Source organism: Ranitomeya imitator, chromosome 5 (genome assembly GCF_032444005.1).
Source record: "Ranitomeya imitator isolate aRanImi1 chromosome 5, aRanImi1.pri, whole genome shotgun sequence".
In the NCBI taxonomy this organism is placed as follows: domain Eukaryota; kingdom Metazoa; phylum Chordata; class Amphibia; order Anura; family Dendrobatidae; genus Ranitomeya; species Ranitomeya imitator.
This window is the reverse complement of record NC_091286.1, coordinates 17,294,395-17,355,342: the sequence shown is the minus strand read 5'-3', so window position 1 is coordinate 17,355,342 and position 60,948 is coordinate 17,294,395. Positions and strand designations below refer to the sequence as shown.

General features: G+C 46.6%; 1 protein-coding gene across 1 annotated transcript; it reads right to left on the bottom strand.

Moving 5' to 3' along the window:
• Positions 1–16,006: 16,006 nt before the first annotated feature.
• LOC138681093 (oocyte zinc finger protein XlCOF8.4-like) lies at positions 16,007–39,658 on the bottom strand. The gene is made up of 7 exons (XM_069768334.1): positions 39,621–39,658; positions 29,197–29,287; positions 28,923–29,090; positions 28,716–28,839; positions 27,703–27,800; positions 18,479–18,536; positions 16,007–18,137 (listed from the first exon to the last, which is right to left on the bottom strand). Exons 2-7 carry the CDS (start codon positions 29,272–29,274, stop codon positions 17,356–17,358), a joined length of 1,308 nt encoding a protein of 435 aa, XP_069624435.1. The 5' UTR covers positions 29,275–29,287; positions 39,621–39,658; the 3' UTR covers positions 16,007–17,355.
• Between the last annotated feature and the right edge of the window lie 21,290 nt (positions 39,659–60,948).

Here is a 60,948-nt window from a genome sequence, read left to right as displayed (position 1 = left end):
ATTTCGTGCAGCAAGCCGTGATGGATCGGTATCAGATTCCCGGTCAACGCTTCCAGAATCCTTTGGTGGTGTCCTGCTTCGAGGATAGGCCCTATCTATAGACATTCAAGTTGTTACTGAACAAGTAAAACTCAGAACAGGAACGCCGCATATGGAGAAGATAGCCCCTTTTATGTGTTTTCTGGTCTGTTGCATCTACTTCTTCTGGCTCTTCCGTGGTTCATTCTGGACTGGAGATCCGGTGAGGTGCTTCATTGGGGACAGTCGTGTCACGAGGTGTCTGGTCCATGTACATTAAGTTCAGCTGCCAGTGATGCCATCTTCTCCACCAGCCCTGCTGCCCGCTGACTGATCATGTGCTGATGACTTTGATAGTGATGATGAAGCTGGAATCATTGCCTCCACACACTCCGGGCGATTGTTCCATAGACTTGCTCCCGGGATCTTCACAGCATCGAAGACGTATGATCGTGGATGCCGGTATGAAGATGGACCCAGAGAGGGTATCTTCAATTCTCAAATGGCCGGTTGACAAGAATGACAAGGCAGTTGCACTTTCCAGGTATTTCCTGCCCACCAACCAAGAGGAAGAACCTCAACTTATCTTCAATTCTTCCATGGTGATGACCGGTCATACCAGGCAGGGAGACACTTTGCAATTCAAGGATCCTGGAATCACGCTTCAGTCTGCGCTAAGGATATCTTGGTGGTGAGAAGCATGAACAAAGTGAGGGGATAAAACCATTTTTCTAGTAGACTGGAGAGAACTTGGCCTCAAAGAGAGATCGTGGGAACTCAAGGAGAATTATTTATGCCCCACTTCTACAGAGTTTCCTTGATGGCCTGAAGAAGAGGGAGTGTAGGGGGGTGGTGGTACTGTAATGCCAATGCCGGTATCCCTGCATGGTCACTCTCCTTCCTCCTAGCAGTGACATCGACATACTCACCGCACTGTGGTGTCTTCTTGCTCTGCCGTGGCTTCCTGCTCCCCTAGGCCTGTGTACGTTCGCAAGTCTACCGGTAACACGCTTAGTGTGTGTGCTGCCCACTTCTTAAAGAATCAGCGGGCACTCTGGAAATGCCCCAAGTCAATAGCTGGGAGGCATCAGGTATTTAAGGCACACTTCCCTTTAGGCAGGTGACTGAGCAATGCTTCCCTTTTGGTTAGGTAGTAGTTGTGCAACTAGTCAGTTGCAGGTCCCTGTTCTAGTTAACCATGTTGTCTAAACTGGAACCTGCTCCTGTTACCCATGTTGGCTGAGCCTGGAACTGCCCCGCCAGCACCTGAACATGACACCGCTCCGGCGGCACCTGAGCCAGCACTAGTGCCCGTCCTATCTTGTGACCCAGAAATTCATGTTGTCTGAACAGGTTCCGACATCTAGCCTACCAGTGATTCTGAATCCTGTCCTGCCAGTGACACCGAGTCTGTGACTGCGATCCTTACCCTTGGGGTCAGCTGCCACAGTATTGGGGACTGCCCTTGGAGTGGTACTTGGCGGTTACCTGCAGCTCAAGCCTAACTCCACCATCAGGTGCTGTTGCACAAAAAACAGGTAGCGGCTTAGTTATGCCCCTCCAGGGTAAACCCACCCCATGGCACAGTGGTTTTACGATCCGCGTGCTTGACAGATGTCTGCAAGTCAACGGGACTTAATTAAGGTGGTACGTAATCTCTGTACTGACGAAGAGAACAGTCAACAGCATCTTCAGCTCGTGGCCGGTGTTCATAGGAGATTGTGATTTCTGCTGACGATTGGACGATCGGAAGCTGCATGTCCCTTAAAGAGACTATTGAAACCAGTAAAAAGTTTTAAAAAAAAAAGTTTAAAAGAAAAACCGTTCAAATTACCCCTCTTTGCCTCATTGAAAATAATTTCAAAAAATAAAACACACGTTTTTGGTACTGCTGCTGTCAGAAATGTCCGCTCTATCAAAAGCTAAAGTAAATTAATCAGATTGGTAAACGGTGTAACAGGAAAAGAAAAACTCCAGAATGACAGGTTTTTGGCAGTCGCAACATTGCGTAGAAAACCTCGTAGAAATATATGCAGCTGTCATGCTTGGGTCGAGAGACCTATTGTCAGTCCGTGCTTCGCGGTGCATTATCGGACCAAGATCCGCAGACGTCTGAATCAGCCCTTAGAATAGTCAGACGATGCCCGACCGCAATAATAGTAACAACAGGCACAATATCAGCATCTAAAAAAGGCTTGGATGCTTGTCCTATAATAAAGGGCATTGTGAGTTCTAAATCATCTAATGTAGAAGTGAAAGGTTGAACATAACTGACCTACGGCTTTTTTTCATCCTGCATTACCATGTAATAAGCTCCACTATATTCCATATTATATAGTCATGATTCATTCCCTGCTCGGTCTTGTATTCTACAACTCTTCTACACCTGTTACCATTTTCTCAACGCACTGCTCTGCTTCGTTTGCTCCCATGATTCTCATTTTGTCCTCCTGTTGCTCCTCATTCTGCCATAACAGCCTCCATTGTTCCATCTAGATCTCCTGACTTCTCCAACTTCATCTGTCCGGACCAAGGGCTTTGAGGATCCACCTCACTAGGTGAGACATAACGTTCCCCTTATGTCTCCATTTTATTTAGCGGTGTCCTTTCATCGACATCCATAGTAGAGCGTTTCGGTAATGTTAGTCATAAACCAAATTGGCGCCATTTACTAAAGCTCTTTTACGTTTATATAGCGCAGACTTAGACCAGACAGCCTTAAAACTCATCAGATTCATCGCCTTGTCTCATATAGCATGATTAATCTATCTTCAGTCTAGTTTAAGTTTATACCATTTGCCATCTTACTTTTGTACCACAAAGTTTAGATTTTTGCACACGATATTGTCATTTGGGCCACATCCCTTTCTTCTTGCACGTGTCCTCATCGAGCACGTGGGAAAAGCTGCTGCTGCATCTGACTGCAGCCTTACGTTTAACAAGCGCTCTGCACACAATGTTTTTACTTATTTTTTTTTCAGCATTTCACTTTCACTAATTGCATTAGGTGAACTTTGTTTATTGACGACTTTTCTCTTTTACTCTGTCGTTTTATTAACAGACGCACCAGGATTTGAATATCACAACTGTATGGAAGAGTGGTCTCCACTTTCTACGTCGTTGTACTCCATTTTGTATGCGTTCAACTATTTATCTTCTTTTGTTATTGGCTGTAGAGCTTTTCTTGGCATGAGTGTCACACTTCTCTTTCTTGATGTAATGCCCAATAATATCTTCTTCTTTTTTTTTTTTTATTATGTGATATTTGGGTCCCCAGAAAATTATGATAATATTTTTGATACAACATCTGGTTCTATTTAATCTCAGAGCTGTTTTTTGTCCTTAGGGTTCGTGCGCACGAGCAGCCTTGTGTTTTTCGATATCCGGCATGTTTGCTATTCGCTAGTTTGATGGCCATGCACAACATGATGCGGTGACTTAAGTGTTCTGGTAAGAGGGTCATAGATGGCGCATGCACCTGTAGGAACCTGAACGTAGCCACGATCTTTCTCCGTATACTGGGGGTAATCTCACAACTCCTGACAAAGACGGGCGAAACATATGTTGGGGCATAGGATATTTTCTTCTTGGTGAGCTGCTCTTGTACACGTTTGAACACCTTTATCATTGCGGATACGATTACATGTCACCTACGTAGGTTCATAGAAAGTTACGTGTTTACATAAGTTATAGGCAAAACCACTAAAAGAAACTAGTGCCATTGTCCAAAGTATATGCGAAACAAAGAATTTATTATAAATGCAAGAAAACAGCAAAGAGTATGGGAATAGAAATTGGGGAACACATAATAGCATACAACATGGAAGCAAGGAGCAGGATGGTAATACTGCATATACACAAGGTATGTACTGCCATAAGAAACATATCAAGCTAGATACATACAAAATACATCAATAAATATTAATCCAAATGGGAAATATGGCATCACAGTATAAACATACCAGTATATGCAGGAGACCACACCAACTCGAACCCACCCCGACGCGCGTTTCGGTGTAATCCTTCTCCACGGTGCGCCCACTGAAGGATTACACCGAAACGTGCGTGGATTAATATTTATTGATGTATTTTGTATGTATCTAGCTTGATAGGTTTCTTATGGCAGTGCATACCTTGTTTATATGCAGTATTTACCACCCTGCTCCTAGCTTCCATGTTGTATGCTATTACGTGTTCCCCAATTTCTATTCCCATACTCTTTGCTGTTTTCTTGTATTTATAATAAATTCTTTGTTTCGCATATACTTTGGACAATGGCACTAGTTTCTTTTAGTGGTTTTGTTGGTTGTTAATAGTGTGTCCTACACACCTCCATGCACAGGCCTGCTCCATGGCATGTTTCCTGTTTATTAATATGATTTTTCATTGCATGTTTTGTTTGCCTTGCTTTCTTAAGTTATAGGCACTTGTAATTGTGACTGATATTCTATCTCATCTATGTCAGTTACCTGCTCTGTTATAACAGGATTTCCTATATCTATTATGCTCTTATTACTGCTTTATATGGCAGTTCACTTGCTTAAAAAAATATAGAAGTGTTCTAAGTAATGTAAACTTAACACTCCTGTTTTATTCTATTTATGTATCTATTTTATTTATTCTTACATGTGTAAGTCTAAAGGTTACCGTATATTTATTACAGATAAACCGCCAGTTATTGGTATTATTAACCCCTTCAAGACCCAGCCTATTTTGACCTTAAAGACCTTGCCGTTTTTTGCAATTCTGACCAGTGTCCCTTTATGAGGTAATAACTCAGGAACGCTTCAACGGATCCTAGCGGTTCTGAGATTGTTTTTTCGTGACATATTGGGCTTCATGTTAGTGGTAAATTTAGGTCAATAAATTCTGCATTTATTTGTGATAAACACGGAAATTTGGCGAAAATTTTGAAAATTTCGCAATTTTCACATTTTGAATTTTTATTCTGTTAAACCAGAGAGATATGTGACACAAAATAGTTAATAAATAACATTTCCCACATGTTTACTTTACATCAGCACAATTTTGGAAACAAAATTTTTTTTTGTTAGGAAGTTATAAGGGTTAAAATTCGACCAGCGATTTGTCATTTTTACAACGAAATTTACAAAACCATTTTTTTTAGGGACCACCTCACATTTGAAGTCAGTTTGAGGGGTCTATATGGCTGAAAATACCCAAAAGTGACACCATTCTAAAAACTGCACCCCTCAAGGTACTCAAAACCACATTCAAGAAGTTTATTAACCCTTCAGGTGCTTCACAGCAGCAGAAGCAACATGGAAGGAAAAAATGAACATTTAACTTTTTAGTCACAAAAATTATCTTTTAGCAACAATTTTTTTATTTTCCCAATGGTAAAAGGAGAAACTGAACCACGAAAGTTGTTGTCCAATTTGTCCTGAGTACGCTGATACCTCATATGTGGGGGTAAACCACTGTTTTGGCGCACGGCAGGGCTTGGAAGGGAAGGAGCGCCATTTGACTTTTTGAATCAAAAATTGGCTCCACTCTTTAGCGGACACCATGTCACGTTTGGAGAGCCCCCGTGTGCCTAAAAATTGGAGCTCCCCCACAAGTGACCCCATTTTGGAAACTAGACGCCCCAAGGAACTTATCTAGATGCATAGTGAGCACTTTGAACCCCCAGGTGCTTCACAAATTGATCCGTAAAAATGAAAAAGTACTTTTTTTTCACAAAAAAATTCTTTTAGCCTCAATTTTTTCATTTTCACATGGGCAACAGGATAAAATGGATCCTAAAATGTGTTGGGCAATTTCTCCTGAGTACACCAATACCTCACATGTGGAGGTAAACCACTGTTTGGGCACATGGTAAGGCTCGGAAGGGAAGGAGCGCCATTTGACTTTTTGAATGAAAAATTATTTCCATCGTTAGCGGACACCATGTCGCGTTTGGATAGCTCCTGTGTGCCTAAACATTGGCGCTCCCCCACAAGTGACCCCATTTTGGAAACTAGACCCCCCAAGGAACTAATTTAGATGCCTAGTGAGCACTTTAAACCCTCAGGTGCTTCACAAATTGATCTGTAAAAATGAAAAAGTACTTTTTTTTCACAAAAAAATTCTTTTCGCCTCAATTTTTTCATTTTCACATGGGCAGTAGGATAAAATGGATCATAAAATTTGTTGGGCAATTTCTCCCGAGTACGCCGATACCTCATATGTGGGGGTAAACCACTGTTTGGGCACTCGGCAGGGCTCGGAAGAGAAGGCGCGCCATTTGACTTTTTGAATGGAAAATTAGCTCCAATTGTTAGCGGACACCATGTCGCGTTTGGAGAGCCCCTGTGTGCCTAAACATTGGAGCTCCCGCACAAGTGACCCCATTTTGGAAACTAGACCCCCCAAGGAACTTATCTAGATGCATATTGAGCACTTTAAACCCCCAGGTGCTTCACAGAAGTTTATAACGCAGAGCCATGAAAATAAAAAATAATTTTTCTTTCCTCAAAAATGATTTTTTAGCCTGGAATTTCCTATTTTGCCAAGGATAATAGGAGAAATTGGACCCCAAATATTGTTGTCCAGTTTGTCCTGAGTACGCTGATACCCCATATGTGGGGGTAAACCACTGTTTGGGCGCACGGCAGGGCTCGGAAGGGATGGCACGCCATTTGGCTTTTTAAATGGAAAATTAGCTCCAATCATTAGCGGACACCATGTCACGTTTGGAGAGCCCCTGTGTGCCTAAACATTGGAGATCCCCCAGAAATGACACCATTTTAGAAACTAGACCCCCAAAGGAACTAATCTAGATGTGTGGTGAGGACTTTGAACCCCCAAGTGCTTCACAGAAGTTTATAACGCAGAGCCATGAAAAAAAAAAAAAAAATTATTTTCTCAAAAATGATCTTTTAGCCTGCAATTTTTTATTTTCCCAAGGGTAACAGGAGAAATTTGACCCCAAAAGTTGTTGTCCAGTTTCTCCTGAGTACGCTGATACCCCATATGTGGGGGTAAATCACTGTTTGGGCACATGCCGGGGCTCGGAAGTGAAGTAGTGACGTTTTGAAATGCAGACTTTGATGGAATGCTCTGTGGGCGTCACGTTGCGTTTGCAGAGCCCCTGATGTGGCTTAACAGTAGAAACCCCCCACAAGTGACCCCATTTTGGAAACTAGACCCCCAAAGGAACTTATCTAGATGTGTGGTGAGCACTTTGAACCCCCAAGTGCTTCATAGAAGTTTATAATGCAGAGCCGTGAAAATAATAAATACGTTTTCTTTCCTCAAAAATAATTATTTAGCCCAGAGTTTTTTATTTTTCCCAAGGGTAACAGGAGAAATTTGACCCCAATATTTGTTGTCCAGTTTCTCCTGAGTACGGTGATACCCCATATGTGGGGGTAAACTACTGTTTGGGCACATGCCGGGGCTTGGAATTGAAGTAGTGACGTTTTGAAATGCAGACTTTGATGGAATGCTCTGCGGGCGTCACGTTGCGTTTGCAGAGCCCCTGATGTGCCTAAACAGTAGAAACCCCCCACAAGTGACCCCATTTTGGAAACTAGACCCTGAAAGGAACTTATCTAGATGTGTGGTGAGCACTTTGAACCCCCAAGTGCTTCATAGAAGTTTATAATGCAGAGCCGTGAAAATAATAAATACGTTTTCTTTCCTCAAAAATAATTATTTAGCCCAGAATTTTTTATTTTCCCAAGGGTTACAGGAGAAATTGGACCCCAAAAGTTGTTGTCCAGTTTCTCCTGAGTACGCTGATACCCCATATGTGGGGGTAAACCACTGTTTGGGCACACGTCGGGGCTCAGAAGGGAAGTAGTGACTTTTGAAATGCAGACTTTGATGGAATGGTCTGCGGGTGTCACGTTGCGTTTGCAGAGCCCCTGGTGTGCCTAAACAGTAGAAACCCCCCACAAGTGACCCCATTTTAGAAACTAGACCCCCCAAGGAACTTATCTAGATATGTGGTGAGCACTTTGAACCCCCAAGTGCTTCACAGACGTTTACAACACAGATCCGTGAAAATAAAAAATCATTTTTCTTTCCTCAAAAATTATGTTTTAGCAAGCATTTTTTTAGATTCACAAGGGTAACAGGAGAAATTGGACCCCAGTAATTGTTGCGCAGTTTGTCCTGAGTATGCTGGTACCCCATATGTGGGGGTAAACCACTGTTTGGGCACACGTCAGGGCTCGGAAGTGAGGGAGCACCATTTGACTTTTTGAATACGAGATTGGCTGGAATCAATGGTGGCGCCATGTTGCGTTTGGAGACCCCTGATGTGCCTAAACAGTGGTAACCCCTCAATTCTAACTCCAACACTAACCCCAACACACCCCTAACCCTAATCCCAACTGTAGCCATAATCCTAATCACAACCCTAACCCCAACACACCCCTAACCACAACACTAATTCCAACCCTAACCCTAAGGCTATGTGCCCACGTTGCGGATTCGTGTGAGATATTTCCGCACCATTTTTGAAAAATCTGCGGGTAAAAGGCACTGTGTTTTACCTGCGGATTTTCCGCGGATTTCCAGTGTTTTTTGTGCGGATTTCACCTGCGGATTCCTATTGAGGAACAGGTGTAAAACGCTGCGGAATCCGCACAAAGAATTCACATGCTGCGGAAAATACAACGCAGCGTTCCCGCGCGGTATTTTCCGCATCACGGGCACAGCGGATTTGGTTTTTCATATGTTTACATGGTACTGTAAACCTGATGGAACACTGCTGCGAATCCGCAGCCAAATCCGCACCGTGTGCACATAGCCTAATTCTAAAGGTATGTGCACACGCTGCGGAAAACGCTGCGGATCCGCAGCAGTTTCCCATGAGTGTACAGTTCAATGTAAACCTATGGGAAACAAAAATCGCTGTGCCCATGCTGCGGAAAAACTGCACGGAAACGCAGCGGTTTACATTCCGCAGCATGTCACTTCTTTGTGCGGATTCCGCAGCGGTTTTACAACTGCTCCAATAGAAAATCGCAATTGTAAAACCGCAGTGAAATGCGCAGAAAAAAACGCGGTAAATCCGCCATAAATCCGCAGCGGTTTAGCACTGCAGATTTATCAAATCCGCAGCGGAAAAATCCGCAGAGGACCAGAATACGTGTGCACATCCCTAGCCCTAACCCTAGCCCTAACCCTAACCCTACCCCTAACCCTACCCCTACCCCTAACCCTACCCCTACCCCTACCCCTAACCCTACCCCTAACCCTACCCCTAACCCTAACCCTACCCCTAACCCTAACCCTATTCTAACATTAGTGGAAAAAAAAAAATTTCTTTATTTTTTTATTGTCCCTACCTATGGGGGTGACAAAGGGGGGGGGTCATTTATTATTTTTTTTATTTTGATCACTGAGATAGATTATATCTCAGTGATCAAAATGCACTTTGGAACGAATCTGCCGGCCGGCAGATTCGGCGGGCGCACTGCACATGCGCCCGCCATTTTGGAAGATGGCGGCGCCCGGGAGAAGACGGACGGGACCACGGCTGGATCGGTAAGTATGATAGGGTGGGGGGGGGACCACGGGGGGGGGGATCGGAGCACGGGGGGGGGGATCGGAGCACGGGGGGGGGAATCGGAGCGCGGGAGGGGTGGAACGGAGCGCGGGGGGCGTGGAACGGAGCACGGGGGGGCTGGAATGGAGCACGGGGGGGTGGAACGGAGCACGGGGGGGGTGGATCGGAGTGCAGGGGGGGTGATTGGAGCACGGGGGGGTGATTGGAGCACGGGGGGAGCGGACACGAGCACGGGGGGGAGCGGAGCACAGGGCGGAGGGGAGCCGGAGCAGTATACCGGCCAGATCGGGGGGGTGGGGGGGCGATCGGAGGGGTGGGGTGGGGGCACACTAGTATTTCCAGCCATGGCCGATGATATTTCAGCATCGGCCATGGCTGGATTGTAATATTTCACCCGTTATAATGGGTGAAATATTACAAATCGCTCTGATTGGCAGTTTCACTTTCAACAGCCAATCAGAGCGATCGTAGCCACGAGGGGGTGAAGCCACCCCCCCTGGGCTAAACTACCACTCCCCCTGTCCCTGCAGATCGGGTGAAATGGGAGTTAACCCTTTCACCCGATCTGCAGGGACGCGATCTTTCCATGACGCCGCATAGGCGTCATGGGTCGGATTGGCACCGACTTTCATGACGCCTACGTGGCGTCAAAGGTCGGGAAGGGGTTAAACCTGTGATTGGGTCTAAATTTGCTAAAGCAAGAATTTGGCATCCTTACTACACGCCGTTCCTTCCCTGTCACATTTGTGCTTTTTGTCTAATTTTTTGTTGCTTTTTGTCAGTTTTTCATTTGCACCTAAAGGTATACTTCTTTTCGTTTGAGATTTTTTTTTTTAAATTCTATTTTATATGTGTTCGCCTTATTTTTTTCCATTCATCATTTTTGGTGGGGATTGTGGTCTTCACAGGGTTTCGGCTGATTCATCAAATGCCACTTTTTACAAATTCATGAACCAACCTGCTCCATTTTGAAACATCATGGTGCAAAAACATCAAGACAAAAAAAAAAAAGAAAAGTGACAAAAAAAAAAGCAAATAATTCAATAAACCAGGGATGGGGAGAACCTCAGTCCTGCGGGCCATCTACGGCCCTCAATAACCTTTTCTCCGGCCCCTGTGCAGATTCCTGGGGATCCATGAGCTTGGACTGGCAGCTGTGTTTGATAGCCATTGGTCCTTTAATTTCTTCTTGCTCTGTGAGCTCGCGCACGCAATATTCACTACTGAATGCTGAGACTCAGGAAATTAAATATTGTATCCTGACACCAGTGCCAGGACGTTCCTTGTGGGAGGAGTTGAAGTGGAATTTGTACGGCCCCCGAAGGGTGGTATAAATACCCAAAATGGCAGAAAAAAGGTTTCCCACCTCTGCACTAAACAAAAAAAAAAACAACAGGACAAAAAAATGAAAAAAAGTAAATGAGACGCTTCATTTTCCACTAAACCAATATTTTAATCATTTTTTTTATATTGTCATTGTCACGATTCCCCCTGACCGCTGTCACCAATGGGTCAGGATTCACACCGTGACCGTCACCCCTACGTCACGGATTGAGGTGACTTTAGGCCAACAGACGGCTATCACATGTGCAGGGGGGCTTATCTTAGTTATCCCTCCACTGCTAACAATGTGATGAAAAAACCACACACAAGGCTATTGACCTCTTGCTTACAGCAGGGGCTTATTCTAGGTATCCCACTGCTTTTCTATATACCACGAACTGCAGGGATTTATGTATATCCCGCTTACAGTTCCACTTAACACTTGCAGCTCTCTGGCGCCCCCCTTACTCTCAGGTCAGATTAGGTACTGCACCCTGGGTAATTAGTCGCCAGACAGACTGCCTGCTATGTACTGGCTATTGGGCACGCTGCAGCGACGCGATAACTACTCCCACTCAGGCAGGAACAATAATTATTAACGTCGCAGCCGCTACAACATAACCCAAAAGTCTGCACACTTCTCGCTGCCACCAGCTTCGATTACACGGGTCCGAAGCTAACCCAACACAACAGTAACAGTAGCCTATTTCACTTCAGAAGACAGGGTAAGTTTAGAGCATGGATGAACGAACTAATATATAATAGTATATTCCATTGAAATTAATTAGGCAGTGCTTTATGAAAAATATTTTATAAAGAAGTTACAAAGGAGACAATTGCCAATATGTACAAGGGTAATTATAACATAAAGGGAATAAATGAGAAAAAGCAACACTTACAAGTTCAAAGCATGACAGGCATCCAGGCTAGTGGAGTTTCCATATATCCCAGTCCATGGGATGCTGCTGGCTTCAGGAGAGGACAAGAAGTCAGGAAGAAATCTAGCAGAGACACAGCTGGGGATGTGTGCAGCCAGTTATACTTTCAAGGCTGTGACATCACAGAAAGGCTGGCTTATCCAGACCCTCCTCTCTCTACATTCTGCCTAAACTTTAAACTATTCTCTCTGATTTCTATAACTTCACTACAAAACATGTCAGAGTCAGACCAAACTCCTCATTCATCTCAGATTAACGTGGGCATTCTAATGAGATCAAATATGTCCTATCTGGGATACATATTTCCAGAGAAATCCCTACTTCTTTACCAGATGGAGTTAGAAGCTCGTGTTTCGCGGGTTGTGTAGATACACCGAGTGAGAATAAAAATATATATTTTCGTATTTCTAGCTTAAATCGTTTGCCTAATATCTAACAAAAACTAAACAAAGAATCTTTCCTGAATCTTGGAGCCAATTTTCCAGTTTGAACTAGAGAATGTGGGAGGGGTGAGGGACTTTCCTCTGAGCCTGGAATTTACGACCCCAGAGCAATAAAACCTCTCTTCCCCCATACTCTCAGAGAAGGAAAGCCAGGAATTTGCAGCTACAAACTGTTGCTCCAAGAAGGGGGGCTTAGCCCACACAGGCTAGAGAACTACTTATGATATTTCATACCATATCGTGACACCTCCCCCTTTTGGTGTGCGCTAGGGAGGCAGTACCCCACGGTATGCCTCCATGGGCACCTCAGTAGGTTCACCCTGGCGGGAGAGTCCATCTGCATTCCCATGCTCTTTGCCCGTTTTATGTTCAATGGTGAAGTCAAACTGCTGAAGGGCAAGGCTCCAGCGTAGCAACCTGCCGTTGGTTCCACACATGGCGTTTAGCCAGCGAAGAGGGTTGTGGTCGGTCACCACAGTGAAAGTGTGACCATACAAGTAGGGCTGCAAGCGCTGCAGGGCCCAGACTATGGCCAGGCACTCCTTCTCAATTGTGGAGTAGGCCACTTCCCTCGGCAAAAGTTTCCGGCTCAGGTATAACACGGGGTGCTCTTGGTCCTCCGAGTCAACCTGGCTGAGCACAGCACCAAGGCCAAACTCGCTGGCGTCGGTCTGCACCAAGAACGGTCGACTGCTGTCGACTGCTTTCAACACAGGGGCGTTGCACAGTGCGGTTTTCAACGCCTGGAAGGCCCCCTCACAGCCATCTGTCCAGTTGACAATGTGAGGTAGCTTCTTCCTGGTGAGGTCCGTCAAAGGTTTTGCCAGGCTACTATAGTGCTTTACGAAGCGCCTATAGTACCCCGCAGTGCCCAAGAAGGACATCACCTGTTTCTTGGTCACGGGAGTGGGCCAGTTCACGATCACTCCCACTTTGTCAGGCTCTGGCTTCAGGGTGTTCCCGCCTACCCGGTGCCCCAGGTAGTGAACCTCCCTCATGCCCATCTGACACTTTCCCGGCTTGATGGTCAGTCCTGCTTGGTGAATTCGCCTGAGCACCTCCTCGAGATGCTGCAGGTGTTCCTTCCAGGAGGGACTGAAGATGGCAATGTCATCCAAGTACGCCACGGCGTACGTCTCCAGTCCCTGAAGCAGGAGGTTGACCATCCGCTGGAAAGTGGCAGGGGCATTCTTCATGCCGAAGGGCATGACCGTGGACTCGTACAGTCCAAAGGGTGTGATAAAGGCGGATTTTTCCTGCGCCTCGGGGCTCAGGGGAATCTGCCAGTATCCTCGACTCAGATCCATTATTGTTAGGTAATCTGCGCCAGTTAACTTCTCAAGCAGCTCCTCCATGCGCGGCATTGGGTGCGCATCCGAGGCTGTGATGGCGTTGAGCCCCCTGTAGTCCACGCAGAACCGGGTGGTCCGGTCCTTCCTTGGCACGAGAACTACAGGTGATGCCCACGCGCTCTTTGACCGCCGAATCACCCCCAGCTGTAACATCTCATCGATCTCTTGGCGCATAGTCTGCTGCACCTGGTCAGAGATTCGATAGGGTGTTCGCCGTAGTGGGGCGTGATTCCCGGTGTCCACCTCGTGGACTGCTAACTCAGTCCTCCCAGGTCGGTTGGAGAACACGACCCGGAAAGGTTCCAGGGTGGTTTGAAAACTGCACCCGCTGGGGTTCAGTTAACGAGGCGCTTACCTCCACATCCTCGATGGACCCATTGGCCTTGGCTTGGGCCAGCAAGTCCAGGAGGGTGTCTTCCTCACCGTCTTCGGGCAAGCTGCAGACCGGTAGGACGAAAGGTTCACGTTCGTGATGAGCCTTCATCATGTTGACGTGAAAGGCCTTTCGCCTACCCCGAGCGTGGTCAAGCGTGACCACGTACGTGACCGGGTTGAGCTGTTGGTGGATGACGTACGGGCCCTCCCAGGCTGCTTGAAGCTTATCCGTTGGTACGGGGACCAGCACCCACACCTTTTGACCCACGTGGTAGGTCCGCTCCCGGGCGTTCTGGTCGTACCAGTGCTTCTGGTCAGCCTGAGCCTGCGTCATGTTGTCATGCACCAACTGCGTCAAGGTCTGCATCTTGTCACGGAAGCGCATGACATACTCCACTATGGACACTTCAGAAGGGTTCGGCTCCTCTTCCCAGAATTCTCTTACCAACCCAAGGGGTCCCCGGACTCGCCTGCCGTACAGGAGCTCGAAGGGTGAGAACCCCGTCGAGGCCTGCGGAACCTCTCGGTAAGCGAACAGCAGGTGTGGGAGGTACCGCTCCCAGTCGCGCCCTTGAGTCTCAACCAGCATGCGTAGCATCTGTTTGAGGGTACCATTGAAGCGTTCACACAAGCCATTGGTCTGTGGGTGATACGCACTCGATACCAGGTGCTTCACCTGCATTCTCTTACAGAGAGCCTCCATTAGGCGAGACATAAATTGGGTCCCTTGATCAGTAAGCATTTCCCTGGGAAATCCTACACGTGAAAAGATGGCCAACAGGGCATCCGCCACCTTATCTGCCCTAGTTGACGACAGAGCTACTGCCTCTGGGTACCGGGTAGCGTAGTCTACCACAGTAAGGATGTATTGCTTTCCAGAGCTGCTGGGGACGGCCAGCGGGCCCACAATGTCCACCGCGATCCTCTGGAAAGGCTCCTCTATCACTGGCAAAGGGATCAGGGGAGCCTTAATAGCAGGCCCCGCTTTCCCCACCCTTTGACAGGTGACACAGGAGCGGCAGTAGTTTGACACATCTGTCCCCATCTTAGGCCAATAGAAGTGTTGAGACAGCCGGGCCTTAGTTTTGCTTGCAAAGTCAATGTGCTGTGACTTGCATAAGGCGACAAGGGTGTCTCTGGTCTGCTGCTCATAGAAGGTTTCTCCCAGCACAACGATGGTTGCCAAATAAAAGATAGGATAGAAAAACGAAGAGAAAGGGAGGGGATAATTACCAGTACGCAATTGTCTCACAACTAAAAAGCACTGAGTTCGTTCTCCAAACTTATTTGCGCAGAGTCCTCGCAAGAACTTTCTGCAAGTTTTTAGTGAGAGGAATGATTACTCAAACCAAATCACTAATGCTCTAAGATATCCCACCGCCTTGCCACCAATTGTCACGATTTCCCCTGACCGCTGTCACCAATGGGTCAGGATTCACACCGTGACCGTCACCCCTACGTCACGGATTGAGGTGACTTTAGGCCAACAGACGGCTATCACATGTGCAGGGGGGCTTATCTTAGTTATCCCTCCACTGCTAACAATGTGATGAAAAAACCACACACAAGGCTATTGACCTCTTGCTTACAGCAGGGGCTTATTCTAGGTATCCCACTGCTTTTCTATATACCACGAACTGCAGGGATTTATGTATATCCCGCTTACAGTTCCACTTAACACTTGCAGCTCTCTGGCGCCCCCCTTACTCTCAGGTCAGATTAGGTACTGCACCCTGGGTAATTAGTCGCCAGACAGACTGCCTGCTATGTACTGGCTATTGGGCACGCTGCAGCGACGCGATAACTACTCCCACTCAGGCAGGAACAATAATTATTAACGTCGCAGCCGCTACAACATAACCCAAAAGTCTGCACACTTCTCGCTGCCACCAGCTTCGATTACACGGGTCCGAAGCTAACCCAACACAACAGTAACAGTAGCGTATTTCACTTCAGAAGACAGGGTAAGTTTAGAGCATGGATGAACGAACTAATATATAATAGTATATTCCATTGAAATTAATTAGGCAGTGCTTTATGAAAAATATTTTATAAAGAAGTTACAAAGGAGACAATTGCCAATATGTACAAGGGTAATTATAACATAAAGGGAATAAATGAGAAAAAGCAACACTTACAAGTTCAAAGCATGACAGGCATCCAGGCTAGTGGAGTTTCCATATATCCCAGTCCATGGGATGCTGCTGGCTTCAGGAGAGGACAAGAAGTCAGGAAGAAATCTAGCAGAGACACAGCTGGGGATGTGTGCAGCCAGTTATACTTTCAAGGCTGTGACATCACAGAAAGGCTGGCTTATCCAGACCCTCCTCTCTCTACATTCTGCCTAAACTTTAAACTATTCTCTCTGATTTCTATAACTTCACTACAAAACATGTCAGAGTCAGACCAAACTCCTCATTCATCTCAGATTAACGTGGGCATTCTAATGAGATCAAATATGTCCTATCTGGGATACATATTTCCAGAGAAATCCCTACTTCTTTACCAGATGGAGTTAGAAGCTCGTGTTTCGCGGGTTGTGTAGATACACCGAGTGAGAATAAAAATATATATTTTCGTATTTCTAGCTTAAATCGTTTGCCTAATATCTAACAAAAACTAAACAAAGAATCTTTCCTGAATCTTGGAGCCACTTTTCCAGTTTGAACTAAAGAATGTGGGAGGGGTGAGGGACTTTCCTCTGAGCCTGGAATTTACGACCCCAGAGCAATAAAACCTCTCTTCCCCCATACTCTCAGAGAAGGAAAGCCAGGAATTTGCAGCTACAAACTGTTGCTCCAAGAAGGGGGGCTTAGCCCACACAGGCTAGAGAACTACTTATGATATTTCATACCATATCGTGACAGTCATTACTTCTGGTCCCATCTCCATTCGTTGAAAATGTCCAGAAATATCCACTCAGCCACTCAATGACCACCATGCCTCAAAAATACCTTCACATTATCTTCTCTGCAAACTGAATATCAGGAAGTTCACAAACCAATCAATTTTAGGAGTCAGAAATTAAAGCCCAAAAGATAATATGTTATATTTATTTAGAATAGTGAACAAATCGATAAAGTGAGGCACACGAGTACATACTGGCTCCTGGACCTTGTCAAGACTATGGTATGGTAGCTCCTCTCTGTACATGTAATTCCATGCTAAGCGAAAATCAAGGATATTTATAGACAAATGTTTCAAAATAAGTAGGAGACAGCGGTGTTCAAGTAGAGAGGTAGAAAATTAACTCCTACTGTAGCACTAATGTCCCGCTCTAGTGAGACTTCAAGCTGTGCCATTCTTTTAAAACATGAGACCTGAAGGGATTACTCTGTATATTAGAAGGCATATATAGATAGCCGCTTCACCTCGGAAACATTTTATAAAACAATCTGAACATTAAAATGAGTTCTCTTATGTCTTTCGAAATTAGATTTGTGGGCGAAACATTTCCCACATTCAGTACACGAATACGGTTTCTCGCCTGTGTGAGTTCTCAGATGTTCCAAAACATGTGATTTATTACTGAAACATTTCCCACATTCTGAACAAGCGAATGGCTTCTCACCAGCGTGGATTTTTAGATGAGTCATAAGATATGATCTCCGACTAAAACTTTTCCCACATTCGGTACAAGGGTGCGGCTTCTCCCCCGTGTGAGTTCTCTGATGACTTAACCAATTTTTCTTATGGTTAAAACATTTCCCACATTCTAAACATGAAAATGGTTTCTCTCCTGTGTGGATTCTTAGATGGTCCACCAGATGCGATTTCTGGCTAAAATACTTCCCACACTGAGAACATGAATACGGCGTCTCACCTGTGTGAGTTCTCTGATGTCTCTTAAGTTGAATTTCTTTGGCGAAACATTTCCCACATTCTGAACATAAAAATGGCTGTGCGTCTGTCACAGTTTTGTCAGGCAAAGTACGTTTAGATTTATTTTTAAAATATTTCCATACATTTCCAGTTTGCGCCTGGATCAGCGATTGATCAGATGAAGGTATCCAGTGATCGGAGATATCAGAGGATAAATTCATGCACTGAATGACGGCAGGTTCATCATCGGTGATTAATTTGGCTTCTATGATATTGTTTTCCTCCACTTCGTAACAGAGAGACATATTGTGATGTGCATTGAAGTCTCCTATCAAATGTTCATCTGGAGAAAGAAACAAAAAATTGGATAGTTTTCTAAATAACCTAATGAAACTTTACTAAATCTGAGACAACAACAAGCAGGAAAAAAAGTACAAAAGACAGAGGAATATGACACATGGAGAGGTCCCGCAGTAAACCGGCAGAAATGGTGGCGGACCACACTCTGTTTACATGCCATACCCAATTTTACAGATCCCACCCCCTCTACAAGGCCCTCCTTCACCCTAGTATTCTTGGAAAAGAGAAAGAAAGAGCGATGAGAATGGTAAAAATAACGATCACGAAAAAGACATTGTTCGCGAACTTCCCATGAGCGAGACAAGATTTGCGAGCGGCTCTTACCGCTCAATGACACTGATGAGATGTTTTCAAATCCACTCGACGTTCCACCCGAACTTTCCTGCAAGAATCCCACATTAAAGACATGAGAAGTAATAAAAAGTTACCCTAGTTTATCTTCTATCCAGATGAAGGTAAAAAATCGTTAAAAACACATGAGTGACACCATTCAATCTACAATATAATGTACTGGAAAAAAAACGAGAAAAAAAAATAAAAGTGGGATAAAATGGTCTAAAAAAAATTACAACTCCTTCACTGTTTTTTTGGAGATTTTGTTTTTATATAATGAATTGTATGGCAAATAATAACTTGGGAATCTGAATAGTCAGTTCAGTGGGATTAGGCAGATGCCAATCTTGTATATATTTTATTATATACATTTTTTGTGGTTACAAAAAAAAATTCAGAACGTTAGAAAAACCAAAAAAATTTGTTTGCATTGCCGGACACTCAGACCTGTCACTTTTTTATTCTTTTTTTCATGTATTGATGACTTTCTTATTAGCTCCTTTTTTTGGGTACAATGTTTTAATTGCTTTTTATTACATTTTATGTGGGAGGTTCAGTGACCGAAAAATGGCAATTATGGAGTCGCCCCAAACTGACTGAGTGCACACCACTATGCCCTATTTACTATATGGGTTAGTCATATTTTCATAGACTGATCATTTAAGGACCCAGCAATACCAAATATGTTTCTTTTAGAATTAAGTAAACAAGGGCGATTCAAACATTTTTATGAGTTTTGTAAAAACACTTTTTAAAATGATTTTCACTTTTATATTTTTTAGTCCCCCTTGATCACTTGACCCTTGATCTCTCGTACTATATATTGCAATACTACAGTACATAGTAGAAATAACTATTCATGGGAGAACACAAACGGTGGAGCCTTCAATAGACCCTGGCTATCTTGGCAACTAGTGATGACGTGTCATCCGAGCAATCTCGGGTGTTCTCCGAGTGTCTTTGGCGTGCTCAAATAATATGTTCGAGTTCTCGTGGCTGCATGATTCGTGGCTGTTAGAATACCGTAACACATGCGGGGATTGTTAAACAATGCATGCGATGCATACAAGGACGGGGGAGGGGGAGCCATGCATACTAGGACGGGGAAGAGGAGCCATGCATACAAGGATAGGGACGGGGAAGCCATGCATACAAGGACAGGGATGGGGGAGCCATGAATACAAGAATAGTGACGAGGGAGCCATGCATACAAGGACGGGGATGAGGAGCCATGCATACAAGGACAGGGACGGTGGGAGCCATGCATACAAGGACAGGGACGGTGGGAGCCATGCATACAAGGACAGGGACGGTGGGAGCCATGCATACAAGGACAGGGACGGGGGAGCCATGCATACAAGGACGGGGATAAGGAGCCATGCATACAAGGACAGGGACTGTGGGAGCCATGCATACAAGGACAGAGACGGGGGAGACATGCATACAAGGACAGGGATGGGGGAGCCATGCATACAAGGACGGGGATAAGGAGCCATGCATACAAGGACAGGGACTGTGGGAGTCATGCATACAAGGACAGGGATGGGGGAGCCATGCATACAAGGACAGGGATGGGGATAAGGAGCCATGCATACAAGGACGGGGACTGGGGGAGCCATGCATACAAGGACAGGGATGGGGGAGCCATGCATACAAGGACAGGGATGGGGATAAGGAGCCATGCATACAAGGACAGGGACGGTGGGAGCCATGCATACCAGGACATGGACGGGGAGACATGCATACCAAGACAGGGACGGTGGGAGCCATGCATACAAGGACAGGGACGGGGGAGCCATGCATACCAGGACAGGGACGGGGGAGCCATGCATACAAGGACAGGGATAAGGAGCCATGCATACAAGGACAGGGACGGGGGAGCCATGCATACAAGGACAGGGACGGTGGGAGCCATGCATACCAGGACATGGACGGGGGCAGCCATGCATACCAGGACATGGACGGGGGCAGCCATGCATACAAGGACAGGGACGGTGGGAGCCATGCGTACAAGGACAGGGACGGTGGGAGCCATGCATACAAGGACAGGGACGGGAGAGCCATGCATACAAGGACAGGGACGGTGGGAGCCATGCATACAAGGACAGGGACGATGGGAGCCATGCATACTAGGACAGGGACAGGGGAGCCATGCATACAAGGACAGGGACGGTGGGAGCCATGCATACAAGGACAGGGACGGGGGAGCCATGCATACCAGGACAGGGATGGTGGGAGCCATGCATACAAGGACAGGGACGGTGGAAGCCATGCATACAAGGACAGGGATGGTGGGAGCCATGCATACAAGGACAGGGACGGGGAGACATGCATACAAGGACAGGGACGGTGGGAGCCATGCATACCAGGACAGGAACGGGCGATGAGGGGACAATGCATATCCGGCTTATACTCGAGTCAATAGGCTTACCCAGTATTTTGCGGCAAAATTAGGTGCCTCGGCTTATACTCGAGTATATACGGTAATGGTTTAATTGATCCAGTCAGGGCCGCCATCAGGGCATTACTGCCCTTACTGCTGTATGGGGCCCGGTGAACAGCAGCACACAGAGGGGCCCGCAGGTCCAGGGCCCCGCTTATGTGCCACTGTTCATCGGGGCCCATCGTGGGCGCTGGGGCCCGAGAGCTTTCCCGGGTGCGCAGCTCCTGCTCCCTCCGTCTTCTGTGTAATTCCTGTCAGGTGACGGTGCGTATGCGATGATGTCATTGCGTACGCGCCGCCTGACATGTACCGGACGCTGTAGGCAGAGCCACGCTGCTGGGGAGCAACTGTGAGGTAAGTATACAAAACTTTTTTGTTTTCTGTACAAAATGAATTAAATGGGTGAGGTAAAGGGGACTGCACATGATGAAGTAGGGGGAGGGGAGGGACAGTAATTGAATTGAAGGTGGGGGTGGGGAGAGCAAATGATCGGGACAGAGCAAGTAATAATGAATTTTGAGGGTGGGGGAGTAAATTATGTATTGAATGTGGGAGTAGAGCTGTTGATAATGAATAGAGGGTGGAAGAGAGAAGACATGACAATGAATTGGGGCGGAAGGGGCATGTAAATATAATGAGTCGGGGAAGCGGGAGGTTTATAGTGGGGGGGGGTGTTGAGTATGCAGTGACTAGCAATTAATTGGGGGAAAGAGTACAGGGGATAATTAAATTTATATATTTATTAGATGGGGAAAGTGGCCATGTACAGCTAGAATGGGGCTCAGTGGCGGAATATAATTTATATTTGGAATGGTGGGTGCATATCTATATTCAGACGTGTAGTGTAGAAGGAAGGGAAAAAGAGGGAAATGTGCTCTGGAAGCAGTGCTCTAGGTAAGTGTTATTTTATGTAAAGATGAGTCCTGGCAGGAAGAAGTGATGGTGGTCTGTGCTGCATGAAAAAGAAAAGTAAAGATGAAGGACTTCAGCTAGAGACGTCACTGGTACACTGACACTATACATTGTATACTCTGTACAGAGCTCCTGTGTATAATGTCACCAGTGATCACTATATTATCTGTAAACTGACACGGAATATCCTGTGTATAATGTCACTTAGCATTGTGGGTTTTTTTTTATTAACCCCTCTGTGACCTTAGACGTACTATCCCGTCGAGGTGCCCTGGGCTTATCTGACCCTGGACGGGATAGTACGTCATAGCCGATCGGCCGCGCTCACGGGGGGAGCGCGGCCGATCGCGGCCGGGTGTCAGCTGCTTATCGCAGCTGACATCCGGCACTATGTGCCAGGAGCGGTCACGGACCGCCCCCGGCACATTAACCCCTGGCACACCGCGATCAAAGATGATCGCGATGTGCCGGCGGTGCAGGGAAGCACCGCGCAGGGAGGGGGCTCCCTGCGGGCTTCCCTGAGCCCCCCGCAGCAACGCGATGTGATCGCGTTGCTGCGAGGGTCTCCTCACCTCCCTCCCTGCTCGAGCCCCGGATCCAAGATGGCCGCGGATCCGGGTCCTGCAGGGAGGGAGGTGGCTTCACAGAGCCTGCTCAGAGCAGGCACTGTGAAGGCTGCAGCGCTGCATGTCAGATCAGTGATCTGACAGAGTGCTGTGCAAACTGTCAGATCACTGATCTGTGATGTCCCCCCCTGGGACAAAGTAAAAAAGTTAAAAAAAAATTTTCCAAATGTGTAAAAAAAATAAAAAAAAATATTCCAAAATAATGAAAAAAAAAAAAAAAAATATTATTCCCATAAATACATTTCTTCATCTAAATAAAAAAAACAAACCAATAAAAGTACACATATTTAGTATCGCCGCGTCCGTAATGACCCGACCTATAAAACTGTCCCACTAGTTAACCCCTTCAGTAAACACCGTAAGAAAAAAAAAAAAAAACGAGGCAAAAAACAACGCTTTATTATCATACCGCCGAACAAAAAGTGGAATAACACGCGATCAAAAGGACAGATATAAATAACCATGGTACCGCTGAAAGCGTCATATTGTCCCGCAAAAAAAGAGCCGCCATACAGCATCATCAGCAAAAAAATAAAAAAGTTATAGTCCTGAGAATAAAGCGATGCAAAAATAATTATTTTTTCTGTAAAATAGTTTTTATCGTATAAAAGCACCAAACCATAAAAAAAGATATAAATGAGGTATCGCTGTAATCGTACTGACCCGAAGAATAAAACTGATTTATCAATTTTACCAAACGCGGAACGGTATAAACGCCTCCCCCAATAGAAATTCATGAATAGCTGGCTTTTGGTCATTCTTCCTCACAAAAATCGGAATAAAAAGCGATAAAAAAATGTCACGTGCCCAAAAATGTTTTCAATAAAAACGTCAACTCGTCCCGCAAAAAACAAGACCTCACATGACTCTGTGGACCAAAATATGGAAAAATTATAGCTCTCAAAATGTGGTATTGCAAAAAATATTTTTTGCAATAAAAAGGGTCTTTCAGTGTGTGACGGCTGCCAATCATAAAAATCCGCTAAAAAACTCGCTATAAAAGTAAATCAAACCCCCCTTCATCACCCCCTTAGTTAGGGAAAAATAAAAAAAAATGTATTTATTTCCATTTTCCCATTAGGGCTAGGGTTAGGGCTAGGGTTAGGGCTAGCGCTAGGGTTAGGGCTAGGGTTAGGGCTAGGGTTAGGGCTAGGGCTAGGGTTAGGGCTAGGGTTAGGGTTAGGGTTAGGGCTAGGGTTGGGGCTACAGTTAGGGTTGGGGCTAAAGTTAGGGTTTAGATTACATTTACAGTTGGGAATAGGGTTGGGATTAGGGTTAGGGGTGTGTCAGGGTTAGAGGTGTGGTTAGGGTTACCGTTGGAATTAGGGTTAGGGGTGTGTTTAGATTAGGGTTTCAGTTATAATTGGGGGGTTTCCACTGTTTCGGCACATCAGGGGCTCTCCAAACACGACATGGCGTCCCATCTCAATTCCAGCCAATTCTGCGTTGAAAAAGTAAAACAGTGCTCCTTCCCTTCCGAGCTCTCCTGTGTGCCCAAACAGGGGTTTACCCCAACATATGGGGTATCGGCGTACTCAGGACAAATTGGACAATAACTTTTGTGGACCAATTTCTCCTGTTACCCTTGGGAAAATACAAAACTGGGGGCTAAAAAACAATTTTTGTGGGAAAACAAAAAGATTTTTTATTTTCACGGCTCTGCGTTATAAACTGTAGTGAAACACTTGGGGGTTCAAAGTTCTCACAACACATCTAGATAAGTTCATTGAGGGGTCTAGTTTCCAATATGGGGTCACTTGTGGGGGGTTTCTACTGTTTAGGTACATTAGGGGCTCTGCAAACGCAATGTGACGCCTGCAGACCAATCCATCTAAGTCTGCATTCCAAATGATGCTCCTTCCCTTCCGAGCCCTCCCATGCGCCCAAACGGTGGTTCCCCCCCACATATCGGGTATCAGCGTACTCAGGACAAATTGGACAACAACATTTAGGGTCCAATTTCTCCTGCTAACCTTGGAAAAATACAAAACTGGGGGCTAAAATATAATTTTTGTGGAAAAAAAAATATTTTTTATTTGCATGGCTCTGCGTTATAAACTGTAGTGAAATACTTGGGGGTTCAAAGCTCTCACAACACATCAAGATGAGTTCCTTAGGGGGTCTACTTTCCAAAATGGTGTCACTTGTGGGGGGTTTCAATGTTTAGGCACATCAGTGGCTCTCCAAACGCAACATGGCGTCCCATCTCAATTCCTGTCAATTTTGCATTGAAAAGTCAAACGGCGCTCCTTCCCTTCCGAGCTCTCCCATGCGCCCAAACAGTGGTTTACTGCCACATATGGGGTATCAGCGTACTCGGGACAAATTGGACAACAACTTTTGAGGTCCAATTTCTTCTCTTACCCTTGGGAAAATAAAAAATTGGGGGCAAAAATATAATTTTTGTGAAAAAATATGATTTTTTATTTTTACGGTTCTGCATTATAAACTTCTGTGAAGCACTTGGTGGGTCAAAGTGCTCACCACACATCCAGATAAGTTCCTTAGGGGGTCTACTTTCCAAAATGGTGTCACTTGTGGGGGGTTTCAATGTTTAGGCACATCAGTGGCTCTCCAAACTCAACATGGCGTCCCATCTCAATTCCTGTCAATTTTGCATTGAAAAGTCAAATAGCGCTCCTTCCCTTCCGAGCTCTCCCATGCGCCCAAACAGTGGTTTACTGCCACATATGGGGTATCAGCGTACTCAGGACAAATTGGACAACAACTTTTTGGGTCCAATTTCTCCTGTTACCCTTGGTAAAATAAAACAAATTGGAGCTGAAGTAAATTTTTTGTGTAAAAAAGTTAAATGTTCATTTTTATTTAAACATTCCAAAAATTCCTATTAAACACCTGAAGGGTTAATAAACTTCTTGAATGTGGTTTTGAGCACCTTGAGGGGTGCAGTTTTTAGAATGGTGTCACACTTGGGCATTTTCTATCATATAGACCCCTCAAAATGACTTCAAATGAGACGTGGTCCCTAAAAAAAAATGGTGTTGTAAAAATGAGAAATTGCTGGTCAACTTTTAACCCTTATAACTCCCTAACAAAAAAAAAATTGGTTCCAAAATTATGCTGATGTAAAGGAGACATGTGGGAAATGTTACTTATTAAGTATTTTGTGTGACATATCTCTGTGATTTAATTGCATAAAAATTCAAAGTTTGAAAATTGCGAAATTTTCAAAATTTTCGCCAAATTTCCGTTTTTTTCACAAATAAACGCAGGTACTATCAAAGAAATTTTACCACTATCATGAAGTACAATATGTCACGAGAAAACAATGTCAGAATCACCAGGATCCGTTGAAGCGTTTCGGAGTTATAACCTCATAAAGGGACAGTGGTCAGAATTGTAAAAATTGGCCTGGTCATTAACGTGCAAACCACCCTTGGGGGCAAAGGGGTTAATGATCAGTATTGTAGTATTCATTCACTATGTGGTGGTAGTATGTGGTCTGGTCATGGTGTGGTGGTATTTGTTCCTTGTATGTGGTAAAATTTGGTCACTATGTGGTGGTAATATGTGGTCTGGTCATGGTGTGACGGCATTTGTCCCTTATATGGGGATTATAGGTCACTATGTGGTGGTAATGTGTGGTCTGGTCATGGTGCGATGGTATTTGACCCTTGTATGTGGTATTATTCGGTCACTATGTGGTCTGGTCATGGTGTGATGGTATTTGTTCCTTGTGTTAATGGTCACTTAAAAAAAAAAATATATGTGAATCATTCCTTTATAGAAAAATACCTAAAAATATATTTACATTTAAAGGGAACCTGTCACCTCAAATTGGCAGAATATGTAAATGCCTTTTTTCCAGTCCAATGGGCGGTGTTTCATCTTCATTTCTCCACTCCATCCGTCCCTATTGTCTGCAATATGTTTGAAAATTAGAGTACTTGTCCTCCATAGTTCGCGCGTGCGCAATGCAATCTTCGCTCACGCAGTATGCTTTGTCCAACTGGGGGCAAAGCCAAAAAGCATTAATGCGCATGCGCACGCGCACTATGTCCCAGGACACCGCGAAATACGTCCGGGACATAGTGCGCAGGCGCAGTAATGCTTTTCGGTTTTGCCCGCAGTTGGGCAAAGCATACTGTGCGTGTGCGAGCGAAGATTGCATTGCGCACGCGCGAACTATGGAGGACAAGTACTCTAATTTTCGAACATATTTCAGACAACAGGGACGGGTGGGGTGGAGAAATGAAGATGAAACGCCGCCCATCGGACCGGAAAAAAGGCATTTACATATCCCGCCAATATGAGGTGACAGGTTTCCTTTAAGAGGTTAGAGTAGAGTAGGGCCCGGCCAAAAGAGTCTACAGTGTCGTGGTGACAGCTTAAAAATTCTTTTGGCCAGACCAAAAGCTGCTGGCTATGAATGTGATCCGGTGTTTGATGGGAAATGTTAATATCAGATTGATGAGGACGTGGTGGAGAAGTTGAGTTTTTCCAAGAGTGTGCAGTGGAACAGTGAAAGGTTTGAAGGGTGGAGGCAGAGCCTACGCGGAGTCTCAAGGGGACCCAAAAAATTTGGTCAGTATGGGGACCCGAAATTCCTAGAGGCAGCCCTGGATCCAGTAGTATAAAAAAAGCACAACATTTAAAAAGGTAGAAAAGAAATATCTAATCCCAGGCAACATGTTTCACACTGGCATGGTCTTTTGTCAAGCCTCAATGGACCATGTAGGTATGAAACATGTTGCCTGGGAGCGCAATGGATATTTATTTTCTGCCTTAACAACTACTGGATCAATAAAGCAATTCTTTTAAGAAGATGTGAGTGCTGACTATCGTTTATACTTCATAACTTTACATTTATCCACATTGAATCTCAATTTAAAAACAGCTGAAAGTCGAACGCGAGCTTATAGAAAAGCAGGACCTCAACCAACAATAGACAGGCCAAACGGCATACACTGATCAGCCACAACGTTACCACCGCTCATCAATGAAGGGAATAACGTAGAATATCTTGTGACAAGGGCTCTTGGTAGCAGTGGAATATATCAGGAAGTAAGAGAGCAGTCGGTTCTTCTATTTTTTCTCTGTGACGCACTAAAAATGGACAACTGTAAGGACCTGAAAGGTTTCAACATGGGACTAACTGTGAAGACTGGATCTCTGGGCCAGAGAATCTCTAAATCACCAAGTCTATATGCCGCGGATATAAGTAGAAGCTTCATTACATCAATCTACAGAGGATTTGTAGGTATCTCATCTACCTGATGATCCCAGGGGACATCTTCCTCCTTCTCTGGCCGATCCTGGGAATATAGAGGACTGGGACTTCTCTCCGGGGGATTTCTCGGACTGGATCCATCTATAGGAAATAACTGCAGTGACTGAATACATTGTCTATATGTGATGAGCAGATGATGGGGAATCTAGACGACTCTCAGACCTGTTCTCTACAACCCAAGAAGGTCTCTGTTATGGCCTGGTGGTTAGGAGCACCCGGAATGACCTGATAATTAAACCTCATACAGGACGAGCTCTGGGATGTGGGAGCTCTGCTGACCGCAAGCCCTAATCCTATCACACACACTAGAAATAGCCGTGGAGCACTCCAGACCAGACCTAGGCGCCTCGTCACAGCCTAAGAGCTATCTAGCCCTAGAGATAGAAAATAAAGCCTACCTTGCCTCAGAGAAATTCCCCAAAGGTAAAGGAAGCCCCCCACATATATTGACTGTGAGTAAGATGAAAGTCACAAACGCAGAGATGAAACAGGTTTCAGCAAAGGGAGGCCAGACTTACTAAATAGACAGAGGATAGGAAAGGTAACTTTGCGATCAGCACAAAAACCTACAAAAGACCACGCAGAGTGTGCAAAAAAGACCTCCGCACCGACTCACGGTGCGGAGGGGCCACTCTGCATCCCAGAGCTTCCAGCTAGCAAGACAAAATCATGAAAACCAGCTGGACAAGAAAACAGAGAACAAAATAAGACTATAAGGAACTTAGCTTCTGCAGGAGAAGGCAGGTCACCAGAGAGATCCAGGAGCGAACTGAACGAATGCAAAAACATTGACAGCTGGCATGGAGTAACGATCTGAGAGGAGTTAAATAGAGCAGCCAACCAAAGGACAACCCACGTCACCTGTGTAAGGAACCTCAGAAGCAGCAGCTTCACTCAAAGCCACCAGAGGGAGTCCATAGACAGAACTCGCCGAAGTACCATTCACGACCACAGGAGGGAGTTCGACAACAGAATTCACAACAGGTCTCCTCTTACCCGGAGATGTGATGGACCGGTGATCCTCCATCATGGCGTCCTTGTACAGATCCTTGTGTTCTTCTATGTACTCCCACTCCTCCATGGAGAAATAGACGGTGACGTCCTGACACCTTATAGGAACCTGACACACACAATGACCCGCCATTAGCACACCCCTCCCCCGGCGTTATTGTATAATGTCCCAGCATTCCCGGCAGCGCTCACCTCTCCGCTCAGCAGCTCAGTGATCCTATTGGTCAGTTCTAGGATCTTCTGCTCATGTATCAGTGAATGAGGTGGAGGCTCGGTGATGTCACTCGGGGTCCGGCTCCGCCCTCCTGACACACGGGGGGTCACACACCCACCAGACGACGTCTTCACTACTGTGTGATCCTGTGTATGGGGAGACGCCGATCACTACACCAAGAATCCTTCACCTTTCCCGTCATTTCCCTGCTTTACTCCTAGAGATCAGAGTGATGTGATGTGATGATCTCACCTCTCCAGTGATCCAGTAGATTATCTCCAGGGTGAGGTCTAATATCTGAGCCGCCATGTGGTCTCTGTCCTGCTCCATCCTTGGGAGGTCACTAATAGAATAGATCATCGTTAGTGATGAGCGATTGTACTCGTTGCTCGAGTTTTCCTGAGCACGCTTGGGTGACCTCCGAGTATTTGTAACTGCTCGGAGATTTAGTTTTCATCGCGACAGCTGAATGATTTACAGCTACTACCCAGCCTGAGAACATGTGGGGGTTGTCTGGTTGCTAGGGAATCCCCACATGTACTCAGCCTGGCTAGTAGCTTTAAATCATTCAGCTGCCGCGATGAAAACTAAATCTCCGAGCAGTCATAAATAGAGTTGAGCGACTTACTTTTTTAGGATCGAGTCGGGTTTCGCGAAACCCAACTTTCTCAAGAATCGGGTCGAGTGGAATCGGCCGATTATCGCGAAAAGTCGGGGGTCGGCCGAAACACGAAACCCAATGCAAGTCAATGGGGATTCAAAGTCGGCAGTGAGTGGAGGACAGGAAAACACCTACAGTGCCCATTGTAATGCCAAAACATCAATTCGTATTTCTTAAGCTTGTCAATCTTAATTTACTTTATAATAATAGTTAGGCATTGAAAACTGGGGGTCATTTAGCTAAAGTTGTGGGGGGGTAGGGCTGGCTCAAGATTTTCGTGGGCCCAGGAAACGGCCCGGCGGTGGAGCAGGGAGAGGTAAGTATTTCAACTTTGCAAGTGCTGCGATCCTGAGCAAGCAGGGGGCCCACTAGTTGGCACTGGCACAGGCTCCTCATAGTACGGCGGTGTGTTTGACGGCGGGCGGCGCCTCCCACTGCCAGAGACATTTTTGCGTACTATGAGGGGCCCTGTGCCAGTGACTTTGCCAACGAGTATGCCCCCCCCCCCACCTGATGAAGGAACCTGCACTTTCATCTGCACCTTCCTCTTTGTCCCCGTGTAAGGTGGTATAGTATGCGGGAAGGGGAACCTGACCTTCCGCAGGGTCAGATTCTGGCTGTGTAGAGTGCAAGGGGAATGTAGTGGTCTGGGTCAATGTACCAGCAGACTCATCTAGCAGAGATGCCCTTTTCTAAGATGGTGGGGACCGAGACCTATGTCATCACGCTGCCCAAACTCTGCGTGCTCCTTCATTGGCTGAAAAATGGCGCTGAAAACGTCATACGAAACGCGACTTTGGCGCGAAGATCGCCAGCCTCATGGCCGATCCCACACTAGGATCGGGTCGGGTTTCACAAAACCCGACTTTGCCGAAAATCGGCGACTTTTGAAAATGTCCGATCCGTTTCGCTCAACCGTAGTCATAAATACTTGGAGGTCACCCGAGCGTGCTCTGGAAAACCCGTGCAACGAGTGAACTCGCTCATCAGTAATCATCGTCTTTCAAAGTAAAAATTTTACCTGTGAGATTTATGTACATAAAGAAATAGAGGAAACAAGGACTGAGCGCAAAATCACATTTGGAAGGAAATCTTAGAGGACGTTCAGGGTGTCATGAATTGGGAGTTACACATGACGATACGCAGTACACAATGCAGGTGACATATATACCATAAGCAAAATAAATGGGCTAAAAAGCCACAGCCAGCTCACCGATCCACGCAGGTGCACGGAACTTCATCTCGGACCAGGATGAGTGAATATAGCGAAAAACAGAAGAAGGCGTTCCAGCTCCATAAAACTTCAAATCTTTATTTCTCCATTAAAATTAGAAACAGCAAATCCTTGCCTTCGTGCGAATGTCTGCGTTCAGAGTACATGCGACGCGTTTCGATTGTTCACCGATCTTACTCAATGCATGGTTTCCTGGAGACTGCGGTGATTCTTAAATGCTCAATGACCAATCCTATTGGCAATTCAAGTCACATGACTATTAATGCAGGTCATGAGCGCACAGATTTCACCGCAGCTGCAAAGAAATACACCTGAAACAAGGTAAAATACCTAACAGAATATTCTTAATAAAATGTACAACTAAAAATACAATCAAGAATACAATGAGCAACTAGCAATAATGATACTGGAACCCTCTACCCCAACACATCAGACTCTCGCCTACCATCGAAACCTTCAAAAAGAGCCTGAAGACCCACCTCTTCCGACAAGCCTACAACCTGCAGTAACCACAGATCGACCAAACCGCTGCATGACCAGCTCTATCCTCGCCTACTGTATCCTCACCCATCCCTTGTAGATTGTGAGCCCTCGCGGGCAGGGTCCTCTCTCCTCCTGTATCCTCACCCATCCCTTGTAGATTGTGAGCCCTCGCGGGCAGGGTCCTCTCTCCTACTGTATTCTCACCCATCCCTTGTAGATTGTGAGCCTTCGCGGGCAGGGTCCTCTCTCCTCCTGTATCCTCACCCATCCCTTGTAGATTGTGAGCCCTCGCGGGCAGGGTCCTCTCTCCTCCTGTATCCTCACCCATCCCTTGTAGATTGTGAGCCCTCGCGGGCAGGGTCCTCTCTCCTCCTGTACCAGTTGTGACTTGTATTGTTTAAGATTATTGTACTTGTTTATTATGTATACCCCTCCTCACATGTAAAGCGCCATGGAATAAATGGCACTATAACAATAAATAATAATAATAATAATACATGATTTCATTCTTGCGATTTAGACCGAATGGATATCTAGTTCTCAGGTTGTAGATCCAAAAAGCTTCTCTGGTTAGAAGCTGTCTTTTAACATCTCCGCCCCGCTGTGATAGATTAACATGCTCTATGCCCTGAATCAACATCATGGATATATTTCCTGCATGATACATGTTGAAATGTTTTGCAACAGCTGATACATTTCTACTAAGGGTATTACTACTCCCCAATTCCCTCAAGTGCTCAGATATTCTAGTTTTTAACTTTCTTGTTGTGCAGCCTATATATGTTACATTACATTCAGTGCAATCAATTTTATATACTACGTTACTTGTGTGACAATTAATAAAACTATTAATACGGTATGCATTGAGTAAGATCGGTGTACGATCGAAACGCGTCGCATGTACTCTGCACCCAGACATTCGCACGAAGGCAAGGATTTGCTGTTTCTAATTTTAATGGAGAAATAAAGATTTGAAGTTTTATGGAGCTGGAACGCCTTCTTCTGTTTTTCGCTATATTCACTCATTCTGGTCCGAGATGAAGTTCCGTGCACCTGCGTGGATCGGTGAGCTGGCTGTGGCTTTTTAGCCCATTTATTTTGCTTATTGCATCTTTTGGACTTTGCCGAGGTCTCCCGATTTTATCCTGCCATTTATTTTATTGCGAATGTCAATAGTGCAAAGTGTCTGAGGTCACCATGAATACGAATGACAGATTAGCAAAGGCTGCAAAAGTTTTTGGTGATCTCAGCAGTACCCCAGCTGAAAACTCTGATTTCTCCCTGCACATGTTGGACTTAGAGAAACTATCCAAACATGAAATGAGAATCTGGTGGAACAACACCACCCTGCACAATTATCTGGCGAAAGACATGATTCCACGGGGTTTAAGAATAAAAAAAAAGTCTCCACAACAATTTATTCTGAAGATTTTCAGAAGGAATGGAATCAAATACTAACCAATTGTTCATTAAAGGGACACTGTCACCTGAATTTGGAGGGAACAATCTTCAGCCATGGAGGCGGGGTTTTGGGGTTTTTGATTCACCCTTTCCTTACCCGCTGGCTGCATGCTGGCTGCAATATTGGATTGAAGTTCATTCTCTGTCCTCCGTAGTACAGGCCTGCACAAGGTGCAATCTTGCCTTGTGCAGGCGTGTACTACGGAGGACAGAGAATGAACTTCAATCCAATATTGCAGCCAGCATGCAGCCAGCGGGTAAGGAAAGGGTGAATCAAAAACCCCGCCTCCATGGCTGAAGATTGTTCCCTCCAAATTCAGGTGACAGTGTCCCTTTAAATCTGATGAAACTGTTGATAAAGAACGAGGAACGGAAACTTGGTGAAATACAAAAAAATATTGAGGAAATCAATATCACCATTGATAAATTCAAAGATTCCACACAGTTTGAATCATCAATGAAAATAATGAAAGATAATATCAGTGCACTGGAAACTGAAATTATGGATAGAAAAAAATGAAAATTTGAGAGAGACCTAAAAGACTATGCCTCAGATAAGGTTTATGAATGGGGCCAGTGGGATAGAAGTTATAAGTCCCCGAGATCCATTTTAAAAACCAGCTCAGCTCACAGAAGATATATATATCCATGATGTTGATTCAGGGCATAGAGCATGTTAATCTATCACAGCGGGGCGGAGATGTTAAAAGACAGCTTCTAACCAGAGAAGCTTTTGGGATCTACAACCTGAGAACTAGATATCCATTCGGTCTAAATCGCAAGAATGAAATCATGTATCACTATTGCTAGTTGCTCATTGTATTCTTGATTGTATTTTTAGTTGTACATTTTATTAAGAATATTCTGTTAGGTATTTTACCTTGTTTCAGGTGTATTTCTTTGCAGCTGCGGTGAAATCTGTGCGATCATGACCTGCATTAATAGTCATGTGACTTGAATTGCCAATAGGATTGGTCATTGAGCGTTTAAGAATCACCGCAGTCTCCAGGAAACCATGCATTGAGTAAGATCGGTGAACGATCGAAACGCGTCGCATGTACTCTGCGCTCAGACATTCGCACCAAGGCAAGGATTTGCTGTTTCTAATTTTAATGGAGAAAGATTTGAAGTTTTATGGAGCTGGAACGCCTTCTTCTGTTTTTCGCGACATATATACCAGACTGCGGATTATATTATGTCTTCGGCGTCCGACTCCCATTATAGCGAATATAGTATTACACACGATACACACTGCTCAGCACAGCAGGCAAATATGGCAGAAATCGAACACTCTTCTCTTCATACTGGTATATGTTCATTTTCTCTGCTATTTACCCTTGTAAAGCCTGAATCTCTCTTCTCCCTTTGCAACATTTAATTTATGATATGTCCAATCTCTTGTGTCTGTTCCCAAACACTGTAAGGTTATCTAATTAAACTTAAAGCTCACTTTCAAGTTTGTTTGTCTTTGCATATTATTTGCCTCCTTTTCCTCAGCTATGATTCAGCAAAATCTCTTACTGTCGCCCTTATCCATTTGCGACTCTCGTCTGGACTATTGCAACTCTCTACTGATCGTTCTCCCTCTTAGGCTACGTTCACATTAGCGTTGCGCCGCCGTGCGTCGGCGACGCAACGCGCGATGCACGCTAAAACGCGCGCAAAAACGCGCGCGTTTTGCGACGCGTGCGTCGTTTTCCGACGAAAATCGGACGCACAGAAAATGCTACAAGTAGCGTTTTCTTGCGTCCGACGCTAGCGTCGGAAACGACGCACGTGGCGAAAAACGCCACCAAAACGACGCACGCGTCCCCTATGTTAAACATAGGGGCGCGTCGCCGCTGCGTCGCCGGCGCAACAGCGACGCACATTGGCGGAACGCCAATGTGAACGTAGCCTTACTAAACTCTCCACTCTCCAATCCGTCCTGAATGCAGCAGCCAGGATCATATTCCTGTGCAGCCGCTACACCGATGCCCCAACCCTGTGCCAGTCATTACACTGGTTACCCATCCGCCACAGAGCAGGGCTGTGGAGTCAGTAAGTCAAACCACAGACTCCTCAACTCCGACTCCACACCAGCCTCACTACTGATCACGTACATAAAGTGCAGCACAGATTCATCAACTAAAAGCCGAGATCCTTACATCAGGAACAGGACAGACATTTATAGAACATTTCATAACTTCCCCAAATTCTTCAGCACATCCTGCATTGCACTACTGTACCCAATTTATTATATATTTTAGGAGTTGGAGGTGCTTCATTTTATTCCAACTCCACCAAAATGGACACCAACTCCACAGCCCTGCTACAGAGTTCTGCACTGCCCTACATCTGCTCCCTCATCAGTCTATTACCCTACCCATCCTCTTTGCACCATTAATGACCTAAGACTAACATCCTCCATTATCCAAACTTCCCACTCCCGTATCCATGGCTTCTCTCATGCTGTCCCCGTTTTCTGGAAAGCACTACCCAGGACAATCCGGTTAATTGCCAGTATCCAGCTTCAAGCCTGCTCTAGAAACAAATCTCTTTAGACTGATCTTCCCTGCTCTCCCTTAAACGCACACAATATCACTGTGTATCTGTACTGTATTAGCACTTTTTACCATTTGCCTTTTGTGTCCCCCCTCCTATATTTCCTTACAGATTGTAGAGCAGCAGGACCCTCGCTCCTCCTGAAAATGGTGAACTAGGTGTTACTTTCTAATGTCTTTATTGTCTGTACCTGTCTCCACTGATTTGTACAGTGCTGCAGAATCTGCTGGCGCTATAGAAATAAAATGATTATTATACAGCAGACATGTGTAATCTTCCAGGCAATCCCATTCTCTCCTTAAGGCCTTATTCAGAAGTCCGGAATCACATAGGTGATGGATAAAACTGATCTCTAAAAGGGATAAAGTTACAGGTGACATTTCCTTTGTATTTTAATAAAAAAAAAAAATTGTCATCTTTTAAAATTTTAAAAATTACAAAAAAGGAAAATGGGCCGATGGAAAAGTTTGTTGCTTCTTGCATGGTGAGTACCTAGTAGCTCCCCCTATTGAAAGTATCACAGCTTGTAAACGCTTTTTGTAGCCAGACAAGAGTCTTTCAGTTCCTGTTTGAGGGGTTTTCATCCATTCTTTCTTGGAGAATTCCTCCGTTCTATGAGATTCCTGGGTCGTCTTACTTCCTCTGATATTTTGAGGTCTAGACACAGATTTTCAATGATGGGGACTGTGAGGGCTATTGTAAAACCTTCAGCTTGCGGCTTTTGAGGTCGTCTATTGTGGATTGTGATGTGTGTTTAGGATCATTATCCATTTGTAGATGCCGTCCTCATCCTCTATTTCTTTTCGCCTTCAGCTTTTTTTTTTTACAGATGATGTTATGTTTACATCAAGAATTAGTTGAAATTTCATTGAATCCATTCTTTCCTCTACCCCTGAAATGTTCCCTGTGCCATTGGCTGCAAACACAACCCCAAGGCATGATTGATCCACCCAAATGCTTAATGGTTGGTGAGATGTTCTTTTCCTGAAATTCTCTGCCTTTTTTTTCCTCCAAACATACCTCTGATCATTGGGGCCGAAGATTTCTATTGTATCCTCATCGGTCTACAGGACTTGTTTACAAAATGAATCAGGCTTGTTTAGATGTTCTTTTGCGTATTTCCCACACCAACTTTTATGGTGAGGACACAGGAGAGGTTTTCTTCCATGGAGGCCATATTTATGCAGGTGTCTCTCTGAACAGTAGAACAATGTACCACAACTCCAGAGTCTGCTAAATCTTTCTGAAGGTCTTTTGCAGTCAAGTGGGGGGTTCTTATTTGCCTCTCTAGCAATCCTACGAGCAGCTCTCACTGAAATTTTGCTTGGTCTTCCAGACCTTTTCTTGACCTCCACTGTTCCTGGTAACTGTCATTACTTATTTACATTTCAAACTGAGGAAAGGGCAACTTGAAAAAGCTTTGCTATCTTCTTATATCCTCCTCCTGCTTTGTGGGCCTCCTCCATTTTCAGGGTGCTCAGCAACTGCTTAGAAGAACCCATGGCTGCTGTTTTTTGGCACAAGGTTAGAAGAGGCTGGGTTTTTATAAATAACAATAATTTTGACCAGAGGTGCACAAACATTTAAATGCCACTGTACAGTCTATGAGCCTGTTCACGTTTGTACTTTTTTTTAGGGCACGTGTGTCCGATGTATTGATGAAGGTTGGGGATTAAAATCACACATACAAGTCTACGGGTCAAGGAAAATGATGGACAGCACAGGAATGGCATGAGCGTACAATCCGTGCGCTGTCTCTGAATAACTTTGTAATGTATAGAAGTTTTGCAGATTTTGTTTGTTTTTCATCAGTTAAAAATCAGTGATAAAACTCTGATGGTAAAAACTGCCAGACGAACCAAACACTGATGAAAACTCAGACCGAAACCACTGATGGACAAAGGTCCGTGTTTATTCCTAGGAGAAAAATCACAGATCTGTGAATGAGGCCTTACAGCAAGTGATTCTGCCATCCACCCAAAACCACAGCCATTTCCATTCTCAATCTGCCCTGCAGGAAGCCTGTGCCCACATTCTACCATTTATCTCCACTGTACATCACCCCAAATTAGAAGACCGCACACCATTAGTATACGCGCTCTTAAAGGGGAATTCCACTTACAAAAAATTCTTCTCCCACAACAATCCCCCACTGTTCTCATTGCTGCGCTACCTGGTCGCAGCCATTCCTTCTGTCACTGTACCCCTATGAATAAGGCTGCCGTCACACTATCAGTATTTGGTCAGTATTTTACATGAGTATTTGTAGCCAAAACCAGGAGTGGGTGATAAATACAGAAGTGGTGCAGATGTTTCTATTATACTTTTCCTCTAATTGTTCCACTCCTGGTTTTGGCTACAAACACTGATGTAAAATACTGACCAAATACTGATAGTGTGATGGCAGCCTAATGCTTCTAAAGCTAATACTGAAAGACAAAATTATCAAAGATATCGAAGTATATTTGTCTAAATAATAATCAAAGTATAAATATTTACCAGAACATTTCTCAAAAAAAATACTTCAAAAGATCAATGCAGAGGATAGCGACCGGCTGAGCTGTCATTGTGTCTCAAGTCCCCCCCAAGTAAATTATATGCACAGCCCCCTCCACAATTATATACAGCCCCTCCCAAGTAAATTATACACAGCCCCCCTCCACAGTTATACACAGCCCCCCTCCACAATTATATACACAGCCCCCTCCACAATTATAGACAGCCCTTCCCAAGTAAATTATACACAGCCCCCCTCCACAATTATTTACATAGCCCCTCCCAAGTATAGTATATACAGCCCCCTCCACAATTATATACACAGCCTCTCCCACAATTATATACACAGCCCTCCCAAGTATATTATACACAGTGCCCTCCACAATTATATACAGCCCCCTCCACAATTATATACACAGCCCCTCCCAAGTAAATTATACACCGCCCCCCACAATTATATACAGCCCCCTCCCAAGCAAATTAAACACAGCCCCTCCACAACTATATACAGCCCCTCCCAAGTAAGTTATACACAGCCCCCCTCCACAATTATATACACAGCCCCTCCCAAGTATATTATATACAGCCCCCTCCACAATTATATACACAGCCCCTTCCGTCCCAAGTAAAATAAATACACAGCCCCCCAATTATATACCCTCAATTATATACACAGCCCCCCAAATTATATACAGAGACCCCCAATTATAAATACACAGCAACTCCCAAGTATATTATATACAGCCCCAGTCCATAATTATATAGACTCGCCAAGAATATTATATACATAGGCCCCCAGTATATTATATACAGTCCCTCCTCCAGTTAAATACACAGCCCCTACCAATTATATGCACAATCGCCATAGTATATTATAGACACAGCCCCCCTCCACAAATATATAGACCCCAAGTACATTATACATTCAGCCCCCCAATTATATACACAGCCCCCAGTATATTAAATACAGTCCATCCCCCAATTATATACACAATCCCACGAGTATATTATATACGGCCCCACTTCACAATTATATACACAGCCCCCCACAGTATATTATATACAGTCCCTCCCCCAATTATACACAGCCCCCCAGAGTATATTACATACACAGCCCCCCCAATTATACACAGCCCCCCAGAGTATATTATACACACAGCCCCCTCCCCAGTATATTATACACACAGCCCCCTCCCCAGTATATTATACACACAGCCCCCTCCCCAGTATATTATACACACAGCCCCCTCCCCAGTATATTATACACACAGCCCCCTCCCCAGTATATTATACACACAGCCCCCTCCCCAGTATATTATACACACAGCCCCTTCCCCAGTATATTATACACACAGCCCCCTCCCCAGTATATTACACACACAGCCCCCTCCCCAGTATATTATACACACAGCCCCCTCCCCAGTATATTATACACACACACCCCCTCCCCAGTATATTATACACACAGCCCCCTCCCCAGTATATTATATACACAGCCCCCAGTATATTATACACACAGCCCCCCCAGTATATTATATACACAGCCCCCAGTATATTATATACACAGCCCCCCCCGTATATTATATACACAGCCCCCCCGTATATTATATACACAGACAACCAATTGTATTATATACGCTGTCCCCGAGTATATCATGCACAAGACCCCCACAGAGCACATTCTATACATCAGGCCGCCCCCCGCATCATGTTCAGCATCCAGGACAAGTGCGGGATAAGAAACCGAGAGAGGAAAACAGAATATACAGAGAGGAAACAAAGGAAGCGGCGGCTCACCGAGCGATCACTGCGCATGTCACCTCCTGATGGGTACAGGACCTGTGGTGACGTCACCGTCATGTGATCAGATAATTACATAGGCAGAGACTGTAGGACCTTCCATGACATCACAGGAAATGCCCTGCTTTACTCGCCCCTCACGTGACTGATCATCATCACATGACCATGACATCACCACAACTGCTGCAGTTTACAGTAACTAGGATACAAGTACAGAGGAGTCTATGGCTCTACAGCCGCCAGAGAGTGGAGACAGGCAGTGTCCGGCCGCTCCCCATGGTCTCCTCTCACACAGACCGCCCCCCATGCCCCCCCCCTCTATCACACAGACCGCCCCCCATGCCCCCCCCCCTCTATCACACAGACCGCTCCCCATGGTCTCCCCTCTATACACAGACCGCTCCCCATGGTCTCCCCTCTATACACAGACCGCTCCCCATGGTCTCCCCTCTATACACAGACCGCTCCCCATGCCCCCCCCCTCTATCACACAGACCGCCCCCCATGCCCCCCCCCTCTATCACACAGACCGCTCCCCATGGTCTCCCCTCCATCACACAGACCGCTCCCCATGGTCTCCCCTCTATACACAGACCGCTCCCCATGGTCTCCCCTCTATACACAGACCGCTCCTCATGGTCTCCCCTCTATACACAGACCGCTCCCCATGGTCTCCCCCCCCCCCCCCACACACAGACCGCTCCCCATGGTCTCCCCTCTATCACACAGACCGCCCCCATGGTCTCCCCTCTATCACACAGACCGCTCCCCATGGTCTCCCCTCTATCACACAGACCGCTCCTCATGGTCTCCCCTCTATCACACAGACCGCTCCCCATGGTCTCCCCTCTATACACAGACCGCTCCCCATGGTCTCCCCTCTATACACAGACCGCTCCTCATGGTCTCCCCTCTATACACAGACCGCTCCTCATGGTCTCCCCTCTATACACAGACCGCTCCCCATGGTCTCCCCCCCCCCCCACACACAGACCGCTCCCCATGGTCTCCCCTCTATCACACAGACCGCCCCCATGGTCTCCCCTCTATCACACAGACCGCCCCCATGGTCTCCCCTCTATCACACAGACCGCTCCCCATGGTCTCCCCTCTATCACCCAGACCGCTCCCATGGTCTCCCCTCTATCACACAGACCGCTCCCCATGGTCTCCCCTCTATCACACAGACCGCTCCTCATGGTCTCCCCTCTATACACAGACCGCTCCCCATGGTCTCCCCTCTATCACCCAGACCGCTCCCCATGGTCTCCCCTCTATCACACAGACCGCTCCCCATGGTCCCCCCTCTATCACACAGACCGCCCCCCATGGTCTCCCCTCCATCACACAGACCGCTCCCCATGGTCCCCCCTCTATCACACAGACCGCTCCTCATGGTCCCCCCTCTATACACAGACCGCTCCCCATGGTCTCCCCTCTATCACACAGACCGCTCCTCATGGTCTCCCCTCTATACACAGACCGCTCCCCATGGTCCCCCCTCTATCACACAGACCGCCCCCCATGGTCTCCCCTCTATCACACAGACCGCTCCCCATGGTCTCCCCTCTATCACACAGACCGCTCCTCATGGTCCCCCCTCTATACACAGACCGCTCCCCATGGTCTCCCCTCTCACACAGACCACTCCTCATGGTCCCCCCTCTATCACACAGACCGCTCCCCATGGTCCCCCCTCTATCACACAGACCGCTCCCCATGGTCCCCCCTCTATCACACAGACCGCTCCCCATGGTCTCCCCTCTATCACACAGACCACTCCCCATGGTCCCCCCTCTATACACAGACCGCTCCCCATGGTCTCCCCTCCATCACACAGACCGCTCCCCATGGTCCCCCCTCTATCACACAGACCGCCCCCCATGGTCTCCCCCCCACCCCCACACACAGACCGCTCCCCATGGTCTCCCCTCTCTCACACAGACCGCTCCCCATGGTCCCCCCTCTCTCACACAGACCGCTCCCCATGGTCTCCCCTCCATCACACAGACCGCTCCCCATGGTCTCCCCTCTATCACACAGACCACTCCCCATGGTCCCCCCTCTATACACAGACCGCTCCCCATGGTCTCCCCTCCATCACACAGACCGCTCCCCATGGTCTCCCCTCTATCACACAGACCACTCCCCATGGTCCCCCCTCTATACACAGACCGCTCCCCATGGTCTCCCCTCCATCACACAGACCGCTCCCCATGGTCTCCCCTCTATCACACAGACCACTCCCCATGGTCCCCCCTCTATACACAGACCGCTCCCCATGGTCTCCCCTCCAACACACAGACCGCTCCCCATGGTCTCCCCTCTCACACAGACCGCTCCCCATGGTCCCCCCTCTATCACACAGACCGCTCCCCATGGTCCCCCCTCTATCACACAGACCGCTCCCCATGGTCTCCCCTCTATCACACAGACCACTCCCCATGGTCCCCCCTCTATACACAGACCGCTCCCCATGGTCTCCCCTCCATCACACAGACCGCTCCCCATGGTCTCCCCTCTCACACAGACCACTCCCCATGGTCCCCCCTCTATCACACAGACCGCTCCCCATGGTCCCCCCTCTATCACACAGACCGCTCCCCATGGTCTCCTCTCACACAGACCGCTCCCCATGGTCTCCTCTCACACAGACCGCTCCCCATGGTCCCCCCTCTATCACACAGACCGCTCCCCATGGTCTCCCCTCCATCACACAGACCGCTCCCCATGGTCTCCTCTCACACAGACCGCTCCCCATGGTCTCCTCTCACACAGACCGCTCCCCATGGTCCCCCCTCTATCACACAGACCGCCCCCCATGGTCTCCCCTCCATCACACAGACCGCTCCCCATGGTCTCCTCTCACACAGACCGCTCCCCATGGTCTCCTCTCACACAGACCGCTCCCCATGGTCCCCCCTCTCACACAGACCGCTCCCCATGGTCTCCCCTCTCACACAGACCGCTCCCCATGGTCCCCCCTCTATCACACAGACCGCTCCCCATGGTCTCCCCCCTCTATCACACAGACCGCTCCCCATGGTCTCCCCTCTATCACACAGACCGCTCCCCATGGTCTCCCCTCTATCACACAGACCGCTCCCCATGGTCCCCCCTCTATCACACAGACCGCTCCCCATGGTCTCCCCTCTATCACACAGACCGCTCCCCATGGTCCCCCCTCTATCACACAGACCGCTCCCCATGGTCCCCCCTCTATCACACAGACCGCTCCCCATGGTCTCCCCTCTATCACACAGACGGCTCCCCATGGTCTCCCCTCTATCACACAGACCGCCCCCATGGTCCCCCCTCTATCACACAGACCGCTCCCCATGGTCCCCCCTCTATCACACAGACCGCCCCCCATGGTCCCCCCTCTATCACACAGACGGCTCCCCATGGTCCCCCCTCTATCACACAGACCGCTCCCCATGGTCTCCCCTCTATCACACAGACCGCTCCCCATGGTCTCCCCTCTATCACACAGACCGCTCCCCATGGTCTCCCCTCTATCACACAGACCGCTCCCCATGGTCTCCCCTCTCTCTCACAGACCGCTTCTCATGGTCTCCCCTCTATACACAGACGGCTCCCCATGGTCTCCCCTCTATCACACAGACCGCTCCCCATGGTCTCCCCTCTATCACACAGACCGCTCCCCATGGTCTCCCCTCTATCACACAGACCGCTCCCCATGGTCTCCCCTCTATCACACAGACCGCTCCCCATGGTCTCCCCTCTATCACACAGACCGCTCCCCATGGTCTCCCCTCTCTCTCACAGACCGCTTCTCATGGTCTCCCCTCTATACACAGACTGCTCCCCATGGTCTCCCCTCTATCACACAGACCGCTCCCCATGGTCCCCCCTCTATCACACAGACCGCTCCCCATGGTCTCCCCTCTCTCTCACAGACCGCTTCTCATGGTCTCCCCTCTATACACAGACCGCTCCCCATGGTCCCCCCTCTATCACACAGACCGCCCCCCATGGTCTCCCCTCTCTCTCACAGACCGCTTCTCATGGTCTCCCCTCTATACACAGACGGCTCCCCATGGTCTCCCCTCTATCACACAGACCGCTCCCCATGGTCTCCCCTCTATCACACAGACCGCCCCCCATGGTCCCCCCTCTCACACAGACGGCTCCCCATGGTCTCCCCTCTATCACACAGACCGCTCCCCATGGTCCCCCCTCTATCACACAGACCGCCCCCCATGGTCTCCCCTCTCTCTCACAGACCGCTTCTCATGGTCTCCCCTCTATACACAGACGGCTCCCCATGGTTTCCCCTCTATCACACAGACCGCTCCCCATGGTCTCCCCTCTATCACACAGACCGCTCCCCATGGTCTCCCCTCTATCACACAGACCGCTCCCCATGGTCCCCCCTCTATCACACAGACCACTCCCCATGGTCTCCCCTCTCTCACACAGACGGCTCCCCATGGTCTCCCCTCTATCACACAGACCGCTCCCCATGGTCTCCCCTCTCTCTCACAGACCGCTTCTCATGGTCTCCCCTCTATACACAGACGGCTCCCCATGGTCTCCCCTCTATCACACAGACCGCTCCCCATGGTCTCCCCTCTATCACACAGACGGCCCCCCATGGTCTCCCCTCTCTCACACAGACCGCTCCCATGGTCTCCTCTCACACAAACCGCCCCCCATGGTCTCCCCTCCATCACACAGACCGCTCCCCATGGTCCCCCCTCTCTCTCTCACACAGACCTCTCTCCATTGTCTCCCCTCTCACACACAGACCACTCCCATGATCTCACCTCTCTCACAGACCGCTCCCTATGGTGGTTCTCGTTCTTACACTGATTGCTCTCATGCCCTCATCTCTCGCCTTGACTACTGTAACCTCCTGCTCTGAGGCCTCCCCTCTAACACTCTCGCACCCCTCCAATCTATTCTAAACTCTGCTGCCCGACTAATCCACCTGTCCCCCCGCTATTCCCCGGCTTCTCCCCTCTGTCAATCCCTTCACTGGCTCCCCATTACCCAGAGACTCCAGTTCAAAGCCAGAACCTTGGCATACAAAGCCATCCACAACCTGTGTCCTCCATACATCTGTGACCTTGTCTCTCGGTACTTACCTACATGCAACCTCCGATCCTCACAAGATCTCCTTCTCTACTCCCCTCTTATCTCCTCTTCCCACAATCGCATAAAAGATTTCTTTCGCGCATCCCCCCTACGCTGGAACCCTCTACCCCAACACATCAGACTCTCGCCTACCATCGAAACCTTCAAAAAGAACCTGAAGACCCACCTCTTCCGACAAGCCTACAATCTGCAGTAACCACCGATCGACCAAACCGCTGCATGACCAGCTCTATCCTCACCTACTGTATTCTCACCCACCATTATAGATTGTGAGCCCTCGCGGGCAGGGTCCTCCCTCCTCCTGTACCAGCTGTGACTTGTATTGTTTAAGATTATTGTACTTGTTTTTATTATGTATACCCCTCCTCACATGTAAAGCACCATGGAATAAATGGCGCTATAACAATGAATAATAATAATAGTGGTTCTCCTCACACAGACCGCTCCCCATGCTCTCCCCTCCCTCACACTAATTCCCATTGTCCCCCCTCTCTCACACACTGCTCCCCATTGACACTCCTCTTTAAAAAACAGACTGCTCTCCCTGGTGGTTCCCCCTCTCACAAACAGACAGCTTCCCATGATGGTTGCCCTCTCTCATACAGACCGCTCCCCATGGTTTCGGTTTCTCTTCTCTCACACAGACCGCTCCCCATGGTCTCCCCTCTCTTACACAGACAGCTTCCAATAATGGTTGCCCTCTCTTACACAGACCGCTCCCCATTGTCTCCCTTCTCTCACACAGACCGCTCCCCATTGTCTCCCCTCTATCACACAGACCGCTCCCCATTGTCTCCCCTCTATCACACAGACCGCTCCCCATTGTCTCCCTTCTCACAAAGACCGCTCCCCATTGTCTCCCCTCTATCACACAGACTGCTCCCCATTGTCTCCCTTCTCACACAGACCGCTCCCCATTGTCTCCCCTCTATCACACAGACTGCTCCCCATTGTCTCCCTTCTCTCACACAGACCGCTCCCCATTGTCTCCCCTCTATCACACAGACCGCTCCCCATTGTCTCCCTTCTCACACAGACCGCTCCCCATTGTCTCCCCTCTATCACACAGACCGCTCCCCATTGTCTCCCTTCTCACACAGACCGCTCCCCATTGTCTCCCTTCTCTCACACAGACCGTTCCCCATGGTCTCCCTTCTCTCAGACTGCACCACATGGTCTCCCCTCCATCACACAGACCGCTCCCCATGGTGATTCCCCCTCTTACACACAGACCGCTCCCCATGGTCCCCCCTCTATCACACAGACCGCTCCCCATGGTGATTCCCCCTCTATCACACAGACTGCACCACATGGTCTCCCCTCTCTCACACACCTTTCCCGATGGTCCTCCCCCTCTCCCCAATATTGTTCCCTATGGCAGTTCCCCTCTTACACAAACTGCGCCGGATGTTTCCCCCTCTCTGACACAGACCGTTCTCCATGGTAGTTCCCATATCTCATACACTGGTTCCCCCTTTCACACATAGACCACTTTCCATGATCTTTTTCTCTCACACAGACCGCTCCACATGGTGGTTCCCCCTCTCTCACACTGCTCCCCATGGTCTCCCTCTCTAAGGGGATTAAACTTTAATATAAATATATATATATATATATATATATATATATATATATATATATATATATATATAAGATTTTTATATTTTTTGACTGGTGTGAATTCTCCCCGAGAGCCCATGTGCAGGATTGGGCACAACATACAAAATAAAACCAAGGAAAATGTTGGCTGCTTTCAACTGTTAATACTAAATAATTAAAAAAAAAAAAAGTATGTCACCCCGCAGACAGTTTATTGTTGAGGAGGCATGCAGCATTGTTTGCTCAGACACGGAGGCTGCCTGTGAAGGCAAAATTCAACTTATTTTATCATCATCTGAATTAGATAACGTCCCTAGAAGGCACTTCAGGGTTAGTCTATTGAGCCCTCTTGGGCACCCCAAGCTAACTATGTGACTCAGGAGTCAGAATGAACTGCTTCCACAGTGATCTATATTATCACAACAGGGTTTACGGCGATCAATCTAAGTTTGTTTTTTCAGATGATTATCTTTCATGGATTTTTTTTCAGGAAACCAACCTATACGTGGCGCAGTTATTGCCTAGAACCCCACACCATTTCATGTCCAGCCTTACTGGTGCACGGGAATTGCATGTATTTTGGTGACATATAAGCAGCGCCCCAGAGATCTGGTCGTTGCAGTATGGCACTCTGCCGCTAAGGAGAGTGGCGGTACGTCTGATGGCACTGAAGGAATTCTCCTGACCAGGTATCACCAGAACACATTACACTTCACACTCCGGCCACTAGGGGGAGCAAAAGGCTTTATTTATTGGGCCACTCCTCACACTGGTAAAACTAGGGGTCGGGAAGGAAGTTAGTGAGAAGCTGACTGGGTTGGATTCAGGCAACATCCCGTGGCAGGGGGTGTTGCAGGGAGAAGACACAGGGGGGTCCCTGTCAGGCGTGGGAACCTGGCAGGTGCCTAGCGAACAGAGCAGAAAGTAACGGAACCGCGCCTGCACACCCCGTGGCGGTATCCAAGAGAGACACGAAGGGAAGGATATTGTGGAACAGTGTAAACGAGATCAAGCACAAAGGAGAACCAGTAAGAGTCGTGCCGTGAGGCAACATCCTACTGAGGCGCGTAGCCGGTGGCTGGAACACCGCGGGAGTAACTGACTCTAGGCCTTACTTCGAACTCCGCAGGACATTTAATTATAGGTTGGCTGTCTCACCTAAACACCTACGAAGACATAGGGGGCAACAGTGGGAGAGGGGCGTCTCTAGGGTCCCGGAAGACCTCCAGGCCTTCCCGTCATACGGGTGCGTCCTAGCCATAACATACCTGGGGGACGTTGAACTAGAAACATCTGGAACCAAAAGAGAGAGAGAGCTGTAGAGAACGAGAGCAGCAGTTGTGAGGACTATTCCGAATGCTCAGCAGGGTAGGACTACAACACACAGGCGCTGGTGGTAGGCAACGATTTCAATCTGCGAGGGAAACTCTGGATGTGCCCATCGGACCGGCCGGTCTCAGATAGCCCTGTTAAACGTGCTCTGGATTGAGGATCCTGAAGTCTTCAGTAAAGAGGTAAAGAGACTGCAACCTTGTGTCCTCGTTATTGACTGCACCTCACACCATCGCCATCTACCTTACTGGGAAGCCCTGGGGACATACTTCACCTGTGGGAAGTTATACCATCCAGCTGCCACTCCATCACCCCAGCGGACCCCACAGCAGCGTCGGCCACCCTGACCGAACACCACAGGTGGCGTCACGAACCCCTGACAGACTGCACCACCTTTATTGGACGCCCCTTAGCAGGGTCGCGGACCGGGTCTAGCCACCGTGACAGCCTCAGAACCGAACCAGAGAGGCCCGGTACCGGGAACCCGTGGCCCTGTGTCTGGGGGCGCTCCAACTACAGGTGGGCTGATCGGGTGAGGTTTATTCTTTAAGTCGTATTTCTGAGTGAGCAGCACGGATCGCAGTTAACATTGCAGCAGAGCGGGTCTTGATGATCAACAAGTCATCAGCTAGGACCAGGGTATGTAGGATGGCAGACAAGAGATGAAGAGAGCCATGTTGGCTACACAGAAGAATAGTAGCAGTATAGGAAACTTAATCACAGTAATTCAGTCTGGTATCTTCCAGCAGGGGAATCAATAAACACGGGAGTAACCAAGAAATAAAAGAGAACTTACACATGTTAAAGTGCTAAAGAAAACCCCTTTGAGAAAGCAAACGCGAAACGCACGTTGGGGCGGTGCCCAGGGAGCATTGAACTGCACTGGCACTTTAACAAGAGAAAGTTCTCCTCAGGGAAACTGATTGAGTGATCATATGGGTGGCACTTATGAACTACACCTCTTTACATTGCTCATGCAAAGATTGGAAGACTGAACATGCTATGGATGCAATATATATATATATATACAGTATATGTGTGTTGGTCTGACTCTCTTGGAGGTATAGCATCATAGCAAGTACTAATAGGTTACCCCATGTGTTAGACCCGGTATATCTGGGCATACATGTGTCACTAATTATTTCCCTGAATTGTGATAATCCCATTTCTTTGATCATCTCCTGGGTGGCGTCTATTGTTTCCTTCTTTATGTACACCTCTTATTGTTAGTTTTGCTTATCAATTGTGATTAATAAAGTTTATATATTTTTATACATATGATGTCAGCACTCTATTTCTTCATTTTTCTTATATGGTTTGGGAGTTTCTTCTTCCACTGTCCAGATTGGTATAGCCAGATGGTATAATCTGTTTTGTCACATTATGCTATTATTCTATTTACGCCAAATTTCTAGAATTTTCCTAATATATGTACAATAGTCTTGAGTCTGAACGTTGACTCTTGAATTGATGCTTGTGAATTGTTGAATGGTTCTTATATCACCTCCTACAGGTTATTGTCTGTCTTTGGAGGACAGGGATGCAGGGTAATTGAACAATCAATGTTTGTTAATATGTTGATTACCCATTTATGCTCGCAAATATGAAGGACAAACTATGCATGTTGTTTGATCCAGGTCTGTGGAGCCAGTAAGCCAAACCTTTGACTCTGACTCACTCATACATGGCTCATGTTTAACCCCTTCCCGACCCATGACGCCACGTAGGCGTCATGAAAGTCGGTGCCAATCCGACCCATGACGCCTATGTGGCGTCATGGAAAGATCGCGTCCCTGCAGATCGGGTGAAAGGGTTAACTCCCATTTCACGTGATCTGCAGGGACAGGGGGAGTGGTAGTTTAGCCCGGGGGGGGGGAAGTGGCTTCACCCCCCCGTGGCTACGATTGCTCTGATTGGCTGTTGAAAGTGAAACTGCCAATCAGAGCGATTTGTAATATTTCACCTATTATAACTGGTGAAATATTACAATCCAGCCATGGCCGATGCTGCAATATCATCGGCCATGGCTGGAAACACTAATGTGCCCCCACCCCACCCCACCGATTGCCCCCCCAGCCCTCCGATCTGTCCGGTACACTGCTCCGTTCCCCCCGTGCTCTTGTTCGCTCCCGCCGTGCTCCAATCACCCCCCCCCTGCTCCAATCACCCCCCCTGCACTCCGATCCACCCCCGTGCTCCGTTCCACCCCCCGTGCTCCGTTCCACCCCCCCGTGCTCCGTTCCACCCCTCCCGCACTCCGATCCACCCCCCCATGCTCCGATCCCTCCCCCCATGTTCCCCCCCACCCCATCATACTTACCGATCCTGCCGGGGTCCGTCCGTCTTCTCCCTGGGCGCCGCCATCTTCCAAAATGGCGGGCGCATGCGCAGTGCGCCCGCCGAATCTGCCGGCCGGCAGATTCGTTCCAAAGTGCATTTTGATCACTGAGATAGATTATATCTCAGTGATCAAAATAAAAAAATAATAAATGACACCCCCCCTTTGTCACCCCCATAGGTAGGGACAATAAAAAAATAAAGAATTTTTTTTTCCCACTAATGTTAGGGGTAGGGGTAGGTTTAGGGCTAGGGTTAGGGGTAGGGTTATGGGTAGGGTTAAGGCTAGGGTTAGGGCTAGGGGTAGGGTTAGGGGTAGGGGTAGGGTTAGGGCTAGGGTTTCGGTATGTGCACACGTATTCTGGTCCTCTGCGGATTTTTCCGCTGCGGATTTGATAAATCCGCAGTGCTAAACCGCTGCGGATTTATGGCGGATTTACCGCGTTTTTTCTGCGCATTTCACTGCGGTTTTACAACTGCGATTTTCTATTTGAGCAGTTGTAAAACCGCTGCGGAATCCGCACAAAGAAGTGACATGCTGCGGAATGTAAACCGCTGCGTTTCCGTGCAGTTTTTCCGCAGCATGTGTACAGCGATTTTTGTTTCCCATAGGTTTGCATTGAACTGTAAACTCATGGGAAACTGCTGCGGATCCGCAGCGTTTTCCGCAGCGTGTGCACATACCTTTAGAATTAGGCCATGTGCACACGGTGCGGATTTGGCTGCGGATCCGCAGCGGATTGGCCGCTGCGGATTCGCAGCAGTGTTCCATCAGGTTTACAGTACCATGTAAACCTATGGAAAACCAAATCCGCTGTGCCCATGGTGCGGAAAATACAGCGCGGAAACGCTGCGTTGTATTTTCCGCAGCATGTCAATTCTTTGTGCGGATTCCGCAGCGTTTTACACCTGTTCCTCAATAGGAATCCGCAGGTGAAATCCGCACAAAAAACACTGGAAATCCACGGTAAATCCACAGGTAAAACGCAGTGCCTTTTACCCGCGGATTTTTCAAAAATGATGCTGAAAAATCTCACACGAATCCGCAACGTGGGCACATAGCCTTAGGGTAAGGGTTGGAATAAGGGTTGTGGTTAGGGGTGTGATTAGGGTTATGGCTACAGTTGGGATTAGGGTTAGGGGTGTGGGGGGGTTAGTGCTGGAGGTAGAATTGAGGGGTTTCCACTGTTTAGGCACATCAGGGGTCTCCAAACGCAACATGGCGCCACCATTGATTCCAGCCAATCTCGTATTCAAAAAGTCAAATGGTGCTCCCTCATTTCCGAGCCCCGACGTGTGTCCAAACAGTGGTTTACCCCCACATATGGGGTACCAGTAGACTCAGGATAAACTGCGCAACAATTACTGGGGTCCAATTTATCCTGTTACCCTTGTGAAAATAAAAAAATGCTTGCTAAAACATTATTTTTGAGGAAAGAAAAATGATTTTTTATTTTCACGGCTCTGCGTTGTAAACGTCTGTGAAGCACTTGGGGGTTCAAAGTGCTCACCACATATCTAGATAAGTTCCTTGGGGGGTCTAGTTTCTAAAATGGGGTCACTTGTGGGGGTTTCTACTGTTTAGGAACACCAGGGGCTCTGCAAACGCAACGTGACGCCCGCAGACCATTCCATCAAATTCTGCATTTCAAAAGTCACTACTTCCCTTCTGAGCCCCGACGTGTGCCTAAACAGTGGTTTACCTCCACACATGGGGTATCAGCGTACTCAGGAGAAACTGGACAACAACTTTTGGGGTCCAATTTCTCCTGTAACCCTTGGGAAAATAAAAAATTCTGGGCTAAATAATTATTTTTGAGGAAAGAAAACGTATTTATTATTTTCACGGTTCTGCATTATAAACTTCTATGAAGCACTTGGGGGTTCAAAGTGCTCACCACACATCTAGATAAGTTCCTTTCGGGGTCTAGTTTCCAAAATGGGGTCACTTGTGGGGGGTTTCTACTGTTTAGCCACATCAGGGGCTCTGCAAACGCAACATGACGCCCGCAGAGCATTCCATCAAAGTCTGCATTTCAAAACGTCACTACTTCAATTCCGAGCCCCGGCATGTGCCCAAACAGTGGTTTACCCCCACACATGGGGTATCAGCGTACTCAGGAGAAACTGGACAACAACTTTTGTGGTCAAATTTCTCCTGTTACCCTTGGGAAAATAAAAAATTGCAGGCTAAAAGATCATTTTTGAGAAAATATTTTTTTTTTTAAATTTTCATGGCTCTGCGTTATAAACTTCTGTGAAGCACTTGGGAGTTCAAAGTCCTCACCACACATCTAGATTAGTTCCTTTGGGGGTCTAGTTTCCAAAATGGGGTCATTTCTGGAGGGATCTGCAATGTTTAGGCACACAGGGGCTCTCCAAACGTGACATGGTGTCCGCTAATGATTGGAGCTAATTTTCCATTTAAAAAGTCAAATGGCGTGCCTTCCCTTCCGAGCCCTGCCGTGCGCCCAAACAGTGGTTTACCCCCACATATGGGGTATCAGCGTACTCAGGACAAACTGGACAACAACATTTGGGGTCCAATTTCTCCTATTACCCTTGGCAAAATAGGAAATTCCAGGCTAAAAAATCATTTTTGAGGAAAGAAAAACTATTTTTTATTTTCATGGCTCTGCGTTATAAACTTCCGTGAAGCACCTGGGGGTTTAAAGTGCTCAATATGCATCTAGATAAGTTCCTTGGGGGGTCTAGTTTCCAAAATGGGGTCACTTGTGGGGGAGCTCCAATGTTTAGGCACACAGGGGTTCTCCAAACGCGACATGGTGTCCGCTAACAATTGGAGCTAATTTTCCATTCAAAAAGTCAAATGGCGCGCCTTCCCTTCCGAGCCCTGCCGAGTGCCCAAACAGTGGTTTACCCCCACATGTGAGGTATCGGCGTACTCGGGAGAAATTGCCCAACAAATTTTATGATCCATTTTATCCTATTGCCCATGTGAAAATGAAAAAATTGAGGCGAAAAGAATTTTTTTTGTGAAAAAAAAGTACTTTTTCATTTTTACAGATCAATTTGTGAAGCACCTGAGGGTGTAAAGTGCTCACTAGGCATCTAGATAAGTTCCTTGGGGGGTCTAGTTTCCAAAATGGGGTCATTTGTGGGGGAGCGCCAATGTTTAGGCACACAGGGTCTCTCCAAATGCGACATGGTGTCCGCTAACGATGGAGATAATTTTTCATTCAAAAAGTCAAATGGCGCTCCTTCCCTTCCGAGCCTTACCATGTGCCCAAACAGTGGTTTACCCCCACATATGAGGTATTGGTGTACTCAGGAGAAATTGCCCAACACATTTTAGGATCCATTTTATCCTGTTGCCCATGTGAAAATGAAAAAATTGTGGCTAAAAGAATTTTTTTGTGAAAAAAAAGTACTTTTTCATTTTTACGGATCAATTTGTGAAGCACCTGGGGGTTCAAAGTGCTCACTATGCATCTAGATAAGTTCCTTGGGGCATCTAGTTTCCAAAATGGGGTCACTTGTGGGGGAGCTCCAATTTTAAGGCACACGGGGGCTCTCCAAACGTGACATGGTGTCCGCTAAAGAGTGGAGCCAATTTTTCATTCAAAAAGTCAAATGGCGCTCCTTCCCTTCCAAGCCCTGCCGTGCGCCCAAACAGTGGTTTACCCCCACATATGAGGTATCAGTGTACTCAGGACAAATTGGACAACAACTTTCGTGGTTCAGTTTCTCCTTTTACCATTGGGAAAATAAAAAAATTGTTGCTAAAAGATAATTTTTGTGACTAAAAAGTTAAATGTTCATTTTTTCCTTCCATGTTGCTTCTGCTGCTGTGAAGCACCTGAAGGGTTAATAAACTTCTTGAATGTGGTTTTGAGTACCTTGAGGGGTGCAGTTTTTAGAATGGTGTCACACTTGGGTATTTTCTATCATATAGACCCCTCAAAGTGACTTCAAATGTGATGTGGTCCCTAAAAAAAATGGTTTTGTAAATTTCGTTGTAAAAATGAGAAATCGCTGGTCAAATTTTAACCCTTATAACTTCCTAGCAAAAAAAAAATTTGTTTCCAAAATTGTGCTGATGTAAAGTAGACGTGTGGGAAATGTTATTTATTAACTATTTTGTGTCACATAACTCTCTAGTTTAACAGAATAAAAATTCAAAATGTGAAATTTTCGCCAAATTTCCGTTTTTATCACAAATAAACGCAGAATTTATTGACCTAAATTTACCACTAACATGAAGCCCAATATGTCACGAAAAAACAATCTCAGAACCGCTAGGATCCGTTGAAGCGTTCCTGAGTTATTACCTCATAAAGGGACACTGGTCAGAATTGCAAAAAACAGCAAGGTCTTTAAGGTCAAAATAGGCTGGGTCATGAAGGGGTTAAATGATAAATTTACTGTAGTAAAATGGTAACATCAGGCTTCTAATCACTATTATGATACAACTAGATGGAGGCCCGATGCTACCGCATCGGGAGGGCGGTAATGTCGCGATGGGGGCTGGCTTTGCAGCATTGAGAATCTCTCCCCTCATGTCCTCACCCACCTATCCACGTCGCGCATCTGACATCGGGATCAGTTGAATGATTCACTGCGCGGAATTCATGCAGGCGCAGTAAATCAGACCGTCGGCATCTTTGTGCAGATAGATAGCGGCAGTCACATTAAAACTGCAAATGCGCTCCTCCTGTACAAAAATGGTGGCGGTCAGTGAATCATTTGGCTGATCCCGGTGGCAGCATGTTCGCGACGGTGTTACATGGACCCGTCGAAGCGCTGATTGCGCAAAACGGCCGTCGTCCACTTCATTCTCCCCGCACCCTCACCACCTATAGCCACCAGCCGTGTTTTATGGAACGCCTGTAAATTGGAATCCTGACACATTAAAAGATATCCACTACGACTAAATGGTGAGTGCCGCTTTTTTCTGTTGTTCCTGGGCATATACAGTGTGTGTGTCTGTGGTGCATACGGCATATACAGTGTGTGTGGTGCGTACGGCATATACAGTGTGTGTGTGGTGCGTACGGCATATACAGTGTGCGTGTGGTGCGTACGGCGTATACAGTGTGCGTGTGGTGCGTACGGCATATACAGTGTGTGTGTGGTGCGTACGGCATATACAGTGTGTGTGTGTGTGTGTGTGTGTGTGTGTGTGTGTGTGAACTTCCACCGCTTAGAATTCTGGGATCTGGACACATCTGAACGGAACAGGATGTGAAGACATTACAAGGTAATTATATATTAAGATAATCAAGCTATTTAGATAGAACATAAAATATATTTATTGGAAATACAACTTTTGAACACCAACAACTTTAACAAATTGTAAATATGCATTACATGTTACTCTCGCACTCGGACTTTCTGTGCAAGCGTGGATGGTGGAGCCACTGTGCCACGGAGCACACCTACCCTGGAGGGCTGTGACTAAGCGGCCACCTTGGTCTTCGCTGGAGCCTCTAGGGGTGAGGTCAGGCTTGTGTGGCAGGTAGCTGCCAGGTACCACTTGTGGGCGACATCCAGCAGTGGCAGCTGTCCCCCCCAAAGGGACAGGAAGCTGTAACAATAGAAACTGGCAGGAGTGGCAGGGATACTGGCGGGCACCGTAGGTCCAGCAGGTAGACTGATTTGCATGGCCGCTTCCCAGGCAGGTACTGGCAGATTTCTGGTATACAAACGGGCAGGTGTTGGCGGGCACGGCTGATGTACAGACAGGTGCTAGCGGGCACGGCTGACACAAACAGGCAGAGATAGGAGCCATTTCACACTGGACGGAACATTGGTAGGTACAACTGAAATACAGGAATGGGTAGGACCCAGTTCAGTCTAGACAGACAAGGACCCGCAGATGCGGACAAGCAGGGAAGCAGAGTTTCCCACAGGGTACTTCCTATGAAGAAGCCAGTGTACACAGATCACTAATGTTGCACATTGACAACAGAATATAGATACCGGTTTAGACACTACAGATTTGGAGCTAGGTATTGGCTCAGGCACAAAAAAATAAGGAAAGGTACAGAGTCAGACACAGCAGATTAAGAAAGGAATCTGCTACAGCAGGTACAGGGTAAGGACTGATTCAGACAACCGGTTTGGAGGTAGGAAGTGAATCAGACACAGCTCGTGTGGAAACAAGCACTGATTCCGGCATACAAGAATACAGAGACAGGTACAGATACTGACACAGCAGATACAGGGAAAGATACAGACTGGATACAAACAGGCTAAGAGTAAGGTCCAAATTCAGACACAGGTTTAGGTTCAGGCCTGGGCATACAATTCCAGGGACACAGGTTCAGACAAGAACAAATACAGGTACAGCTCCAAGGTACAGGTCTAGTTATTCACCCCTCAGGGTGACGGAAACAGGTTCAGGCAAGGAGAAGACCTGACAACGGAATTAGCAGCTAACAGACAAACTAGACACTAAAGTCAAACATGTTGAACAGGCACCTCCCAATGGGTGAAGGTGCCTTAAGTACCGAATGACTTCCAGGTATTGGCTGGGGACATCTTAAGAGTTCAAGCACTGTTTCTTTAAGAACCAGGAAGTTCCCATGTGTGCGCCCTAAGGTAGAGGAGGTAATAACATGAAGAGCATCAGAGCAACTAACCTCTCCAAACATGAGCTCATAAGAAAAGCAAACTAAAACATGAAGCATGCAGAGAAAACATACACTAGACTATACATTTATGCACGGTTTAGATATGCTTTAAAAAGTACCTGCTTTAATCTTGTTTTCCTGTTCACGCTAACAGTTCTTCAGATGAGTGCAGGGCTGCAGGCATTCCTTATCAGTGCCACTGACTTTTCCCTCTGATCTGTAGGGGGGCATGGGAGGGCAACAACCCAGCAGCAGGACCACTACCTCCTTCTTTGTACAAGGAGGAACAGGAGGAGCAGTGCCAGAACCCTGCAACATGACCTCACAGGCCACTAACATCCATGTGTCAGCTCGAACTGTCAGAAACAGACTCCATGAGGATGGTATGAGGGCTCGAAGTCCAAAAATGGGTGTTGTGGTCACAGCCCAACACAGTGCAGGGAGACTGACATTTACCAGAGCACATAAAGATTGGCAGATTAGATGTTGAGGTCCTGTGCTCTTCACAGATGAAAGCAGGTTCACACTGAGCACATGTGACAGACGTGACAGAGTCTGGAGACGCCGTGGAGAGCGACCTGCTGCCCGCAACATCCTTCAGCATGACCGGTTTGGCAGTGGGTCAGTAATGGTGTGGGGTGGCATTTCTTTGGAGGGCCGCACAGCCCTCCATGTGCTCGCCAGAGGTAGCCTGACTGCCATTAGGTACCGAGATGAGATCCTCAGACCCCTTTTGAGACCATATGCTTGTGAACTGGACCCTGGGTTCCTCCTAATGCAGGACAATATATAACACCTATAGATATGAAACAACAACCAATGATATGAGATTAAAATATAAATTTGATTATAAACACAATAATAACAGTTTAAAATTCAGTAAAGGACCACCAGGTGGCAGTAGAATGCAGGTTATCATACAAGGGCATGTCAATAAATTTTGAATAATTAATTTCCAAGGAAACCAGATAATGTAACGAGCATGGAAATCTCACTATAAATGATCAAAGGTTGAGGTAATTTTGCTTATATTGCACTGTTCACATTACATAGTATATTCCATGTGGAAAAGTAAGAAATAAAGTGAATATCGTGCATGTGGCAGAGTTGATATTACAAAAAAAATACTCAAAAAATAAATGCAGTGACAAAAAAGTCAAATTTACCCAGAAAAATCGAAAAAAATAAATAATTAATAATAAACTACCTCAAAAGTGCACCAAATAAGTCACATTGCACTGCGTGTTAATAATACAATATTAAAGTGCATATATCAGGAAAGTATCCATTTAAAGTGAACACTGTGCATAAGTAAGCTATATAGATAGATGAATAATATACCCCCAAAATAGATATAATAAAGTGCTGTGCACAGTAAATAAAGGGGGGAAACAAGGATTTAAATAAAAATCAAATAGTTACCAAGTGCACCAAAATGTAATCATGTGAAATGTTTCCATGGTCAGACATACCCTGATGACAAGCCCGCACGGCCCAACACGTGTTTCGCTTCAGCTTTGACGAGGGAGACTGAATTTTAAACTGTTATTATTGTGTTTATAATAAAATTTATATTTTAATCTCATATCATTGGTTGTTGTTTCATATCTATAGGTGTTATATATTTATACAGATACACGACCACACATATAGTTGTTTATTTGGTTGATTATCTAATGCAGGACAATGCCAGACCTCATGTGGCTGGAGTGTCAGCAGTTCCTGCAAGATGAAGCCATTGAAGCTATGGACTGGCCCGCCCGTTCCCCAGACCTGAATCCGATTGAACACATCTGGGACATCATGTCTCGCTCCATCCACCAACGTCACGTTGCACCACAGAGTGTCCAGGAGTTGTCAGATGCTTTAGTCCAGGTCTGGGAGGAGATCCCTCAGGAGACCATCCGCCGCCTCTTCAGGAGCATGCCCAGGCATTGTAGGGAGGTCATACAGGCACGTGGAGGCCACACACACTCCTGAGCATCATTTCCTTGTCTTGAGGCATTTGCACTGAAGTTGGATCAGCCTGCAATTTGATGTTCCACTTTGATTTTAACCCCTTTACCCCCAAGGGTGGTTTGCACGTCAATGACCGGGCCAATTTTTACAATTCTGACCACTGTCCCTTTATGAGGTTATAACTCTGGAACGCATCAACGGATCCTGGTGCTTCTGACACTGTTTTCTCGTGACATATTGTACTTCATGATAGTCATAAAATTTCTTGGATAATACCAGCGTTTATTTGTGAAAAAAATGGAAATTTGGCGAAAATTTTTAAAATTTCGCAATTTTCCAACTTTGAATTTTTATGCAATTAAATCACAGAGATATGTCACACAAAATACTTAATAAGTAACATTTCCCACATGTCTACTTTACATCAGCATAATTTTGGAACCCAAATTTTTTTTTGTTAGGGAGTTATAAGGGTTAAAAGATGACCAGCAATTTCTCATTTTTACAACACCATTCATTTTTTTTAGTGACCACATCTCATTTGAAGTCATTTTGAGGGTTCTATATGATAGAAAATATCGAAGTGTGACACCATTCTAAAAACTGCACCCCTCAAGGTGCTCAAAACCACATTCAAGAAGTTTATTAACCCTTCAGGTGTTTCACAGGAATTTTTGGAATGTTTAAATAAAAATGAACATTTAACTTTTTTTTCACAAAAAATTTACTTCAGCTCCAATTTGTTTTATTTCACCTAGGGTAACAGGAGAAAATGGACCCCAAAAGTTGTTGTACAATTTGTCCTGAGTAAGCTGATACCCCATATGTGGGGGTAAACCACTGTTTGGGCGCATGGCAGAGCTCGGAAGCGAAGGAGGGCAATTTGACTTTTCAATGCAAAATTGACAGGAATTGAGATGGGACATCATGTTGCGTTTGGAGAGCCCCTGATGTGCCTAAACATTGAAACCCCCCACAAGTGACACCATTTTGGAAAGTAGACCCCCTAAGGAACTTATCTAGAGGTGTGGTGAGAACTTTGACCCACCAAGTGCTTCACAGAAGTTTATACTGCAGAACCGTAAAAATAAAAAATCATATTTTAAACCAAAAATTATATTATTGCCCCCAATTTTTTATTTTCCCAAGGGTAAGAGAAGAAATTGGACCCCAAAAGTTGTACAATTTGTCCTGAGTACGCTGATACCCCATATGTGGGGGTAAACCACTGTTTGGGCACACGGGAGAGCTCGGAAGGGAAGGAGCGCCGTTTGACTTTTCAATGCAAAATTGACAGGAATTGAGATGGGACACTATGTTGCATTTGGAGAGCCCCTGATGTGCCTAAACATTGAAACCCCCCGCAAGTGACACGAATTTCGGAAAGTAGACCCCCTAAGGAACTTATCTGGATGTGTGGTGAGCACTTTGACCCACCAAGGGCTTCACAGAAGTTTATAATGCAGAGCCATAAAAATAAAACAAATTATTTTTCCCACAAAAATTATTTTTTAGCCCTCAGTTTTGTATTTTCCATACGGTAACAGGAAAAATTGGACCCCAAAAGTTGTTGTCCAATTTGTCCTGAGTACGCTGATACCCCATTACCCCATATGTGGGGGGGGGAGGGGGAACCACCGTTTGGGCGCATGGGAGGGCTCGGAAGGGAAGGAGCGCCATTTGGAATGCAGACTTAGATGGAATGGTCTGCAGGCGTCACATTACGTTTGCAGAGCCCCTAATGTACCTAAACAGTAGAAACCCCCCACAAGTGACACCATTTTGGAAAGTAGACCCCCTAAGGAACTCATCTAGTGAGAGCTTTGAACCCCCAAGTAATTCACTACAGTTTATAACACAGAGCCGTGCAAATAAAAAAATTTTTTTTTCCACAAAAATTATATTTTAGCCCCCAGTTTTGTATTTTTCCAAGGGTAACAGGAGAAATTGGACCCTAAATGTTGTTGTCCAATTTGTCCTGAGTACGCTGATACCCGATATGTGGGGGGGAACCACCGTTTGGGCGCATGGGAGGGCTCGGAAGGGAAGGAGCATCATTTGGAATGCAGACTTAGATGGATTGGTCTGCAGGCGTCACATTGCGTTTGCAGAGCCCCTAATGTACCTAAACAGTAGAAACCCCCCACAAGTGACCCCATATTGGAAACTAGACCACTCAAGGAACTTATCTAGATGTGTTGTGAGAACTTTGAACCCCCAAGTGTTTCACAACAGTTTATAATGCAGAGCCGTGAAAATAAAAAATCCTTTTTTTTTCCCACAAAAATTATTTTTTAGCCCCCAGTTTTGTATTTTCCCAAGGGTAACAGGAGAAATTGGACCCCAAAATTTGTTGTCCAATTTGTCCTGAGTACGCTCAT

Bases quoted from the DNA above. Each gene is read 5' to 3' on its own strand.
- LOC138681093 (XM_069768334.1), bottom strand. From the start codon at position 29,274: ATGGAGCAGGACAGAGACCACATGGCGGCTCAGATATTAGACCTCACC. The intron at 28,840-28,922 runs GTGAGCGCTGCC...TGTGTGTGTCAG, and splicing joins CTGAGCTGCTGAGCGGAGAG to GTTCCTATAAGGTGTCAGGA. The intron at 18,537-27,702 runs GTAGATGAGATA...GGATTCTTGCAG, and splicing joins ATGTCCCCTGGGATCATCAG to GAAAGTTCGGGTGGAACGTC.